Genomic DNA, 66,441 nt, shown 5'->3' with positions numbered 1-66,441 from the left:
AACTCAAAAAATTTGAACCCGATCCGACCCACCACGGGTTGTAGGTTAAACGGGTTAGTTCATTAGCTCATTTAATTATAAGTTTTTTAAAATAATAAAAAAAATTATAATTTTTTTAATTCAAACCTAAATAAACGTCACACTAAAATGATGTTAAACTCCAAAGATAATTCAAAAAAAAATATTATACAATCCCAGAGTAATTCAAAAACATAGGTGAACAAATAAGTTTTTAATATTAATAATTTTTGTATCATTTGTCCATTTATAATATTAGAGTCTTGAATACATAAATTTATAATATTTTCTCTTTTGAAACATCTTCTTATTTGTCACCATCTATAATATAATAAAAAAAATGTTAACTAATAATATTAAAACATAAAATAATAAATAATTAAATTAAATTAGGTGGGTTGGTGACCCAACCCGGCTCACTACGGGTTAAACCCGGTGAGCCGGGTTCTAAGTGAGCCGTGTTGAAATCTAGCCCGCATAAAAAATTACATTTTTTTTAAACCTAACCCGACTCAAACCTGTAGTGAACTGAGTTGGCCCGTGGGTTAAAACTCATTTTGACAGCACTAGTTCTACGTAATTCAAATTAAAAAAGATTTGATATTATAAATTTAAGTAAGTAATTTTCTATTACATAATGTAATGAAAAATTTACAAATCAAATTCTAAATATATAGTTTAAATTGTGAAATAAGAAAAACTGAAAAAAGTAATCTATTTAAATAAAGTTATTTGTCAGACAAATAAATATTGTACGTAATAATAATTTAATCGTTTGAAAAAATAACTATATAACTATATATTATTTTCTAAAATACAAATTTTATTTATAAAATAAAGTTATATACATAGTTATACTTTTTAAAAACAGAATCGTGAAGGATTAATTTGAGATAAAAACACAAATCTTATTTTCTTACATATTATTTCATTCAATCTTATTTTCTTACCTATTATTTCATTTATTAAAATGTATCGTGAGCATCATAATCATATATCTACATCAAATATGGGTTTCTTATATACAGTAGGAATTGCTATTAAACAAAGTGTATTTGCAACAGTGAACATCTAAAAATAATATTGATTAATTTATTTTTTTATAACACAAGACACTTTAATGAAAGTTGTTTAGACATTACAATTATGGAGCTGAACTTTTTGTGACAATATTCCCATAAATACCCCTGTATTATGGCTGCATTGACGTAAGCAAAACTGTAATGTTTCTTTTAGGTTTAAACTCTCGGATGGTCTTCATATTTATGTGAAAATCTCAGTTGGGTCCTTATATTTGAAACTGTCTTAATTGGGTCATAATATTTGTAAAATTGAACAAAATTTACCCTATCCGTTAAGTTGTCCTAAACGGTGTTAAACTGTGATGACGTATTTATGTTGATGTGCATTATTTAATTAGGTGGAATTTTTATTTAAATTAAAAAATTATCACATGTGTCAACCCCTTCCCTACCCAAAATTATGTTTTCAGATTGGGGGAAAGGGACTTCTACCGTTGCACCGTCACGCATGCGAGAATAGGGTTTCGCCTCTTCTCCCCTGCCGCGCCATGGAGATTCATGGTTGTGCTTCTCTTTTTGCAATTTCATAGATGATACAGGTGAATCAAACCCATGGTGTAAATTAGGAAAGCTTGATGAATAGATTTTGCAGGGAATTTTCTACCGGGATACGAAGGTGGAGGCTTGGTGGTCATGGTGCTGCGGTGGTGATGAGATGACTGCGCAGGGTTCGTAAGAGAATTGGGGAAAACGATATTGGGTTTTGCTGTGTAGGTATGTGCGATAGTGGAGATGAAGGAGACGAACACAGTGACAACAGTGCATGGTCGCGGCGATTTGCGATTGGGGTTTTTCTGATTGTAGGTTTGTGTTGATGATGGGGAGAGCACGATTCTAGGTTGGTTTCTGGTGGCTTCGAGTTGCGAAAATGGTGACTTGCCGTGAGCGTGGGCTGCACGATTCTGGAGAATGCCATGGAAGAGGCTTGCGATTTGGCTCGCAGAGATTATGGATGCGTTCGTGGAGATTTGCGAATCGCAGCGGCCATGGAGGCGTCGTTGGCATTCCAGTGATGGTCTAATGCGATGGAGAAAATTGGGTGGTGGCGTGAAGTCTTGCGCTGTTGATGGCGGCTGTTGTCTGAGGCAAGGTAGGCGTTGTATGTACTGTGAAGAAGATGATGCGTTGATGGAGGAGAACGAATTAGGGTTACGCGACGGCCTTATGGCATGATGGTGGCGACACAGTTGCGGCACGACGACAAAGTTGCGGTAGTTGCGACACGAAGGCAAGGGTTATGAAATTAGGTTTTTTATGGAGAGGATGATGAGGTGGCAGTAAAAGTTATCAAATTTCACGTCATTATTTAAAATTTATTTCCACGTAATAAGATCACACATATGAGTATCACCACATCAGCAGACTTTAACGTCGTTTAGAACACCTTAACGGATAGGGTAAAATTTGTTCAATTTTACAAATATTATGACCCAATTGAGACAGTTTCAAATATGAGGACCCAACTGAGATTCCCACATAAATATCAGGACTATCCGAGGGTTTAAACCTTTTTTTATTAACGACAACTTTCTTACTTTTACAATCCTTCTGGCTGCTAATTATATTCTAGAGTCATTCTCCCTGCACCTCCCTAACCTCATCGTGCACCCTCAATTTTACATATCTACCCTTTATTAATTAAAGTCAAAATAGAAATAATGATGAAATAATGATGTCCTAATTACTAACCATATTCCTAACCACCAACTTTTCTGCTCATTGTATAAACCCTAGTAGTATACATGCACCACCTTTCCTTCTCGCAGTTTTTTCATTTGCACAGTAACATTTTTTCACTATTTCATTATTTGTTGGGTTGAGAGTTTTGAGGTTTTAAAGTGTAGTGGTTGTGTTGTGTGTTGGTGGTGCTATTGGTGTTGTGGATATTGGACGAGGAGGAAGAAGCTGGTCACAAGAAGGTCTTCAAACTCCGGTTCAGTGCAGGCGCACTTTGAACTGTGGTTTTACTGTTCTGCACCGTTTTTTATCTCTTTGTTGTGATTTAATGGATGTTGTCTTCAAAGATTATTTTCATCTCCTAATTTTTACTAAATCCTGATGTTATGTGTATAGTTTTCTTTTTTGTTTTCCTTCCATTGTTGTCCATTGCTGCAAGTGGTTATTGTGATAGAATGAATGATTGTGTTTCGTAACTAAGAGTGATATTTGAGGAGTGATATTTGAGTGATAGAATAAATGGTTGTGTTTTCCTTCCATTGTTGTCCGTTGCTGCAAGTGAGATTTTTTACTAAATCTTTTTAAGTTCTAAACTTTGTTATCTAAAAATAATAATAAAGAAATAAATAAAATAACAATAAAATTATTTAAATAATAATTAAATAATTACAAATAACAAAAAAATAATATGTACGAAAATAAAATTTACGGATAATAATAATTCTTTAATTGAATAAATTATTTAATATAAATTTAAAATTGAATAAAATTGCATACATAATAAATAATATATAAAAATTTAAAAAATCAAAAAAATTTAACAAACAAAAATAATTAAAAATATAATCCGAAAATATTTTAAACCTAACAATTGAAACTAACTCAACAAACAAACACAACTAAAATTTCATATTTTACAAACATAACTAAAAATTTGTTTTAAAAAAATATACTAACTCAACAAACAAATAACACACCCAATGCGAAATGTGACAACAAACAACTGCAGATCGAATTGTGGTTCGCCTTAGCCGCATATCGAACTGCGGACAACCCAGGACCAGAATTGCACTTCCAAGTGTGCCGACCATGCACCCCCGAGAACCAACCGTAGATCTACCTGCAGTTGCCATCAACCGCTGCTCCAACTGCGGCGCCACCAAATCCGCACTTCGTAGTGCGATGGCCATTAACTGCAGTTCCATTTGCGGTTTACCCTGCATCTCCCCTACTTCCAACGCCTAGCACAGATTAAGCAACGAAAAAATATAGTTAACAGCATAGATCAAGCAGAGAAAAAATATGCAAATCAACTATACTAACATATATTCGATCATACAAGGAGGGAGAAGGGGAAGGAATACCGCAACATGTTTAAAAATGGTAAAAAAGGAGGGAGGAGGTGAGGAGGGGAGGACAACCAAATAATCAAGGGGTGTAAGGTTTGGGGTGAGATGCGGAGGAAATGTTCAAATTTATTTTAGTGGGTCAGCATTTTATAAAACCAAAGTTGTTGACTCTGACAGATGTAGACTTAAGGGTAGGGGTACAGTTGGAATTAAAACAAAATTGGGAGGTGCAGGATGAAGTTAGGGAGGTGTAGGAAGAACCACTCTATACTCTATTGTGTTTGCTTTTTCCGAGAATGCTTTCTGTTAAAGTTGACTACGTAAAAACTATTATTTGGATTGTTCCACATTCTGTCTTAATAAATTAGTGTATTCGAATTTTGTAGCTTTCTAATATGTAAGACAACTCGTTGGTCATGAGATTTATCTTTCATGTATTGGATCATGAGCATGTGTTAGAATAATTGATTACTATATGCAAAAGGAGAAGATTATCATCAAAATTTATCTTTTTTTTATGGCATGAAAGATTACAATAAATTTCGTTGTATTATTTTTGCAAACCTAGAAATAGTCCATTTATCGGTCATGCTTCATTTACAATAATTATTTGGGATTATTATCACACGCATCATCACTATGAAACAAATTCCAACAAAATTTACAACTCAAAGTTCATAATCATATGTCGCGTGCAAAAAAAAAATATCAAAAGAAAAAATACATCAATGATAAGTTACTAGTTGAGAGGATTTTGAGATATTTGAAGTCTGTTCCTGGAAAAAGAATTTTATTCTCAAATCATTAAACTTAAAGGTAGAAGGATACACTGATGCAAATTGGACAAGTTCAAACGATGATAGAAGATCTATCTCTGGATACTTTATTTTTGTAGGAGGGAATCTTGTAACTTGGAGAGTAAAAAACAACCTGTAGTAACAAGATCTAATGCTGAAGTTGAATTCAGGGGCATAACACTAGGTGAATGTGAACTTTTGTGGATTAAAAATGTGCTATCAGATTTGGGCTTTAAACCAAAGGAAATTATGAGTTTGTACTGTGACAATACTTTGACTATAGCAATTGCTCACAATCCTGTGCAACATGATAGAACAAAACATGTGGAGATTGATAGACATTTCATCAAAGAGAAACTGAAAGCTGAAATAATTTCATTTTCTTTTGTAAGATTAGAATTGCAGTTGGTTGATGTTCTCACCAAAGGAATCTCACAAATATTGTTTAATGAGTCTCTATTCAAGTTGGGAATGTGTGATATCCATGCACCAACTTAAGTGAGGGTGTTAAGATATGTCAAATATTCTATTAACGGATATTAAGCAATCAAATATTGTGTTAGTTATAATTTATATATTATTATAATTTGTGCATATTTGTGCACATGTCATTCCTTTAATAGATGAAGGATTATAGGATCTTTGTATGTATATATATGGTACTCTACTCTTTGAAATGATAAATAAGAATTATTCTTTAAACTTTTTAATAAAAACATATTATAATAGATATTAAATCACCTATCATAATAGGTGCAAAACCCCTCTTTCAATTCACTTCTTTCAATCTCGTTGTCATTCCCCATTTCATTTCTTCTAGTCTCGCAAAGAAGATCTTTCTCTTCCCTGTTTCATTTCTTCTAATCCCGCACAACATTTTTACAACTTTTATTTCTCGTCCCCTCTTCCAATCCCGGACAACATTTTTACAGCTTATTTCTCGTCCCCTCTTCCAATCCCGCACAACATTTTCTTCTCTCATCCAGAGCACAGAACACACCTACACATATGGAAACCCTACATGTCTCGAAGGCTCGACGCCGCGCACACTCGTCAGAGCCTCCACGCCGTCTCCTAGTGGCCGTCGAGGAATGCAAGCTTCCAGTCATCGATCTCAACCGCTTAGAGGACAGTGACGAGATTGTGAGGGAAGAGTGCAAGTCGCACATTGCTAGGGCTTTACAGGAGTGGGGTTTCTTCCAGGTGGTCTCTCTCAGGTATGTCTCTTCACTCACTACTCACTTCTATAAGCTTGTTCTGTTTTGAGATTTTTCATAAACAAAGCTAAAATTTTCATTTGGCCATTATTAGACCAACTACATTCAGAGTTATGTAGTCTTTCGGAAATATTGGGAACATTGTGAATAGAGCTAACACTACCTACATTTAACTAATAAGAGAAAAATGAATTTAATTGAGAAAATCATTGGATTATAGAACACAAGAGTGAGTGAAGGGATGCATCATTTGATTAAAAAATTAACTAAATACTTTATCTAACTATTCATTACAAAATTGTTCTAACTTAATTATTTTATTTGTAGATCTTTAATGATTCATCTCCAATGGAAGCTCCAGACATTGAAGACATTAGAATCAAGTGAACTCCTTTTATTTTAAGTGTTAGTAAATTGTAGAAACTTGACTAGGTTAATGTGATATTTGGATTTAATATATGGTTTGATGTACAAATTATGTATTCAATATTATTAGACAATTTAATGTTTGAAATGAATTTCATTATGTTAGTTTAATTGAATATGTTCATTTCATGTTATATTGATTATAAATTGATTGATGAGATGATAATATAGGAAATTGATTGTAAATTGATTAGATATGTCAAATGTAATAATGAATTTTTTTTAACAAAACAAGTTTTTATGATAGGTGAACAATGTATGTAATAAAAGGTTATTTCTGAAAAGCATATATTATGATAGGTGCACAGTTACTTGTCTTAATATATTCGAAATATTATGATAGGTGAAAAGATTTACGTCATAAAATACTACATATTATGATAGGTTAATTCATCTACATCATAATATATTCCTTATATTATGACTGATAAATGAAAATTTGTCATAATACACTGGATCTATTATGATAGGTGGCAGAAAGTACGTCATAATACGTTGAATGTATTATGACGTAATTTTCTGCTACGTCATAAAATGCACAAACCTATTATGTCCATAACTATAATGCAAAGGCCATCAGTCATAATATGTCATTTTTACTAGTCATTAATTGTGATTTTTCCACTAATGATTTTATTTATTATTACACTTATATTATTTCTTAAAAAAATTACTACTACTAGAGTTAGCCAACACAAAATATAAACCGAATAAAATTTAAGGTTGTGCGAAATATTCGGTAAATTGACGGATATGTATTAATTTTATTTTAAAATTATCAATTTAAGTTATTTTAAAAGAAAATTACAGATGAAATTAAACTATAACAAGTAAGTATGATTTTATTATTAAATTAAAGTTATGTTTGCAAAACATAACTTCCATATGTTAGTGATAACTTCCATGTGTTAGTGATGAAGTTATGAGTATTAAATACAATTTTAATATATATATCTATTTGAATTAAAATTGTGAATGAATGACATAATTTCTTTAAAATTTTTGTTCTTGGTTTATTTACAACAACAAGCTTTGAGTAGAAATCATTTAAAGTCTTTATAATAACTTTAATAAATAAGAAGACATGTTGTGTCATTATTAAAACTGTAGGAACATTTTCCTTCACCTGTATTTGGAAGATATGTACCTAGACCTTGTCTTCACAATAATATCAATAATTCTCAATACTCACTATTACAAATATAAGAACATCCATAGTCAAATATTAGTTACAAAAAATATATTCAAAAAGACTTTAACCAGTACTCTAGACATTTGCACTAGTTATTATAAAAAAAATTAATATTTAATAGTTGATTTTTCATTCATATCCAAACATTAACTTGACTCAACCATAATAATATATTTAATTTTTCAACACTGTCTCATTTTCATAAGTATCCATAACTTGCTTTCGGTTTCCACAATAATCATTTCGACATGAGCTCCCTACTAACATCATATAATTAAAAAAATGTTTGATAGACACTAAAAAATAAATTATATTGCATGGGTGGAAACCACCAACATTTACTTTATTTTCTTCCTTTTTTCTATTTTCAATTTCAATTCTCTCTCTGATCTTTACCAATCACTTTTTCGTTTGACATGAATAATCACCACTCCAAAGTATAGATTTATAATTTTCAAAACTTAATAAAATAAAATATGATGATTAAAATTACCATTGTTTTTAAATCGATTTTGTATTTTTACGGTTTCAATATATAAAGCATTTACTATTTTAGTTTCAATACCACGAAAAAGGGATCATAATAATTTATTTTTTGAACTTAAACAACTAAAATAAAAATTTTAACAAAAAAAAGAGACCAGCGCTAAATTGATTAAAATTTAAGGATTTTAGTATAAACTTTTTAAAAGCTTAAAAGGATAATAAATGCGTAATAATCTTAATTTTGAAACCTGTTAATTCATATATAAAATAAAGTAAACATTTTTCCTTCACAGAAATTAACATTGATTTTAAATGATAATATTCGTAGAAATGTTTTCTGTAAAAAAATATGGTCAAAATTTTAACATATAGATTTTAGATGGATAATAGAAAAAAAAATAGAATTTTTCGTCTCCAAGATATTTTGGGGCAACAACCATAATAGATACACAGAAAAGTGACGGACCCAGACGCAGTTAGCTGCTATTCAGTCAAAGGGTGGGAGCAAGATGGGTTCTTTGGCAAAGAAGGGTCTCAACAGTTACGTCAAACAGCTCCAAGAAAACCCTTTGAGAACAAAGGTACCTCTTCTGCGCTCACTTTCAATTTTTGTAATTTTTTATTTTCAATCCATTTTCGTTGACTTATTCATTGGGGGTCAAATTAGGTAATCACTGCAGGTGTAGTATCAGCGATTAGCGATATTGTGTCTCAGAAACTTTCTGGGATACAGAAACTTCAACTTAAACGTCTTCTTCTCAAAGTCGTGAGTTCCTTTTTCTTTTTCATTTAGTTTAATCTTGTTCTACCAAATCCTAAGTGGTATCGTAACCTGATTCTGATATGAGTAAATTGCAGTCCACTTGAGTGATGACGCTTAAATTTCCCTCCCTTGAAAGATTAATATGTGCTATATTTTTGGGGTTAATTTTCTCTTTTTTTATGGCTGTTGTATTATTGGCAATTGGGTTTGAATATCTACCAAATTTCAGTGTTGACTTGACAAGTGTTCAGAATATCGTTGCATCTGTTAAGTATGCTAATTGAATGCTATCGGTGGTTCAAATTAGTTGTAACTTATAAGTGATCTTAAAGTTCAAAAGAAAATAACACAGTCTTACCAGGTTTTTGCGGTGTTAACAGACTCATATACATTGAAATAAAGACTTAATTGCATATTCTTGCCGCCAACTATTGCAATTTTGTGGTTTTAATCCTTAGACAAACGGCTGTCATTATCACATGAACTGTTTCCAATTAGCAGAGGCTTTAAAATCACAGAAATTTAGATATACAGTAGATCTAATTGACACATTTGGAACTCAAAGATTAAAATTGCACATTGGGGATACCGAAAGGGCTCGGTGGACACAATTGAAGTATCGAGAACTAAAATCGCACAATTTTCGTATCAGAGGAAACAAAAATATTAAAAAGTCTAAAACAAACTAAAGTGTGTGCACATTGATATCTGTGGAAAGGGGAGTATAATTTTTAAATAAAAGGAGAAGAATATATGATTTAAGTGCCGGAATATTTCGGATTTACTTTTTGGGGGTTGGTGTGATAGAAAATCTGTAACAAAAGCTGTTTTTAAAAATGTTGGAATGAGGGTTTTTTTTTTTTTTTTTGGATAGCATCATTGTATGAATATGACAACTAGCTTGACAATTCATACCTCAACAATCAAATGCTTCCTAAGGATATTTATTGAAAGAAAAACAAAACTGTAAAAGAAAATATAAGGGACCAAACCAAAATCCTATGCAATCAAGAAAATCTATATTCAGGTAAGCCAAACCTATTCCTAAAAAAGTTTTATGTAATACTAGAAGGCAAACTATTAAACCAATGAAAATCCTATTTCATATCCACCTCAAGTTAGCTAAACTATCCACATTTATTTTCTTCTCTAAATATGTGGAAAACTTTAAAATTCAAGCATTTACTTATGGCAATGTTTCGAATCCATCTACCATAATAACAACAAGGAACAATATTTACTTATGAAATGAGTCTTTTAGTTATTAACATGTTGCTGCTCATCTTGATGAACTATGCCATGCCCAAATAGATAGACGAAGTAGCAGCAAGTGGGCTTCTTGCTTAAACCTGTATGTCTTAATTTAGTTACTACTACTACTACAGTTATGAGTGACTTTCGCCTTTTCTAGTTATATACTTATATTTAAGCATTGGGAATTATATATCGTTTATTGCATGCAGCTTTTTGGAGCCGGTTATATTGGACCCTTTGGACACTTTTTTCATTTAATACTGGACAAAATATTCAAAGGAAAGAGAGATACAAAAACTGTGGCCAAGAAGGTAAAACCGCAAATCCTTCTGTTCTAAGTTTTAACTATATCTATCAGGACCTGAATTCAGGCATTGCAGTTGGTACCATGTCCTCAGTCTGCTTTTCTTACAGTTTTTGCTGCATTAAATATCTGCTGACTTAAAATGCTATAATGAATTGAATCTTAAAAGAAATTTCTGAACATATTTATTCCAGAATTTATTTGTAATTAAATGGATGGGTTTTTTATACCACCTTTCTTTACACAAATGATAGAAAAGTTTAAGTTATCCTTTTCTGTAATTAATTCTTCTTTCATCGATCTTTTTGTTTTCAGGTTCTGATTGAACAGTGTACATCTTCTCCTTTGAACAATCTGCTTTTCATGATTTACTACGGATTAGTTGTTGAAGGTTAGTCATTTTTCAACATATAACTTCTTTATTCACATTGAAGAAACATGGAGTACTCCAAGTAAGATACAGTTGGAAAGCAGGCAAAAAGAATATTTCTCATCAATGTGAAAAACAAGATTTCCAACTCTGACATCCCCTGCTACTGTTTGTTTACTTATTAAAAAAAATGAGGCTGTCCTAAAAGTGATGTACGAAATGAATGGTATACTTGGTTGGTGAATTGTGTGCTTATGTTTATGATGGAAAATTGGATTTCAGGCCAACCTTGGGTGAATGTGAAAGCTAAAGTTAGGAAGGATTATCCATCAGTGCAGTACACTGCTTGGACGGTAATATTTCTATTTCAAGTGTAGAAAATGACAATTTAATGAAAGATCAATTTTTTTGTTTTTAATTTTAACATTATAACTCCCTTGACTTGAACCACAGATCTCGCCAATTGTGGGGTGGATAAATCATAAATTCTTGCCTCTTCATTTCCGTGTTGTTTTCCACAGCGTAGCAGCATTTTTCTGGTACGTGTATTTTGTTTTCCTTTCCTCTGATTTCCTTGACTTGTTAATGATTGTTCCCATTTCCCTTTGCTATAACAGCATGTAAATTGAGATAATTGATTGTGTGCATTTTATTTTAGGTCAATATTCTTAAATCTTCGTGCACGATCTTTGGCGTTGACTAAAGCCTGAAGCAAAGAACAGTACTGATCATAGTCTTTGAAGTAGATGCTACTGTTTGTTGGGAGACTGTTAATCTTTCCAGAGCGGAATATAGAAGTTTAGAATATAGATGCTTTTGGACAAGGGTTGATTGATTTGGTTTTCAACTGAACTGATCGTGGTTAAGATGATTTTAAAGTTGTGTGATTTATGTTTGAATGTTTTCATTATGAAAACAAGTTAGTAATAAAAATTGGTATAAATTTGTTATTCAATGTAAAACTTGTTTATAAAGTTGCTTGAATTTAGAATGATTATAGATTCAGAATTAGTTCTTTATCATAGATTCATATCGGAGAAATTAACTTCAAAACACTTTAACTAGTGTTTTAATTGAATTGAACACACACTTTACGCTCATCTGTAAATGTCAAAAGAATTTTGGAGACAAAACAGTAACTACGCAGCTAATTGTTCTAGGCAACTATCTAATGATGAATATATTTTTAGGAAAAATCTTTTTTAGAGGAAATTAATTTTATGGAGTGTCATTAGCATCATTTAATCTAGTTTGTTGTTATCCAACTTGTTAAGTCGTAAAATTAGCTATGAAAAGGAAAGAAATTCATTATCCAGTTGTGAAATGAAGTTTGATAATAATGTTTGAATATCAGATAAACATAACAGCACAAATGCATAATTGATGAACATATCTAGTATTATAAATAGAGCATTGTATCATTTGGGATTTTATGGACTTCTATGAGAAACAGCATCGATGAAGGGATTGAAGCATCGCACAAGAATAAAAAATCCCAATGTTCTTATATTGTCTTTTGTCAAAATCTATGTTTTGTTAAATCCTCAGAGGAAGATGAGTGGCACTTGTTCTATTTCAAGTCACGTGGAAGTTGAGACAACTAACTCTTCGTGTTAGGTTAGGCTTCTAATTTATTGAGACAACTCCACCTGCTTTTCATGGATGTTAGGAAGTACATATACCCAAAATAAGGGGTCATTGACTTGTTGGCTTATAAATTTGACAAGTATATACTGATATAAATCATATTTTTGCACTGACAATTTCAACAAAACAATTTAGAAAGACGTGACACGGTATGAATACTAATATACATACACTTGTCCTATAATTTTTTCTACACAAAACTGTTTCTACAGGAAACTTTAAAAAATAGAAAGAGTATATACATACACTTGTCCTATAATTTTTTCTACAAGAAACTTTAGAAAATAGACAGAGTATGACATGATATGATTATTTTTTTTAAGTTGTGATTAAATACAATATCCATCCTTTCATTTCCATTGACATCAAAATTTAATTGATGCGAAATAGTTCGAATTCATTAAACATTTTCAACATGTGAATTTCAGTATAACCAAAATTTGATAATCACACTATACATTTTTTATGTCTTTATTATTAAAATTTGAATTTTAGACTAGTATAGTAAATATTTTTATATGTTGGGAAATATATGAAATTATAACAAGTATAGCTGGTAAAATACTTCCTGAAAAACTGAGGTATAGTATTCAACTTGAAAAAGGTGAAGGATATGTGAAAACAAGAGAAATATTTGCCTTATTTTACTTAAGTTAATCAAAAGTTATAATCACAATGCGCAGGGATTTTGAGGAACTGGTCAGAAAATGAAACCTCTGACCCTATTGAGTTATACCTGACAAATATGTACAGGCATTAATTTCAAAGTGATAGTATCTTGTAAACAACCGCGGCACTCTACAGTCATCAATTATGGAAAATCAAATTTACTCAACCCACGTGAAAGAATATAATAAATGTGAAAAAAAAGAAATGGACTGAGTTATACGTTCTTAAACTCTGTCAAAATGTTTTGATTAAGTAAATGCATGGGAATGCACTAAAATATTAACCTTAACCATGTGTTTTAGTTTATTCTGGAGGCTTATGTATGTTTTATTATAGCAGATATTATTATCATATTGTGGTTGTTGGTTGTCAAAAAAGAAAGTTAAAACATTCAACTAGATTTCGCAGGGTCATTAGCTAAACTCTTCTTCAGGGCACAATTTATTTTTTTTAACAATTTCTTTTCTGTTGGTATTACAGGTTTACTCGTTATTTCTGTTGAAAGTCAGCATAGGAGGGAGAAAAGCAGAAATAGCCAACATGAAAGGACAAGTAGTTTTCAATGCTCAGAACATGTTCAACCATGTTGTGAAACTTCTCAATTACATTCCACCTGCTTATACATATATGCATGTGCTGTAAGAGAAATTGTCACAATTCAATCCCAAACGTGTCTTCAATCATATACTATTACTGGTTAAGGCCTTCATAAACAAAAAATACGGAATATTGATAAAGTGGTGGTAATAGCACATGGGAACCAATATGCTTTCAAGCAAATGTTCTTCTTTCTCATATTTCAGTGCAAGAAGGATAGCTGTATCAATCGATGTTCCGAAGATCAAGGTAAAAAAGATCTCCACTGCAAGGCTTCCTAACAGAAGTTTGGTGGCAGAATTGGATTATCTACATAAATACATTCCAACCACCACCACAACTCATACAAAAGAAGATCCTTACTACTCCAAAATCAACACTAACGATTCTACAACATCTGGAACAAGCACACCAAATTCCATGGAGGAGGTCAAGCTTCATTTGATTATGGACGTAGTAGCAGATAGAATAGAGATGCACAAGAATATTGGAGCACAGCGTGACAACTGGAACAGCCTTCTAGTGACATCTGTTAATATGATCACTCTTTCTGCTTCGGCTATGGTTGGGCTTGCAGCTGCTAGTCCAAGTGGAGCACATATTGTGGCCTTGAAGGTGTCCTCCACAATTCTTTATATGGCAGCCACAGGGTTGATTTTGGTGATGAACAAAATTCAGCCATCACAGCTTGCAGAGGAGCAGAGAAATGCTGCTAGGTTGTTCAAGCAGCTTCATGGAGAACTCAGAACAAGGCTTTCTCTAGGGAATCCTAGTGAGAATGATGTTGAAGAAGCAATGGAGAAAGTGCTTGCATTGGACGGGGCCTACCCTCTTCCTCTATTGGGCTCAATGCTCGAAAAACTCCCTCGAACTGTGGAGCCAGCAGTGTGGTGGCCTAGACAGAAGCAAAAGAGTCGAAGAAAAGAAGAGTTGGGAGGGAAACTGAAAGGGAAAAATGGATGGGATGCAAGGTCAGAGGCTGAAATGAGAAAGATTGGGATGATTTTGAGAAAGAAGGACATGGCAGAGTACTTGAGGTTGGGTAAACAAGTTTTGAACTTCAACAAGGTATTAGCAGTTTCTGGTCCTCTACTATCTGGCCTTGCAGCATTGGGTTCGTGCTTTTTGGGTTCTGTGAGTTCATCTTGGCCAGTGATGGTTGGGGTTATTGGAGGAGCTTTGGCAAGTGTTGTCAACACATTAGAGCATGGGGGGCAAGTGGGGATGGTGTTTGAGATGTATAGGGCAAATTCTGGTTTTTTTAAGCTCATGGAAGAGAGCATCGAACTGAATATTGCTGAAGAAGATCCTCATAAAAGGGAAAATGGGGAATTGTTTGAAATCAAAGTAGCTTTACAGCTAGGTAGGAGTCTCTCAGAACTCAAGCAATTTGCTGCTGCAGTTTCATCATCTCATGAGGAGAGGGATTTTGAAGAGTTTGCAAGCAAGCTTTTCTAGTATTATTACCAATTTTCTTGTTAGTTGTAATTGTCAAGCTTCCTTTTGTAAATATTCTCGTAGCTAGAGAATGCTTGTGAACAGTTTGTAGCAAGAACTGTTTTATTACTATGTTCGCTAACTATATTAAGCTTCTTTTTTTTAAACAAAATTTCTACAGTTTAACGTTGCTCCTATTATTCATTAGCCAGTTGTTAGCTTAGATCCACAGCAAATTAGTTTTTGATTTAATCAATTGCATTGCCTCAGAGCGCTGGAAACAAGTGCACGTGAACCAGTAGTGTATATTTGGCATCGCGACAAAGATGAATGTGACTTAACAAGTATGCTTCCCATTTCGACAGCGTGGAATTTCAGACGTGTTGATAATGCTATACTGGAACATACAAGTTGAATACTAAATATTAAATCAGAATGGTTACATCTGTTTATGTCGAATGGTTCTTCTTCTGGAAAGCTCTTGAAGCTGTCTGCAATGATCTTCTATAAAGAACAAAGCATAATGGTAAAGATAAAAAATTTGAAAATATTAAAATAAAAACCTGGTTTGATTCTTATTTTAACATGTAAATGAGTGAAATACGACCTGTGTAGTTATCTACTGGAATCAGGGATGACAGTCACAGATAAACTTCTAATCGCAGGTATTATCTTGATTTATCTTTATAAATGACACAGAATTAGAGATTTGCTGACAAAGTATAATTTGAAGAAAGAGTCAGTGTAAGATGCCCGGAGTTCAACCTTTCAGCCTTTGAAGTGTGTAGCTTATCCTTGTTTTCCCAAATTTGATGCCATTACCTTTGGCAGCGTTGCAAGTTTGGTCTATGCTAAGTTCACCACAACAGTAATCATCTACTTCAAATTTATCCGTAGGTTTGAAGCAGCAGTAAGAAGTCTTATATTATATATTAAGATAGAGAAAATATAACTAAAAAGATTCAGACATTTATTTTCTTAATATTTTGAGTGGATAAAGGTACTATTATGATATTTTATATAAATTTATTTACTATTAATTGGTGTTGAATCTTTTAGGAAAATTTAACAATTCAAGATCCTATATTCATAAATATAATTCTCTTTTTACCATATATATATATATATATATAAATATAGGAATAAGAGAAACATTCTTTTAAATTTCTATTATCATGATTTAATCCACAAGAAACCATCACAAAATCCTAAATTAAGAACGTGAAAACTTAATCACTATCTTTCTCTTCTCGATAACAATAACCAAGCTACAATAGTGCCACCACCGTGAAACGTCTTGCTCGTCTTCCCCTTCATCACGAATCGCGAATCACGATCCTAATCTTCTTCTTCTTCAACCTCAATCATGCAACCTGCACAGAAAATTCTAACATTCTAAATTAGAAAACTCCTAATATGCAAAACCCCAAATCACACCATTACTCCACCATGTTCGTCTTCTACACTTCTACTCTTCAGCTTAAATTTAACTTTAACTTTTAACATTGTTACGTCAATTAGACTGATGTTACCACTGATTACAAAACTGTATAAATCACTTAACATTAACTAAAGTGAACATTACGCCGTTAGCACGCCGTTGTCATTAAAAAAAGATCAAATTGAATTATTTTTATAATAGATGAAATCATTTGAACAACTAAAAAATAAAAGATCACTTTGAACAAAACTAATAAATAAAAAAACAAAAAAAATGTATTAAACATTAAAAACCCTCATCGATGATTCCCATGTTCCAAATATACAAAACATTATTAGTTAATAGTACCTCAACTAAGGTGTCTGTTTCTCCTTCCAAATTATGGTAACTGTCCTAACTGAACTGAATTCTTGTCAAATTATGGTCATGCTACTTTTCTACATTTCTTTAGAAAATGAGAAAAATTATGCATTAATTCTCTAACTGCATAAGCAAAGTAAAAACATTTTAGTTCTTTAGATATTACATGCTTGGAATCCAGTTCTCATTCATTTTTGTGTACGCTACTCTTCATCCAACATAACATCAATTAAAAGCAAAGGGAAACAAATGTAAATAATAAGTTCGAAGACTAAGTACGATAAAGGTAATAGAAAATCATTTGATTTGTAATGCAAACTATTAGGGGCACAGCAAAAAATAATTAAATTTATTGAATTTTTGTGAAAAAAACTCAATCTGTGCACGATTGATCTAAACATGTAAATACAAGATAATACCATGGAAGCGATGCAAAATCAGAAGAGTTAAAAACCTTAAAAAAGGGAAACTACGAGGACTTAGTGACAAAACAAAATGTTTTTTGAAGGTAGGAACCCAAAATTTTGTCCATGTCTTCGAATTCAATTGTCGTTCTTCTTTTGAAAGGGTCTCGCTTCTCTTCTCTCTGTCTGTCACTTTTTTCTTTTTTAATTTGTGTGATTCTCCAATCTGCTGTGATTGAATATTGATGACAGTGACGCACAACCTCTCACGGGGCCCATAAATTTGTTATTTTTCTCTGATCCCCTTTGAATTGTGAGGGTGAAGTGAAAGATCTGAATTACGAAGATGATTCAGCTTCTGTTCACGTTGATATTTTCGGAGGGTGCGATGATAGCTTTGCTGCTGTTCAAGACCCCGTTGAGGAAGCTTGTGATAATGGGGTTGGATCGGTTGAAGCGGGGTCGTGGACCCTTGGTTGTGAAGACCGTTGCAGGGACCATTCTCGTGGTGCTCTTGTCGAGTGTGTACAGCATGGTCAACATTCAGAAGCATGAGATCGAGGATGGTGGTGCCATTAATCCCACCGATCAGGTTCTCATGGCCAAGCACCTCCTTGAAACAACACTCATGGGTATTTGTCTTCCCTTTTTCTTATTTTGCTATCATTTGATTTGTTCTCTCAATTTCTGATCTGACTCCTTTGTGTGTAATTACTTGCATGGATAATTAAATCAATTTATTCCCTGCGTTAGGTTTCTTATATGTTTTGTTGGGTCCTTATTGGAATGTCTAGGTTTCTATTTATATGCTACTGGTTGATTTCTTTTCTTCCCTAGTTTTATGTTGGAGCAACTTGAGTAATGTGACTTTGAGAAAAGGATGACTTCTTTTGTGGGTATTTTAACTAGGAATCATATGTGTATGGTTTTCTATGTTGGCGATTGTTTTTCTATCACAACTAGAAAGCATTTATGAATGTGAGCTTGTATGGTCTTATTGTCTGGGAAATGTTAACAAACGAATCTTTGTTTTGTTGACTCCTTTTCTGAGGCATTGGAGTCAAATCCATGGAGAAATTACTTTTCTTCCTTCATTTTCTTTTGTCCACAAGGAACAAATTGTTTTCACTTGCACTGTGCTAAGTTGGATCAACATTTTTCAAGCCATCTCAGTCAATGAACCGGAATCATCGGATGTAGATCAAATGACTCAATCTATCTAGGTAAATCAGACTAAAGATACTGATTCTAGATATAAGCCGTCTCATTTTATCCGACAGTTCAATTCACTGACTGCATGAACGCGTGAAAAGGGGATCCAATTTGACCGCATGGATGTAAATGAAGCTCAGCCATCCAACTGGTTTTACAGTGCTCAATCCTAGTGGTTTCTTCTATGGTGTTTTTCTGGCTTCCTGTAATCCTCTTTTGTAGCCAAAAATTCTTACAATGTGCTCTTTCTTTATACAATATTTTCAGAAACGAGTTACTCCTGTTCAAGAAGCCCCCGGAAGTATCTTATATGAATTATATCACGGTTAACATAATTTTCTTTGCTGTCTTCCAAAGAAGTTTTATGCCATTGATTTATCATAACCCTGGTCACAGCTTAAAAGCATCATGACTAGAGTGAAAATGCAGCTTCAATCCAACCAGATAATACAGTTCTGATTTTCTGGACCTATTTTCTCTGTAATGTTTCTGAAATATTATACCTGCTCTTTGGTGCTGGTCGTCATTCATCTTTGGTCAATTATTTGCAGGCGGTATACTTTTTCTTGGGCTTATGATAGACAGACTACATCATTACATAAGAGAACTGCGGATTCGAAGAAAGGGCATGGAAGCTGTCAAGAAACAAAGCAGAGGGTCTGAAGATGGGAAATTTACCTTTTCAGAAGAAATGAAAAGCGTGGAGGAAGAAAGAACTAGATTGAGAGCAGAACTTAGGCGCCTAGAATCTGAACTACAGTCAAAAATTAAAGACGCAGATGTTGCAGAAGCCAATGTATCTGCTCTGAGAAAACAATCTGAGGGGTTCCTTCTTGAGTATGATCGCTTACTTGAGGAAAACCAGAACCTCCGCAACAAACTACAGTCCTTGGACAGGAAATTGTCACATTCAGGTTCTAAGAAGAATATTTAAGTAACATTGCTAGTAGGAATGGCTTCTTCTTGTATACTCTTCCGGAGTTCCATGGCAGTTTGTTCACAACAGCTTGTCAATCCTTGCATGCTTGTTCCTCAAGGAATACGATTTTCACTTCTAATTGAACTTGGATCAATTTTGTCCTGACAAATTGTGAATTTTTTGAGTGATGACAAGAAATATAGTGCTGATTTGTTTTTTCTGCACATATGTAACTTTTGTAACATCTGTTTTCACTATTCAATAGTGTTTGATGGTATTAAAGTTATCTCTTAGTACTTAATTTTGATTGTCATGTATCCTATCTTGGTCCAGAGAGAAATCTCTTTTTGGCTGTTCACTTATTACTTCTCCATTTCTGGCGTCATGCATTTGTTCTAAATCCTCTATACACCCACCATATGATGTACTAGTTTTAAAGGCGCCCCCCCCCCCCCCCCCCCCCCCCCCACCAAACACTCTGGTCCATGTAGTTCAAGAAAAAAATTGCCTGGACTCAACATCATTATTTTTTTTTTGGATTTGGATAATTTTCTTATGAAAAGGCATTATGTTGTACTTTGTAATAGGAAAAGACACATTATTTATGAGCAAGGTATCTTCACCACAGTATATTATGAATGGTGAGTTCTACACAAGAAAGATTATCCTTTGTTCTCATAACAGGATAAACGTTATAATTTTGAAGAAAGGAAATGATTCAAATCTTTATTCACTTTTTACATTTATTCTTCTGTGGCGTAGAGGATTTGGTATGAAAACGAAGGTTGGGATCTATGTATTCATACAAATGGAAAAGAATACAGGGTTATTGAAGCTGCTTCAGCATATCATGACGTATGTCTTATTTGGATTGGCTTTTAACCTGAGGGAACGTTTTAATTGGAATTGTCATTATCAAGATTTTCTGAGACAAAAATGGGGAGTTCTTCAAAGTTTGTTGGTACAGAAAAAATGGTAAATGAGATAATTTTTTAAAGAGATAATATACATAAATTAACTTTTAACTTGTGTGAAAAATTGATTTACTTTTAATTCTTTAAAACGTTTTATTTTGTATGTGAATGTTGAGAAGATTATTCAAATTGACTATTTAGCTTCATTTTTTTGTATAAAGTATAATTTTCTGCTTCTAAGCCACTAATGGAGTGGGTATTGCTTTCGCTTGGAATAAAAATGTGGTTAAATATTAAAAAAAAGTTAATAACTAAAATGGGCCAAGTCTAAAAATATTAAGTAATAGAAGAGTCCTGAGAAGTGATGCAGCTCTAAGAATATGAGAAAGGAGATTACACAACCATACATGGGACATTTGGCCATTTGTCCTCTTCTATGTTCATAAACAATGTTGTTGTATGGTAGTAGTTTCAATGTCTGCATGGAATGAAATTTAGCTCATTTAAAGAATAAAATGAAATGATTGAAAATGGAATAAATGTCATAAAACGCTTCCACACACAAAATAAATTTAAATAAGGAATTTTTTTATATAGATAGCCAGCTCGTTTAGGCACACAAAAGTAAAGGAAGTTCCCTAGGGTTGGTGACTTTTGCTATTTTGGATAAAGGGGGGATCTTCTCACTTTCTGAAAGCATAGGTAGGCACATTGCTTTAACATTCATAAGGTTAATTATGTGTTTGCATCAATATCAATGATCCATGTTGCCTTTCAAATTCACATCAAAACAAGTATAACATTAAGTATACACATATCATTAAACACTATGTCTAACCAAATAATAACTATATAATTTAAATTATGATCAAATTTCGTCTCATTTATTGATTTTAGATACTTAAAGGTGGTATTTATATATATATGTGTGTGTGTATTGCATTGATATGTTAAGATAATTAGTTAAATAACCTTACTTTTGCAGTAAAATTACAAAAAAAATGTCTTCATGAGCTTTGTAATTAGATAACATATAGGTTAATGGAGAGTTTCATTGTATTTTACAACAGGCCACAACAATACTTTTCGTTTAGCGGTGAAAGTTGTGGGCACTAAAAGAAGCAAACGTAAAGTGGTGATGCATACAAGAATAGAATTAAGAGAACCAAAAATAAGAAAGATCCTAGCTCACTGCTTTGAAATTCATAGCCAGAATAAGTTAGGATAGGGTCGAATAACTTGCTGTCACCATCGGTGGAGCCTATGACTATCAATGAAATGCCAATATTTTGAATGAATTATAACAGGCCTTCTTGTTGTAGCAATTAATTCTAGATAGAACGCTTATGTCTACATTTAACAGCAGAAATTTTAAGAAAATCCCTGTTGCTCTTTTAATGAAAAGACCAAATTAATAACATTTAAAAAATGATCTGATATGCATTAATAGAGCTCACTGTGCGTGATGATTCACAAAACCAGGCGCAGGCTATTATTAATAATGGATGGGATTAAGGTAATACTGTCTATATTATATCCCGTATTATATTATAGTGATAAAAATGAAAAGCGTTGAATCAGAGAGAGACAGAGAGAACAGTAACAGAAAGCAATGCATGATAAAAATAAAAATTTCCATCTGAGGAGAATCGAATTTTCCATGGAGAACAATCACTACACACACACAAACTGACAATAATGATTCTCTGAAGCGACAATCACAGTTTCTGCCTCTAAGATAACAATCATCACAAGTGATAGCATTCCATCTACTCAATTCAACTACAATTTTAGGTTCACATAAAGTAACCAATCCGGTTTCCTCATCACTAACCATATTAAAAGTAGTCTCTGTTTTGTGAAAGGATAATTCTTCATGGAACTCATTGCTCCTCACCGTCACCCATTGCTCATCATCATTATCATCATCGTTTTTCCATATCCAAAGGGGTTCATCCGAAAACAAACTACGAATTCTGTCCGTAGGAGAGGGACAATCACGTGCTCCATGCTCGGTTGTCTCCAAGGAATCCCAAAATCCTCGTTCCAACACACCAGTGGGAGTGTCTGAATCCAACAAAAGCAACTTCAATTCCGTGCATTCCTTAACAAAACCGTGTCCAAGAAGCTCCTCCACCGACCACCTCTCATTCGGGTCCCTCTTCAAACACTTTCCCAAAAAGTCCCTCCCCTGCTCTGACACACAGCTAGGAATCTCAGGCAACTCATCGGAGAATCCGATCCTGTAAACCACTCCCGCCGGGTCGCCGACGCCGTGCCATGGTGGCTTCCCGGTGATCATCTCCAGCACTGTGCACCCCAGAGCCCACACGTCAGCAGGGAAACCCTGCTGCTCCCCACGCGCTACCTCAGGAGACATGAACGCCGGCGTGCCGGCGATGACGGACACCTCCCCCACCCTCCGAGCACAGCCCAAGTCCGCAATTTTCACCCCCTTCTCCGTCACCAACACATTCTGCCCCTTCACATCGCAATGCACTATCCCACTGGAGTGGAGGTAGTGCAGCCCCTGCAGAATTTGGCGGGTATAGGATCCCACCAACGCTTCTTCCATGCCACCACCGCGCTCCGCCAGCGTCCCATGAGGCGCGTATTCCATGAACATGTTGAACCAGTAAACACCGTTCTCAAACGTGGTGTCAAAACCTTGGTAGGCAACAATATGAGGACACCTGAGAGTGGAAAGAATCATCTCCTCCCTTTGGAGGAATTCCGACCGGTGTAGCTCTGCAGACTTGACGGCAAAGACTCGACCGGATCGGCGGGACTCGGCGATGTAGACGGCCGCGGTGGAACCACGGCCGAGCATGTGGCCTCGAGTCCAGTCCATGTCGAAAAGTTTAATCTTTAACTTGTGAGGGAGTTTAAGATGAGAAGGGAGTGAATGATGTTAATTATAGTATTATAGTGTGGTTTGAAGTGGGATGTAGTTGGGAGATAAGTTTCTGAAATTGAAGATTTATATATATATACATATTTGTGGAAGGTTAAGGTAAAGGGGTTTGGTGTGTTGTGGTTGGCTTAACGCAGAGGGTAAGAAAAGAAGTAATGATGAGGTGGAAAGGGTTTAATTTTTGTTTGCATTGCACTTTTTTGCTTGTGTCCAATGGACGGCCGCCGTCTTGTCCTTTCACGATCTAGAGATGGGAGAGGTCCACGTGTCAAAGGGATGGGTGTGGGAGCTTTTGTTGTTGGCCGGCCAGGCTATGGCTGTGTGTTACTTGGCTTTAGACAGGCATGAATAGATGAATGATGAATGAATGGATGAGTTAGCTAGGTTTTAAGGTGGCGGTGCACATGCTGGCACGTGCTTCATGGTGAGAAGGGGTGAGAGCCAAAGATTGCGGTGTTAGTGAGTGAGCGTGCTTCGTGAATCATGGGTGGTTCAGGGGGAGCGGCATGGAGTGGAACACTGTGGTGCCATTTTCCATGGCCATCTTAAATTGTTAAAAATGTTGTGTTATATCTTTGAGGACCCACCAAGGAAAGATAAAAAGATGCGCCTCAATTTCTGTGTGAAGGGCCTCACTTGTTATATTCCTAGCTCCATCTGTCGCTAGTAAACATTAAACAATGTACTGGTCCCTGTTGCCTCCCTGCTGTCAAATATAGATGGGTTGTGCCGAACAATGCTTCAATCCTTGGATTGATACCAGCATCTGGAATATACTGTATGGAACTGAAACCATTAGATATGGTGCAGTGGAGGATTAATTCTTGCAGGCCTCTTTCTTCCCTCCTAATCAACCACATGCGTCTTCTGGATTAGTTTTGAAGTCAAAGGGTGGTTTTATTTAAAACGAAGTAGCGGTTGATGTGGTGAGTTAGGTGGATTGTATGCGAAGCAAATGAAACAAAAACTGTAACAGTGAAAGTCAATTTAAAGGCAAAAAGGCAGTAAGAGATAGAAGTTAATTTGTGATGATGATGAGTGTAAAGCGGAAGGAGTGGTGAAAGGCAAGGATGTTGGTTTGCGCATATTGGACAGTTGGAATGCGGATAAAGGAGAAAAGGCCAAATCCAACTAACCCTAATGAGCAGTGATTTAAAAAAAAGAAAGCAGGAACCAACCAGGCTGTCCAATCACATTCACATTCACATTGTGGAGTAGTAGTTAACTATAAATTAAAGTGTTTGGAGCGTTAGTATTAGTACAAGTGTTGTTGTTGTTGGAAGGTATTTTGTTGAAAGGAATAAGGTGAAAGTGGAGAAGAGAGCTTAGACGTTGACGCTTTGCGTGCGTAATGTGAGGGCATCGGAGGAAGAGTCAATATGAAGGAAACCAATGATTAAAGTGTGAATGGTATGATCACATCACATGCCGCCAACCATTTTTATAGCAAAAACCACTCTTTGCTTTGATTCCTCCGTTTCTGAGTGTGCAATGCAATGCATGCATCGGATCACGCTGCATAATCCACTATATCCGCTTTACCTTTCCAAATTCATGTAATTCATTATTTCTTTACCATCCCTCCCAAACGGACCCAATGCTTGCCTCACACTCTTAGTCATGCACACCTCACCTTCTAAACGCCACTCCACACTCCATCATCGATAATAATAATAATAATGTTTTGAAAGTGGATCGAGGTACTCTAAACACCTTCACAATTTCTCTTTAAGCGTCATTCGGTTGCTTTCTTAATTTTTTTCTCTTCGTTCCACTATCTGGAGGTGCACTTGTCAAAGGTTCTCAGATGCTAAAGTCAGTATGTTATCCGTTCGGTAGCTCATATAAATGTATAGTAAATGCAATCTACATACCTCTTACCTTTTGATATGTATTTATAGTTTTCGTCGTGGGTTTGGAATTAGTGGAATCCAATCTCAACCCAATACTTTTAATCATTACTTACCTTAATCTTTGTAGGAAAACCTAATTAGGGACTTCCACCGACCGTCCATCTTCGACCATCCGGTCTTATTGATTACGGAATGATTTTATGACTATCCGACCCATACGGTACAAATAATAATAATAATTATTTATATAAAAGGACGATATAACAAATTACTTTAATCATATAGTTTATTGATAACACAATATGTTATAGCAAACATCCTTATTATAATAATTTCAATAAGCCAACGGAAATAAAGTCAAGAGTATGATTGGCGCGGCTTGTCTCATGATAAAGGAAAGACCTTATAACATTGTTTAAAATAAACTTCCCCCTTAGATGCACACTGCCTTGGAAGAAAACAAGAAAGGAAAGAGTTTTAATGTACAAGTTTATTTATTCACAAATTGTATTTCTTTCGTACATTGACCTTTCATAAACATTTTATAATAGTAAAATATTAACATCTAGTCATTCTTAATTGTAAAGTAAAATCACTAATCATAAGTTCATCGAATACTGATTGTATTATCTTATACACAACTTGAATATTGACTTGCAACTGATTAGGTTTGATAGATTTTTTTTTCTTGGTGTTAAGAATCTGGCTTATCTTAAGTGGGACAACCAAATGTATGAGCTCACATTGATTTAATTTTTGCTAACATTACCCCCTTTAAATTGAGTTTGAATCATTTTAAGCATTTTTTAAACTTGTAAAATAGTTCAACTTTTACTGACTTGTTAAAACTATTTTCAATTTGATCTTTGGTTTTGATCCCTATTTCTTTTTCTTTTGTCAACTCTTGAATCCAAAGAAATTAAATACCAATGTGTTTGGAATATGTCTCTGAAATACTATGCTTTTTTTTTTCGTAACAAAATTGTGAACTTGTTGACGAAAAATATTTTTGTGACTTACTTGAAGCTATACTTTCTAAATTACTCTTACGCATATTACTTGAGTTGCAAAATTAGTTATGTATTCTTCTTTAATGCTGTAACTATATTTACTTTTGTAAGACCATAATATTGCACTAAGATTAAATAAAATGTGCATCCTAACCTACTCTTTTTTTTATGCATCTCTTGTCCAATTACTAAATTCGTATCAAAAAGCTTAAAATCATTATTTTTAGTATAAAAAAATTCAGTCAAAGTTCCTTTAATATATCTCGAAATTCGTTTTACACCCTGCAAATGACATGCATGTGAGTCTCCATGAATATACTAATAATTCCAACTCTAAATAAAATAATAGGTCAAACAACACGATAATTGAGGTTTCCCCATCACTTTCTCTTGACAAATTAAACCCCTCTTCAACTGTTGTAGAACCTGGCCTTGAAATTTCCATTTTCAAATTTCAACATATCTAAGGTATGCTTATTACTTTAAGATGTACTGTTACTGGTAGTTACTAAACTATCAACATTCACTTGTTAAATAAAATATATTGAGGTAAGAAGATCGAAAAATAACATTAACAATTTTAACATGTAAAACCTCTAAAGTAAAATAAAAATAACAACACTTTATCTAAAAACAAATCCCCACACTTACTCCATAATTAGATCCTAAACAAAAGTGAGAATACAATATTTCTTCTCTCCACATTACAATATTTCACTGTATCACATCAATTTTAAAATTTATCTACAATTTTAAATCCAAAACAAACAAATATTGTATAATAAGACTTATGGTCTTATATTTTATATTATGTCAATATACTATCATGAAAATTTTTATAATACTTAAATTATAAATTTATTATTATCGGAAATGTAAGTCTAGAGAAACCTTTACTAACTATAGAAACTCTTTTTAAAAGAGGTGCTCTTCTTTATGTGCAAACAATGGGCTCTTATACTTCAAATGAATGGTCGTAACTATCAAGATATCCGTCTGATTTTTCTAGAATTATGTGTTACATTATAGAAAAAACCAACCACTACCCATTTTCGAAAAATTATTTCTGCCACCATCTTCAGAGTTCATTGTCATTAATAATATACTTTGGTCCTCTCTTTACCATATATTGATTGTTAAAATGCTACCATACCAACTACAAAGATCAGGTGAAGATGAAAGAGTGCTTGATGTTATTTGATATAATAAGATCCAACCTATTAATTATAATATACAAGTTTTTCTATAAATCACTTCCTTGATTCAACTTCAAAAAGAAAAAAAAAAAAGAAAAATCGGAATTATTGTTGATTCCTTTTCTTTTTTTAAAAAGATTTACCGTTTGCTTAATAAAATTAAAAGTTCTTATATCATCACTACACACTTGGCTATTAGAGAATGGTACCATTGAGCTGTGAACAAATTGACATTATTAGTGTAAAATAACTTCCAACGTCATACTTGTAACATAGTTTGAAGCATCTAAATCTGACACACATTCCTTTTTTAATCTTTTTTATATGCAGTTTGAACTTTGAAGCATCTAACATATGATGCAAAGCATAAAGAACTGAGAAATTAAAATAAGAAACACAAAAGTCACATTTACACCATTCAAGAAGCAAGCATACATAGCAGAGTCCCAACATGGCCACAGCTTAATAAGAGCCCCACTACCCCCGACAGACATATGTTAATGTGTGTAATACATATGGGGAGGGATTAGGATAATGTTAATATATATACAACCATAGCTTTAGGCCCATTTTGATTGCAAAGGTATACAAACTATAAGCTGATGATGGTAGCAAATATTCAATATAACGAGGTAGCTTCAGTTTTTTTTAACACGAGAAAAAAAAATAAAAAAAAATAAGACAAGTACTGTTGCCATTGTGCGAGACACGAGAATTCTCTATGCTGCTTCAGCAAACCCGACTCTCTGCTGACCATAATCAAAGATGGTGTGATAGGGCCCCATGAAGATATCTCCAAGGATCCTGCGTTTATGATGCCATGCGTAATGAAGTGATAATCATATCAAACGCATCACAATAAAAAGGAAAATGCTACAGTGTGCGTTTCAAGCAAATTAAAGTTTAATGTACCATAGAGGGCCACGAGGAGGAGGCACATCCATAGCAATGAAGCCACTGATGCATTGGGCTTGAGGACCTTCTCCCACCTTCAGTATATACTGAAGAAACCAAATACAAAACTGAATCAGGGAGACAAAATACATGAAACATGGCAATCATTCATTCATACAAATTGCACTATTAAGTGTAATTATCACTATTGTAGCAGTTTAAAACTCTGCTTCTCTATGCTTTAGTTCTGCCTGCTGCTCCACCTTCTATTTTATTCTAATTTTATTTTAACCAATTTATAAAGCAGCAAATAGAAAATATTATTCAACCAACAAATTCAAAAGGTCATTTGGTCTTTCTGGATTAGTCCCCCCACCCCATCGAAACAATAAACACTAGTCACTGCGCGTATTTAAGGGAAACTAAGGGAAACTAAGGAAAACAATGTTTTTCTAATGGGCTTCAAAGGATAAGGTTTCTTTGTTTGATTTAAACCCTTGTGATTCATCCCATTATTTCAGTAGTGAAATGTTATTGCAAATTGAGGACTTTTCAAAGCAGAATTTAGCTTCACAAACTTAGTTTATCTTTTCTAGTTCGTTCTTCTTTACCTACAACAATTAAATTCCTTTTTCTAGTTACAAACTCTTACACAAAATTAAGCACAGTCAATGATCAGTCATTGCAAAAGTAACTAAAAACTAATATGTTCTGAAACTATACCTCATTTGGGGAAAGGTCAAAAACTTTTCCACCAATAGTAAAGGAAACAATAGGCATTGAAGAGATTTGTCCACAATCAACAGATGATTGTCCCATTGGGCTGGGCAACTTATCACAAAGCTGAAATATTATCACCAAATGGCATTAAGCATTAACGCTGGAATCAAATGCAGGATTTGAGTACTCAAAGAACAGAATTAAGACTAACTCACCCCATTGACATAATCTATTATCTGATCTTCTGTCTGGTTCTGCCTCAGCTGGTTTTGAATCCAAATAACAGCCATCTCACATGTTGAACAAGCAGCACCCCGAATGCCACCAGATGATTCTCTTTTGTCCTTATCCAAAACACTCTCAATGCCCATGCTAGAGGAAAAATAGGAACCCCTTAGTAAAATGTCAATCAGAGAACATTAAATATACTAGTCTCTGAGCTAATGAGATGGTTTATTATCTTTGGGGCATACCTAACAGAACGAGTCCCATCAAAGGAACACAATCCAATTTGTGAGCAGATCTTTTTAGGCTTTTCCTATAGGATCAAGAGAAAACCATAAGAAAACTCATTCTAAAGGATAACCACATCACAATACCATCAACCAAGATACGCAAGGGATGAATTAAAAATGATACTTACTTCAGCCAAGAGCAATTCCAAGATTGTTTGTCCATACTGTTCGACAACAGACTTGCACTCTTTGCTTACAACTCCAGATGCTCCGATTGCTTGATTTATCTCAGTAATTATAGTCTACAGTGACAAAAACCATGTAAGACATTTCTTCATTTGTATTGTTAAAAGGGCAATCAGAAAAACGGGCCTCAGTCTACAAATTTTAGACCCGGCCATCAGTTAAAAGCATCCTTTAAAAATTACCAAATCATGAAACTCTAAATGGAAATGAAAATCTATATAGCAGCCTGCATTTACAAGCTTTTATTCATACCGTTGGACCAGCCAACAAAGAAGTTCCAGAGTCCGCAATGGCAGAACAGTCACTAGCACAGAACCCTGGAGGACAATATGATAAATAAAGTCAGTACCAATGAAATTCAAAACTGAACCATTTATGGCAGTGCTATCAATATCATGCCATAGAAGAAACAAATAGCTATTTCGGCTAACTTCTTTTCTACGTACCAGTGGGTTTACCGGCAATGAGCACCTCTCCCATGTCAAACTGTTCAGGAGAAAAAGTTAACAAAGAAAAACTATTGTAAACAAAACAGAAACACGTGTTGCATAAGCTATGCTGCATAAATACTGTTATGAGTCTCTGTTTTGCTTTGCTACAAATTCAAGTATGGGAGTTCAGCAAGATTTAAGGGCAACATTAGGAGATATACAGTATAGAAATATAAAAACAAAAACAATAAAGTGCTAAGATTACAATGTTATGCATGAACTAAAATGTACTTGAGTGATAGGTATTGGGTACAAAACCATGTATACCAGTTAATACCGGTATATAGGTAAAACCAGGTATGCCAACTATTTAAGGTTACTATACATCAGAAAGAACAAGTATACTATAAAAACAAATATGTTGATACTGACCTGCCAATATCCTTTTCTTGTCACTGGCACATAAGTATGTTTGCCCCTGTAGTGAGCAGAATCAGCACCACCAAAAACAATCTCACCCCCATTCTCTTCTTCTGGTTTACGATTTAACCAAAATGAAAATACTGGATCCTTTACAAGACCTTGTTCAACCATATTGTACCTATGACATGAATATGCCTCATAATGACAACGAAAATAAAAATAATAACAGAAATGATAGCTTAAAGTTAAAATGTGAACTTATACCACACTGGAACAGCATTTCCCACTGAGATCTCCTGAAATCCAAGTCCTAGTATACCATCAAACTTAGCTGCCACAAATGTAACTCCAGGTTCTCTAGTTGCTTCAATAAATGCCTAATGGAAATTAAAGAGTAATATATATTAATTGATGATTAATCAACATATTATGAAAGAAGCCAACACAACTGACATCATACTATGTTGGTGTGAAGGAAAAGAAAAAGAAAATAGGGAGTGATAATCAACATTACCTGGTTATTTACAACTACGTCTCCAACTCTGACATTGTCATTGCTAAAGAAACCAGAAATACTTCCACTACCGTATTGAATTGCAGCAGAAGTCCCTAAATAACAGGATGACAAACCCGAGTTTAGAATAAGGACAACATCTTGGCATCACTTCTTTAAAAGTCAAGTTACCAAAAGTAAAAGAAAAATGACATTTGACTTCGTAAGTTATGAATTATGTTATGCAATCCAAATTAGATATATTCAAGAAAAAAAAAACTTCTAAACACTGCTATTGCCAATAATTTTAAAAAAATTGTAATGCTTTGTGTAATTCTTTGAGTTGAAAAGGCTCAACGGCAGAAAACTCTCAATTAGATCCTTTATATGATAAAGGCACGGTATTCAGACCACCCCCCTCCAAAACCGATTTTTAATCGTCTGAAAGGGTACGTAGTTTTTTGTCTAGAAATTACATAAATCTTGAGAATCAATCAGATAGAAACTTCACAAGATAATCAAACACTTGCACAACGCATTGTCGAATTAAAGAACTACAAACCATCCATAAATTCTGAACAAAAAAAAAACGAAAGGTAAAGCCTCATAATCAGAAAGGGAAAAAAAATGAGACAAACCATTTTCCTTGTAGGTACTGGATTTGCTGGACTTGTACTTAGCATGCGTGTAACATGCAAGCTGCACCGTCATGCAAAACATCAGGATTAACAAGTTTCCATAAAAAAGGAGAAAAGAACGGACACGCCTTCATATGACGGTTACGAAAAACAAGCTCACCGAGAGGTAACATTTAGAAGACGGCACCCACAAATTAGAGCTACCGGTGTCAAAAATCACAGTGAACGTCTGAGGAGGGGTACCAATGGCTATTTCACCATAGTACTGAGCATCCAAGTAGTTCTTCAACGCAACAATATCGGCGCCGTCAGCGCCAAGAAGAATGTTCGGAAGAACGTTCTTTCTCAATTCCTTAAACCGAATAAAGTCATCGCCGTCCGATTTGATCTTTTTCAGTCCAATCCGGCGCAAGCCATCGTTGGGTGCAGACGACGCCAGAGAAAACAAGAGGGCCCACAGACAGAAACAGAAGACGATCACATTTGACATGCTTCCCGTTTTCAATACCTGTTCAACCATAATGAAACCGAAAAAGTTACGATAGTGAGGACAAGAGTGCAGATGTTTCATAAAACGCATCGATTAAAAATAGTAATAAGATGGAAGATGAGAGAAAACAGAGACAGATGAGATATGGAACAATGCATGCATGCAAAAAGTGAAAAGAAGATGAAGAATGGGATTACCAAAGGAAACGAAAGCAGAGGAAGAATTAATGGAATTGAAATGAGGAAGAGAAGGAGAATTTAAAGGTGGGAAGAAGAGAAAGTGAGTATCTGGTTCTGGGTGGCAGTGTGGTGGGGCCAGCTGAGGTTTTAAGCTAATCTCGCACTCATTGTGGGTCCCGTATCTTTAACCGTTCATCAAACTATGATGAGGAATTGGGAGAGTGGGTTTTCTCGTGACCCTCCGATGTAACTGATTCGCTTTCGTACCTCAAAAGTTAATTATGGTTGGTTTCCTTAACACGCCACACAACACAACTCATCCTCCTTAATTATCCCCATTTTCTCTTTATCCAGCTTTGTTTAAAACCTAAATATAAATTATCGTTAAACATGTTAAATATATATAATAAAATTAGTTTATAGTGTACTTATTTTTAATTAGTAATTATTTATCGGTTAAAATTAAATGAGTATGAATAAACCGAATTCCATCTATTCACACTTTTGTCACTCTTGCCGTTGCTGATGCTAAGGATCTAATTTAACGCAAGATTTTTTTTTTTTTTAATGTTTCAGCTTTCAGTTTCAACTCATCAATTTAATGTTCTTTAACGATTAAATATATGAATTGTTAATTATGCTTAAGGACTATACACAGATCAGATTTTTATAATATTTGAGATGTAACTTTTGAGGTGCTTAAAAAATGTGATATTCTCTCTTTACGTGATGGAATAAACGTATCAAACGTGAGAATATCTTTTAAAATTTAAACACCATAATTTCTTTCTAATTTTTATCAATTTCGTATATTATTTTTTTAAAACTATCTTTTAATCTGTTCCTTTATATTTCATGTCTGAATTAGATTTTTTTTAAATCATTAAATACTTAAAAATATCTTTATTTCATTATATAAAGTATTTATTATAAATATAAATATAATCTATGTATATAAAATAACTATATGCTGTGAATTTGATTAAATTAACTCGTGCATAGTTTAAAACTAAAAATTAAAGAAATTATACAAGAAAGGCTCTACAAATTAAATTATGCGTAAACTGACTTTAATTCGTAAAAAACATGATTATATTTTTTTATTGAAAGTTTTTATTGAAAAGTTAGTTCAATCGTATTTATATATTAAAACATTTAATGTTATAAATTTTAGTTATATTGAAAAATATTTACACTACGAATACTGACAAGACAATCTTATCATGATAAAATTAATTTTCATAACTTTAAACTTACCTATTTTAGTTAAAATTTACATAAAAAGTAAAGTTTAGAATAAGAAAGTTAAACATAAATAGAAGCTATTTGATAAAAACTTGCTACAATAAAAATTTAGGATATCCCTATGTCGTATTAGTTAATTTAATATATAAAAAAAAAATAGGATAACTATAGTGTATTTGTATATGATTGGGGAACAAATATTAAACTTATCACATTAACACGGTTGTTGACTTCCTTGATGAATAAATAATAGATATTATTTTTTTTATGGGATTAAGGAGGTTATCTTTCTTAATTGAAAATTTATTTAGATGATTTTTTTTTTCTTAATTCTCCATACAAAATGAAAAATAAAAAAGACTTTTATATAAACAAAAATTAGTTTATTCATGAGTTATTTTGTAGAACCTTTTTCATTTAATTGATCTGAATTTTTGTTTTTAACTTTTGCTTAAACTAATTTTAGTATATGAGATTTCTTTTTTTTTGTCTATATGTACCTATTCTCGAATTTTCCATTTATTTATACATCTTTGAGAAAGGGAGAAAGTGGCTCAGGTATGCAAAAACTACTTTAATTTCTATTAGTTCCTCGTCTCTTTCTTTTAAAATAAGCTTCCAAAATTTTCAAAAGTACATAATTGATTTTCATATTTTAGAAAAAGATTCTTAGCATCTACAAGTTGTACAACATTTTAATTAATTCAATTAAAGTAAGGCGAATTCATTTAAAATGTAAGGTTCATTTAAGCTGAATTTAAGAAGATCCTAGAAAGCAACCCACTAATGAAACAGGCAAGAGCAGAAAAAAAGTTCATTAAAAATATTTTGTTTATAAGCGAAACAATAATTTAGAGTTCTTTGTCCTAGAAGCATTGGTGAGTGGTGCTTGGAAGCATTAACAGAATCATTAATGAGAGAGGAGAAGACATTATCAAATTAAGGAAAATTAAGGAAGGTGTGAAATCAATGTTTTCTTTTATGGAGTGGTATTTTTGGGATGAATATCACAAACTTACCTTTAATATGTTAAGAAATAATACAAGAATATAGGAAAGAAGCAAGAAGGTTGGGAAAGAATGAAAGGGAAGTTGAAGAAAGAGTGGGAAAAACGAAAGAGCAAAAAAAGCAAGAAGTAGAAGATAACGTGGTGAAGTAAGGGTTCAAGACATTGCCAAGAAGCAAAGACACTGTGTCAACTTGCAAATAAATAGAACCCACTTTAGTCAGCTTGCCATAACAAACAAATTCTTTTAAAGTTTATCAATCATTTATGCAGCAATTTTACTTTTAATGCCTAATTTTCCCAATAAATCATATTAATTAACCATGATATTTTTAGCAAAACCACTAAATAAAATTTGCAGACAGCTACTTGTAAGCGCTAATGAAGGAAAATATATTGTCAATTAAGTTATATATATTTGCCATAAAGAGCTTGCCTTGCCATTATAATTAATGCTATTCATTTCCATCATTTCTTTTAATTCTAAATAAATGTTTCCGCTGTCATACCTAATTTAATTTCTTAAATATGTTGTTGAATCTCCATGTCAAATAACTCGTTAGACTCTTATGATTTTGTTTATATCTAGTTCTGTATATATTATAAAGAGAGTTCACTGTAAGTGTGAAATTAATTATTCTCAATCTACTTTGTGTTACATTAGTCATTCACATTAGTGGTAGTAAGTGTATATTAATTATTTTTCATATGGAAATAGTAAATATTACAAACTATGAATCTATCTTTCCTTGTTACCATCTACTACTCAAACAGAATATAATTATGATATTAAAAGTATAAGTGATTATAAATATAAATATAAAATATATAGAAAATGAGAAAAATGTTCATTATATGTTATTTAAGTGAGATTTAATTTAATGGTTATTTTTATTTTAATAATTAATTATGTTTTGGATAAATATTTAAAGTGGCAATAATGAGATATTGTATCTAATTATATAGATAATAAACTCTTTTATATAAAAAAGATAAAGTCTTTGGTGTCAAAAAATGTCTTTATATACTTAGCATTTATATTATATTTAATAACAAAGCTTTAGTCTTATATAATTTAAAATGTTTATCTTTTCTTATCATAATCAAGTTATTTTTTGTACGCTTTCATTTATTATTGTCATAACTACCATCGTCAACAATAAAATACAAAAATATCATAATGAAACGAACATCTAGCATATGATTCCTTTAAATAATAGTTGTATTCTTGCAAACAAACATCATTAACACCAATAACATTTGAAACACCATCATTATCCATTTTCAGCCCTGCAAAATTTTGACCCCCTCATACTAATTTCAGATACATTTTCCAGGAGCTTATTTTGAGATTTTGGTTTTTGAAAACTTTACCTTCACCGTTTCATTCATTACGCATCTCTATCAAAGCTTTCAGGAAAACCAACACACACAACAAACCAGTTTATCGTTTCTCCATCAAAAAGACAACATTCATATATAAAATATGAGCTGCAGGTGGAAATTGATGGGGTTCAAAAAGCAATGGCCTAAGACTAATTAAAAAAATCATAAATCTCATTTTATCCCTATTTAAAAAGTTAATAAAAACCTTAAAATTCTCTCCTCTCTTCACTCGGAATCAGAAACTATAATAAAATACAATGGAAAAGACAACATGCTTCGGGGAGAGCCAATTTGGGTTTAGAATATTTTCATAAAAACTATATTTTGGATTCACCAATTTGGAATATTTTCTTTTTAAAGTCGTTTATGTGATTTGGAAATGTTTAATAAAATATTCAACCCAAAATGTATTTTTTAAATATATTCTAAAATATATTTTTGAATTTGAAAATTTGTTTCAGAATATAATTTTAGAATGCATTTCAGAAAACATATTTATGAATTTGAAAATATCTTTCGAATTATGTATTTCAGGATGTAATTTTTTTGCAAAATGCATTTTAAATTATATAATTAAAAGATATTTTCTCCAAAACGTATTCCCAATTCTGAAATACCTTTCGATTGCAGAAGTTTTATGAAATATTAAAAAATTGAGGAGCAGATGTAACTTTTTAAATTTTTATTGTAGTTTTAATAAAGGGTAATTTGGAGTTTAAGAGTTTTACGAGGTTTGAGGAAGAAAAAAGCGAGGTGCAGCTAGAAACAGCCTTAAAGTATTGGGTTAAATTAATAGGCCCTCTAAAGATAGATTGTGTAATGGGCTGGGAAAGATGCATAAGGTTTATAGTCGTTGAAGTTAAACCTTTCGTCAAATCAGGATATGAGAATTTTTATTTTGTAAGTTTCTTAGAATATTATAAAAATTCTAAACATGATTCATCTTGAAAAACTTTGTATTGATAATATATATATATATATATTATCAACTCATCTAAGCTTTATATTAACAATCATAATACAAAGATAACAAAAATTTAAATTTATATAAAAATTTCCAAATAAATTAACTGAATATCTCATTATTTTACATCTATGTAATAATTTTTAAATTCACTTGTCAGTTTTTTAGTTATTTAAGATTGGAAAGAACCTAAATCAAATTCAGCTTGATTAAAAATAATTCTTTAAAACTGAATTTGACATTTAAAGTGCGTATGACTATACGTTTATACTAAAAATGCATAGGTTACCAAACTATTTTATAAAGCATCAAGAAATATATTATTTATCAAAAAAAGTATATCTATTTAAAATTATTTAATAAATTATTATATTTATATACAGAAAAATATGTTTGTGAATTATTATTATTTTTTATTAAAATTGAATTACTATGAGATAATAATTGTTATATATATTTTTAATTTGATTTAGTAGTGGTTTGTATATCTTGCAATTGATAATAAGATAGTTCAGTATTATAATGAAGACTCACCTTAGTATTGTCTTTTGTCAATATTAATATAAACGGTTATTGACTTTGTTTCAATTTAACTCTGTATATGTTTTTTTTAAATGAAACAATATTGTTTTTTTTTAAATTGAGACAATTCATTATTTGTATAAATATTATATTAATATATTTTTAATACATCATATTATTATATATTATTAAAATATATTTTGTTAATCGTAACTTTAAGAACTAAATTTGAATATAAATAGATTAATAATATTAAATAAAATAATATGTTAAAAAGTTATTTTTAATAAAAGTATAAATATAACATTTAAACTAATAATAAATTATGTCTCAATTAATATATTTTTAGAAAAATTAGGACTAAATTAAATCAATAAAACATGTGTAAAAATTAAACTGAAATATAAGATGATAACATTGACACTTACATATAACATTACACTTACACATAATATTACCATGTCAGGTAACTTAACACTTAACAACAATTTCTTTTATAAAAAACATGATGATAAAAATTTTAAAAAATCACCTTGATATGTGACATGGAAAATTTATTACACTTATTTATTTGAAAGATAAATGTATCTTTTGAAAGTGAAAAGGTGCAGGGAGAACTCCTCAAATTTGGAAAGGAAAAAAAAGACACTCAACAGATGAAAAAGACAAATTGAAGACAGAAAGTGTAGATAAAACCGAAGGGGTATGCTATAGGGGATAAAAGACAAAGAATGTTGAACGAATTTGCTACCTATAAACAATTAAAATAATTCATATGCAATGAACATGGAATATCATGACATGTTTGGGAGCATCACGAGACTAAGGTCACTTTATTTGAGGGCTCACATGAAACTTATGAACCCACACACTAACAACTTTGATTTTGAAGAACATTGAAAAAATATCTATTTTTATTTTCATCTTTACCGTCTATGTGCAATGACATTTATTCATGTGATAAAACAAATATAAAAATATTCAAGGTCAAAAGAACAACAACACATAAAGATGATTATTACAATGATATTATTGTTTATATGTCTTTCTACATTCATTCCAAATAAAATTTGAAGTAAAAAAAGGTCATTTTAAGCTTAACCTTTTGCTACTTATTTTTGTCTCATTACATTAGCTTGTGTTTTATTAGACATTAGTAAAATTATCATTATTGAGTCTAAAATTGATGTAAAATGTTAAAAGGGTTTTATTTTATAACTTTTGTTTTAATAATATGAGTGTATATAAATTAGAAATGATAAAATAGGGTTTTTCATCAAACTAGGCATATTTGCCTTTAATATTACCAAAATGGGCAGATTCAACCGAAATTACGAAAATGGGGAAGTAGTGGGGGTCCAAACGACTTCAATTGAAGAAGTCGTGCCCCCATACACGACTTCACACTGTTCATTTGACCAGTGTTGAAGTCGTGCACCCCAAAAACGACTTCGGAGTGCTGTAATCGATTACCAAACACTGTAATCGATTACCACGTCTTTTTTTCGTTAAAAATAATAAAAGTATTGAAGTTGTACCGGGGGATCACGACTTTAATATGAGAAGTCGTGCACCCCCACACACTTTTATCTTTTTTTTAATTTTTAATTTCTTTATTAATTAAAATGATTTATAATTAATAAATAATATTTTTAAATATATTTAAAATAATATAAATTATATCTAATTAATATTTAAAAATTATATTTCATTATAATTTAATTTTATGAATCTTAATTATTATATTATACCTTTTTTCTGAATTATAATTAATTAATAATTTTTTTTATTATAAACTATTTAAAATAATAAAAAATTTTAAAAGTTGAAAACGTTCACGACTTCTTTACTTAAAGTCGTGCACCCCTTCACACTTTTATTTCTTTAGTTTTTTATTATTTAAAAAGATTTATAAGTTTTATATAATATATTTAAATGTATATAAAACATTTTAAATTATACATAATCAATAATTAAAGTTTTTTAATATTATTAAATAAATATATTTTATGGTTTTATTTATTTTTGTAATTAAATTAATTTTTTATATAAGATATTTCAATTAAATAATTTCTAACCATAATTATTGTGATTACATAAATAAAAATGTATAAACTTATTATATTTCATCATAAATTATTTTTTATTATAATTAATTACAAAAATAGTTAATTAATTAAATAGTTAATATTTAGTATTTTTATTAATTAAATAGTTTATAGTGAAAAAAAAATTATTAATTCATTATAATTTGTTAAAAGATATTCTACAATCATAAAAATTCAAAAAAATAAATTATAATAAAATATAATTATTTTTAAATTTTAATTACACAATTAAAATAATTATACTTATAAATTATTTAATTAAAATTATTTTATAAAAAATTTAATTTAATTACAAAAATAATTAAAATTATAAAATTTATTTATTTAATAATATTAAAAAATATAATTATTAATTAGATATAATTTTAATTATATTAAATACATTTAAAAATATTATTTACAAATTATAAATGATTTTAATTAATAAAAAAATTAGAAAATATAAAAAGTAAGAATGAGAGGGGGTGCACGACTTCAATAAGAGAAGTTGTTAACCCCCCACACAACTTTAATTTTTTTTTTAATTTTTTATGAAAAATGACTTTGTAATTGATTACAAGTATCTGGTAATCGATTACCATGTTCTAAGGTCGTTTTTGGGTTGCACGACTTCAACACTGAACAAATAAACAGTGTGAAGTCGTGCTGGGGGCACGACTTCTTCATTTGAAGTCGTTTTGACCCCCACGACTTCACTTTGGGTCAAAATTTGCCCATTTTGGCAATATTGAAGGCATATTTGTCTACTTTAGTGCAAAAACCGATAAAATAGATTATAGGGATGATCAATTTACTAAAATTTGAGAGTTGAAATTTTTAACTCACTAGTTCACTTTAACTCGATTAGTCCATGAATCAAACTAGAAATAATATACATTGACCTATTTTACCATCTTTAATATAAACATAATAAATCTTTCAAAAAATAATTATATATGTACTGTCGTTAAATTTACTCTTTGAAGTGCATATATAATAACACATACTATATGAGGTTGAACTAGACCTTATATTCACTCTATATATTTTATTATGTTTTTTTCTCCCTTACCAACTCAAGTGCGAAAATGTCATTCACAAGTGAATTTAATTTAGTTTTTAATTACAATACTTTTCACTCAACAAAAGTCTATACTTTTTTTTCCACAAAAACTAAATGTTATACCTCATTAAGTATTCTGTAAAACACACACACACACACACATATATATATATATATATATATATATATATATATATATATATATATATATATATATAATTTTAATTAGTGTGCACTAAATATTCAAAAGAAAACATCAATTTTGTTTCGTTTTATTACGTGTTGTTTACCTGTGCTTCACTTCGCATGTAATGACAATAATGCGTTTTCTTTTTCATTGATTCTAACAATAATGTATTAGTCAACGTAACTCTTCCTTTAAAATAAAAGTAAACAATAATTTAAGAAGTATATAACTTACACCGTGACACGTCATAATTTATAACACATACTTCGAAAGGAAGTCATTGTTTTGTAGTTAATTTTTTTTTTTATCAAATCCAAATATTTTTTAGTATACATTGATATTGCTCGCATAAATCATTGAATCACGCATGATTAAAAAATCTTATCCTAAACAGTCATTGAAATTGACTCAAACGCTCGACCCACGTTACGCTCACTATGTTCTCTATACCAAAAAATGGTATCCCTTATAGTTAGTTATACAGAAAGAAACGTTTGAAAGGATGTGAATATAAACCCTTCAATGAAGGATACAAGATAAACCCAGCATGCAGTGTATCTTTCTGGAACACATAATATTATCTTGCATCCGTGTTAAGTTGGTGAAGGAAAAGGAGTTGATCGGAAATCGAAAAATAGTCTCCTCCTTCACATGGAAGCACATGGTGGTCTATTTGAAGTGTTTGATAGAAAAGAAAATATTATCTTTGGTTGGATGATCACCAATCACGCAAGTCAGCCGTTGGTTTGGATAGAGTCAAATAAAAGGTGATGAAGACCCATTTGTACGGTGTGTGAAGTACGGTGCGTGCAAGTGCTCAAACAGAGCAACAAGGTGACATGTCTGGCTCCATTCCTAGTTATAAATACTCTATCATCGTTCGTCCAATGGCCTTAACGTGGACGCGACGTCCATCTACTCAAAGTCAAAAATTGTATCCAACTTTCTCCAATCAACGTCCACCCTCTCACTTTTCCATTTCCACCACATACATTACTATTAAGTTGACCCCATTCTTAATTTATTACTCACTTCATTATTTCAATTACTCTCGTCTACACGTACACCCAGGCCACACGAAGTTGCCTAGAAACTCACTTCCGTTTGCTAAAGTCCACCTATCCATTACTACTTCCTATCCAACAACTAGTCATTTACGTGTCATATCAAGAGTAATGGCCGTATTTCTTGACCAATGGGAAAATTCGAATATTCCTCGCAACACGTTCAATATTGGCTGTTAGCATATCAGTTTTTTTCTTTTCATTCTTTTCTTTTTTGTTTTTTCGGATGGGTTACCATCTAGGTTGTTTTCGATTTTGTCACAATCCATGCTGGCCAATATAGAAAAGAAAAGATAACCACATGACAAAGGAAGAAGATAAAAGACGATTCTTCATTTGCCCTGTCTATTTACTCCCGAGAATTTTTGAATCAAATATACAACATTATTCAAAGGAAAAGAAATGGTACAAATAAATTAAACATTTTCTGATCTAATATATCCCTCCCTCCCATGACATGGTCTAATAAGAATATGAACATTTACGGTGTCATTTTCCCTTATACCCATGTACAAAAATACAAAGTTTATGGAATAATGGTATTAACCAAAAAATGGAACGATGAGGAAAAAGGTTCAGTTTCCTGAAAAGCTGCTGATGGTAGTCCTGCTTGTGCTGTTGTTGTTGTTATTGGTGTTATTGTTTGCATTATGAGAACCGCCTATGATAGAGGAGATTGCAGCGGCGAGGACGGCGGTGAAGTTTGGATTGGAGGTGATAGCGGCCGCGGCGGCACTGACTGTATCAGCCGACGAGGGTTGCTGGCTAGACTGTAAGGGTGGTCTAGAAGCTTGTGCAGCCAACTGGGAAGAACCTACTTCCTGAGATAGTTGAAGACCAGAGAATTTTGATTGATTATAAAGTGTTTGTGCTTGCGCAATTGGGGTGGCTACGGATCCAAAGTTCTGAGGCTGCCCTTGGAGGAAGGGCACTTGGAATGGGGTAGCTGGTCTCTGAAATTGCAACGGGTTCGGGTTATGCGTGAGGTCCAAAGTCACAGTTGGAAATGGTGCCGAAGCTGACAGTGTTGCCATGCTAGAATTGCAAGGAATGATTGCTCTGGCAAGCAAATTGGGGTTCATAATTCCATCTGCACTGGACATTGACCCTGACAGTAACATGCTAGCAGCAGCTGTAGTGGTTGACGCCATGGCCATAGCGGCAGGTGGCAGTGGATGGTTATGTGTACCTTCATAAGTTGTAACCAAAATCGTTCTATCCTCAGCACAACGTTGAACCTAATAAAGACCATGAAATTTCAATTAGTCTGGGCCACAATGCTTGACACACTTATTATATAGTTAATAGATCTTGTTGATGGTACTAATATAAATTGATCAATCAGAAAAACTCACTTGTTTGCGAACTGGGCAACCAACTGCCATAGTGCATCTATAATATGCTCGAGGACATGGGTTCCCCTTGGCCATTTTTTGTCCATATTTTCGCCATTGGCAGCCATCGCTTATCTGCAACAGATCCATTGAGTTAGAGAAGCAATTTACTAGTCATCGCTGCCTTTAATAGTTTGTAAATTAATTAATAAACTGATAAAACATACTATATATATAGCATCAGACGTACCATGGGAGCTTCTGATCGAGCACGAACTGAGACACGAGCTTTTCTCATTGTGGCTTCTGTAGTGGACTGATCGATAGCACTGGAAGGGTTAACTTTCTGAAGCTTATTAGGACCCCAACCTTGGGATTCTGACTCTGGGCTCTCTTCCCTACCCAACTCTCTTTTGGCATTAACATTTCTCACACCGTCTCTTGTTCCAACTTCAATGTTATTGTTCTGAGGTGTGCTCGATCGTGTTCTCTCATCGGAGGAAGAGTCAGACACTTGGTCATCTGCTTCGGCTGCGCCACTGGGACCTATATCAAGGAACTGTCTTGGAACCTTTCCACCACCAACAGCATGATTTTTATCATCCGCCTTTCCCTGAACAACCTGAATTTCAACATTATATATTATTAACACGTTTCAAATCCAATCCAGATCGTTTGCGTAAACAAAACAAAATCATACAATAACCGTGTTATTCACTGTATGCAAAGCAATTTCAGTCTCTTCACTATAATTATAAAAAAAAAAAGGTAGGGCAATTCAAGAAAAGTATTTGTAAATTTAATTTATAAGCACCTCATTTTCTGTGTTCTCAGTGCGCTGGTTCTGATGCATTAATGTCATGAGATGCATCTGCAAGGCCGTGTAGTTACCGGTAACATGGCTCAGCATCTCTTTCAGCTTCTTGTTCTCTTCGTTCATGCGTTGAAGCTCCACTTGCATCTGTGCAAGCTGGATAAAAAAGCAAATACTTATCAATTTCACAATTTTACGGTTAATAAAAACTTAAATAACCACAAACCAGAAATATATAAGTAGGATTTGTAAATAAAATAAAAATATGCACCTCGGTGGTTTTGGCTCGCTTATCTTCTGCATCCGATGAAACCCCATCATCGACGGTCGATTGGTCACTCCCGGTGTTAGCAGTAAGGAGTTGTAAACCAGTCTAGAGAGAGAGAGAAAAAAAAAAGGAAATTTAGAAGAAGAAAATAATAAATAATCCGGGAAAAAAATAAAAAGAGAAAAAAATAAGGAGTTTAGGGAGGTTAATTACATTAACGTGGAGAGGTGTTTCAACAATTTCCTTCTTGACGATGTTGGGTTTAACGTGTTGGTCGTGGGAGGGTGGGGAGGTTGGTTTGGTGATTCTATCAGAGAAGAAGTCGACTTCACCGACGACTTTGCGGTTGTGTTCGTCGTCCTTGGCAGCGGGACGGCTAAGGTTGACGGGGAATCCGAGGAGAGGGAACATGGTGTCGCTGGTGAGTTTGGAGAAAGAAGTGGAAGGCTGTTTGGAAGGGAATGATGAGAGAGATTGCGAGGAAGAGGTGTCAAGGGTGAGTCCCCATCCTTTGTCCATAAAACAAGCAGAAGAAGGAAGAAAGAGTTGAAAGAGGTAGAAGAATAGTATGAGAAATAGAAATGAAGGGAAACTGGAGAGAAAGAGAGAAAGAAAGAGAAAGAGAAAGAGAGGGGTGGGAATGGTATCAGGAAATGAAGTCTTTGTCCAGTGCAATGGGGTTGGGTATAAAAAGAGTTGGAGGGATAGAAGGAGCGTGGACCAAATGGAAATCGAAATTGGACATTTGTGAAAAATTTATCAAATTATTGCGCCAGATGGTGCGTCATCGATGGACAATGTCTATTCTCCAACATGTACCCGCCCACAGTTCATACCCAGTCCACCTCCCCAGTTCACACCTCACAACCCGACCCGGATTTCATCTCCTCTTTCAAACCTAAACCATTTCCAACCAAAATTACTAATCTTTTTTTTTCCTATGTTACTGTATGACAAACATAATTAATATTAGTTCTTAATTAAAATTACCGTTATTAAATTTTTACTGTTTACTAATTTTCTCTTCTGGTTTAAGAATATACTTACAGTGCATTTATTTGAACAGTACTATTCAAGAAGATTGATATAAACGAATTGAAGACTGAAATCATGTTTACATATAGTGGTTTGGAAGCAAGAAAAATGATGAATTTGTGAAATACATGGTTTTTCTATCACTATTTATATGCATATTTGAAAAGAATTGATAGGAAATGTTATCTTTTGCCTTCATATAATTTAATGATTTTTAACTTTCACCGCTAAAGTAAACTGTTGTAATTAATTCTGAAATGGATGTAATTGATTATATATTCGTGTACTTACTTTGTAATAAATTGTAAAGTGGATGGATTACATTTGTATAACCGTATTAATAGATAAATCATATTAATAGATAAATCATAGGATATAATAAAGGTAAGTTACAGTAAACAGATCTTACTGTTTTGAAGCATGGTCGTGAAGGAAGTTCACGAAGATGTTGCATACGATGAAGATAACGTAACTGATTTCACTGCTGGAACTCATTCCAGAGCTTGGCGTAACCAGTTCCAACTTCTACGTTCCAAGCTTTTACACTTAAATATTATTTTATTTTATTTTTTAATTAATTTTAATTTATTTTACTATTTAAAATATTTTTTACCAATACTTTTACCACTAATAGCATTTTAATAATTTTTAATTCTTATAAATTAAAATATTTTTTTATTTATCCATTAGTCAAATTCTATACAAATTTTTTACTTTTAAATCTATTATTAATCACCTTTAAATCTTTAAAAATATCACACAATTTACTCTTAAATTTGTTCAAATTCATTTACTCCCTCCTCTCAAATCCAAAATAAAGCCTTAGTCATAAATATTATAAATTGTATGTTTAAAAAACGAGTTAAAATAATATGTTCCCCAGAAAGCCGTACTTTAAGACCATAGTCAGATTTAGGAGTACGTGATGGAAATGCAATCCCGAGGCAACATATCTTTAACTAAAGAGAAAAGGATATGGTAATTGAATAGATTCTGGAAGTTGTTGGATGAAGGTGGATCCATTAAGAAGCAAAACCCGACCCGATAAGTGAATTTATTGGATAGTACCGGGAGCAGCAGTCTTTGTCTCTCTCTCTCTCTCCTGATTTTAAAAAGGGAAAAGAAGTTTAAATGGTGAAGAAAAAAGAAATGTGTTGGATAAAAGTATCGACGTGCGGGGGGTTTCGTGAAGAAAGGATTTGACTGACTCATAAATGAGGAAGAAAAAGAGCCACCGCCCCCCGAATAGTGCGCAAACGATACACGTGATGAAAATGATCCCATTTTCTCTTTTTCTCTCTCAGCACACACAAATTCAACAAGAAAACACAATAAAGGAAAAGCCAAGTCGACCAATTTGACGGCCCGGCTCTCCCTCTCTCTCTCTCTCTCTCTGTCGTAGGGTGACTGAAGACTGGTTGCCCAAGTAACTTAGTCTTTGCATGGTCCCACTCACCTCATTTCAGATCCCAAACCCCGGGTACCTTGTTGACTCTTTACCTGTGGGACCCTCCTCTTCTCCTCACACCCCTCCCTCCACATTATTTTTAATCTATAATCTCTTCAATTCTATAATTGTATTCTACTTCTTTAGTACAACCTTCCACTACGTTTAAGATCTCTCTCTGGTCCTTCAATCTTCCATTATAAAAATCATAACACTCAAAACATGTATACACTGATTTGAATTTCAAGTACTCTTATAGAAATTAAGAGCCAAGAGTAGTTTAGACCATCATTTTAGGTGGCTTTGTCAATGTTTTATTTTGATAAAAAAACACTTTTAAATCACAAGACGAAAGATTTTTTTAAAATATTCTTTATCATAAAGTATTATGAAGTAGAGTTTTTAGTTTAATAATACGATTGTCTGATCAGTCATAAACCGAGCAGTTAATAACTCTTTCAATCTCATATGAAATAGTCGGTAGATCGGTCTGTCAGACTATGGACAAAATTAACATTAAAAATAATTGTATCAATTCTAAGTTATATTATTACTGTTTGAACCGTAATTAGGTCAATACTAATAAGAAACACATCCCAAAATCTACAAATACAGGTTTAATAACTAGATATTTGATTACCTTTTAGTATACATTTATTGCTAGAAGATTCATGTAAACATTGATTTTAGCGTGTTTTCTACTTATATCAATAAAGAGAAAACTAAAAACAAAACCTTAACCTAAACTTGAGATTTAGAGATTTTTTTGTGAGAAAACTGAAAACAAAATCTTAACCTAAAGTTGAGATTTAGAGATTTTTTTGTGGAAGAAGACTTCACTTCAATTTCTAATAAACCAGGCGAAGATGAAAATAATTGTATAAATAATTTATTAAATTGTTTAATTTGTTATATGGGTCCGATAACAAGTCTGTATTTCCTAAACCTCAAATGGAGAAAATAGCAGGAGTTGTGTGTCAACTTCTCACGTGATTGATCATTTGCCATTTTGTGCATTTTTTTTTACCCAAAGAAACTAGCAAGTACCTCAAGAAAAAACAATGTTAAATTCGAATACAATAAGGGGAATTGGTCTAGCTACAAGCAACAATATTTCTCTAAACCTGAATAGTTTTTTTCCTTCATTTATTTAAAATATTAGGCAGCTAGCTACCGGATCAAAATAAATGTATATATTTTAATAAATTCATGTCTTTAATTCGGTCCAAGTCATGCCTTTAGGTTGTAGCATTTTAAAAAAGAAAAAATGTCCTCCAATTTCAAGAAATTGACATTTTCACAATTTGAAGGTGCAACAAAGCACCTAATCTTAGATAATATAGAATTTGCTTATATTTCAAAAATTGATGCAACAAACAACATTATGACGTTTTCTTATTTTGGATGGATCATTATAGACTTTTACAAGGATTCTTCGTTGCGTACACTAAATAAAGATGGTAATTGATCGAAAGTAAATTAAGCACTGAATTGGTTAATTTCTATTCAACCTGACTCTTTCTTCCAATAACGACACAAAATAAATAAAACAACTATTTACTATTTTTTATGGATAAAAATACCACACAAACATTAGTGTCCAATCTTATAATTAGTAAAAGGGATTTGTTTCAAAGTGTGAATGAGTAATATGTAAATTGAAGACTTCTCAACAAGGAAACTCTATCAACGATGTCACACATCCATGCCAAATAGGTACATAACTTCATCTTTCACTGCAACAAAATAATGCCACAATTATTCGAAAAAAAAATGTTGGTCATTGAATCACTTTTAACAAATAAAAATTTATAGTCTCTTATGATATATTTATTTCCACTCTCTAATCTAATTAGATTAAATGACATATTTATCAATAAAATCATCATCGATAAATTTTATTGATGTTTTATTGATGGAGCAATAATTTTGTCGATAATTATTGATAAAAGATAATTACTAACAATTCAATTTATTTAATTTATTCAATGAGATGTGATAATCTCATTTTTATTTATACTTATTATTTTAGTTATTTGATTTATTTAGTAAGATATTAATAATTTCACTTTTATTTATTATTTTGAACTATTTAATTTATTGAAGTTAGGTGTTCATATCTGCATTTTTATTTATTATTTCGATTTTATGAATTTAGTGGTATAACTTCATTTCTTTTGTAATGCATGATGGTTTTAGTTATTTATCTATATTATTTGGTTTTAATATTTAATAATCGTTATATATATATATATATATATATATATATATATATATATATATATATATATAAATGGTAAATAAATATTTAGTTTCTTTTAGTTGAAGGTATAATATTAGAGATTTAAATGAATGTTTGTGAATTATTATGTATTAGTTTTTTTCTTATAATTATATGCATATTTATTTATTCTTGTAGTTTAAATATTTTACATATTTTATCGTTCAATATTAGTTATTAACGTTCTAAGTTAGAATTTTTATTTTATGTCCTTTTTATACAATATTTTTCTTTATGTTAATTTTATAATCTCACGTGTCTTCCAATATTTATAATTCTAGTAGATATCTTCTTAAATTTTAATTTTATGTCATGTTATGATAAAATTGTGCGTAAATTTTTTTTAAATATGATTACTTTTAATTTTAACCATTAAAAACATTATTTAATTTTCATAATTTTAAAATTTTAAAATAAGTTTACACGATTGAATTGAATTACTCCAAAATAACCACTGATGTAATATGATCCCGTGATAAATGACAATAGGAGTCATTTTAAAAACATATGATTTTACGCAATAAAAATAATAAAATTTAAGATTATTAAAATCAATTTCATTCGATTTTTTAAAGATTAATAATCGATTAGATGAATATTTTTTTAAAATTCAAATGGAAATTAAAATCCATAAATTGTGAGAGAGGAGAGTATTAAGACGAGGTTACCTTCTGAACCGTTTTATTCCCCGAAGTCGTGAATAGTAATTAGAAGGAGAAAATACGAGGGAAATACTAGTTTAATATACAGTATCCGTACATACAACGTTTTCTTGCTTCCATGCATCAACAAATTTCAATTCCTGGCGACGTTGTTCTTAGGCTTTGGTCTCTTTCAAATTGCCTTTAATACTTCTTTTGAAAAATGGCTAAAGTTGAAGGGGAAAAGGCAATTCTTGATGTTACCAGACAAAGAAAAAAAGAGCACGCACGAGCCAAGCTTCCTTTCTTTACCTTGACTACCCGGAGTCCTTCTTTGAAACAAAAACTTCCATTTTACCCCAAACCATTGAACATAACCACGTTAATGGAAACACAACGTCCATTGAACGTTGACTAACCACTTTCAACACTTCATCTCATTTTCTATAACATATTTTGCTATTCATTATTTCAACATATTTTCATATTATTTCTAACCCAGAAAATAAAATTAAGTTCGAAAAATAATTTTATTATTTGGTTGAAAGAAAAGTTGATAAGTTCCTTCTCAAGTTAGGTTGAACCAAAACAAGAAGATAAGACTATGAGAATGAAATTGATGCGAAAACAATAGATGAATGGTGGTGGTTGCTTTCGATTTTGGTGTGTTTATGGTAGGACGAAAGTGTTGGGAATCCAAGTGTGAGTTTAAGTCTCACATTGGATAGAAATAAGAAAGTAGAACACTATAAAAGATGAAAGACTCATTAACCCATTGCCTTAAGGTTTTGGGTAGAGAGTGGTTGCAATCCCTTATATGGTTGAGCTTTGATTTCATTGGTGTTTGTCTTTTTCTTTATAGATGCAACGGTGATATCAGAAAGTCTCGTTGAGGGAGAGAATGTTAGGCCATGGTTAGAGGATATACTAAAAGTAAAATGAAAGAAAATAATTAAAAAGGATTTATTTTTATTTGAATGTGACAAATGAAAAGTAATATGTATTTGACGAATAAAGAAAATACTTCTTTTCTCATATGCGTAAGTTACTTTCTACTTTGCATTTTCTCTGTGAAGGTATGTTTAACGCATAAAGCAGAAAATTCTTTCCAGACATCTGTAACACGTAGATCTTACATAAAAGTGTAGCTGTTTATCATTTAACAGCATCTTTCTTTTCTTTTCTTTATCAAATAAAGTATACGAAATAATAAAAATTAAAGAATATAAAAGTTAACACCCTTGATCATGTAATATTTAAGGAATTAATAAAAACTGCTTTATAAGTTTTCTGTTATGGATAATAATTTAAATTTTATAAAAAATAACTATTTTCTGAATCAGGAAATTTGTAATATATATATTCAACCTACTCCCCATTAAGACGAAGATTCCTAAAATAAACAACGTACATGCGTATAAAATGAAAATTGCTTACCCTCAGACTCAGTTCACATGGAGTTATGGCCTTTTTCTATATTTTGACTGAAAATTTGATTTTTTGTTTTCTATTGATTGCTGTCCGGGAAATTCTCAACTGCTGCCAAGTTATGACAAATTTAATTAACTAATTAAGTCATTGTAATTGTTTTAATTTTTTTATCAGCATTGTAATTGTTTTAATAATTTTTTGATCTTAACTTATTCTTTGATTAGCGTTGTTTTATGCGTTGATCTGTTTATAAAAGTATATGTAGTTGCATTATTAAAAGTGACAGCTCAAAGATGTTTTTTTTTTCATTTGAAGAAAAAAGAAGAAAAGAAACAGTAATTCTTCATCTTTTATTCACTCCTTCCTGCCATTAGCTTAATCTTTCAATCTAAGTTTCTACACCTCCATATCATTCTTTTAACTATATAAAGTATTTATATTTACATTTACTTAATAGAATTTATATATTTTTATCCAACACATTTCTGTTTGTTTTTTGGTTAATAGAATATTTTAGATATATGTTTTCAAATAGCTTTACATTTGTATGTGTGAAAAAAAAGAGACGGTCAGGTTATTTTTAAGATATATATTCCTTTTCTTTATTGAAGAGTCCAAGTCTCAAATTTTTATTTTCGTGTACATATATCTATCTAGAATATATAATTGAGTTGATAGTTTGTCGTTGAGGAAGACACCCAGGAGGTATTCTAAATTGATTGAATTTAAAAATTCTTATAAAGTTAATTGTTAAACAATATAAATGTACATATTATCACTATTCATATTTTATTTTATTAATCCAAATAAATATTTTTATTAAATAATGTAAAAATTGCTTTCATAAAGTAAGAGGTCAAAATTGTTACAAGAAAATCATATAATATCCATTAATTAAATTTTCATTTTATTATACTATTAACACATTATTAGAGTACATACATAATCATTCAATCATAGCAACAATTCAACGACTTCAAAATTTTTTATAATAAAGCTCATTTCAAAACACATGAAACAAGAAATATTGGATTGAAGGTAAATTGGTCAAATTTCTGTCTCCAGCTGGCTTTCTACGTAGATCACCTCACATGAGAAGGGACAAGGGAGCCATTGTCGTAGTGGATCCCACAACATTTTCCTACAGATTCACACAAAATCCAAAAAGAAAAATAAACATAAACTATCCCCTTTTCAATTTTGTTTGAAGAATGCGATATATAGAAACAAACACAATGTGAGTATATAGTAAAATAATAAGCTTCGCTCAAACCATTCAAATATTATCAAAATTCAAATCATATTAAATAATACTTGTTTAGGTTGAATTGATCTGAGGGTCGGTCGTCCTTCTTTGCTATGTTTTCTTTTGATCTTCAATCCTTTCCGAGAACGCGATCTACTCCAATGGATTGTTGACATGCAGGAGACACTCCGACGCTTAAGTCAGATATGTTTCATAAAAAAAGGATGATTGTACCTGGATATCAGTTGTCTACTTATAAGGTTTGTGACAGCCACGTCCATTCATTAACCATTAGTCCAATATATTTTAGGTAATCAAACTCAATAATTAATCAACCATTAGTGCAATATATTTTAGATAATCAAACTCAATAATTAATCATTAATGTTGTATATTTGTAGAGCTTAAGACAATCTGAACTATTAGTACCTGCTTAATGACAATCATCGATATACTTCATATAGTACATAAGCTCCCGTCCCAGCAAGCTCTTTATTAAAAGAGGTGCGTAGGGATTATTATGAGCTTAAAAAGAGGTCGCTCACGTTGTATTTCGGGAGTCTATCTTTGATGCTTTAAGTCTTCATTGCTCTATGTACCGAGCGGCGAACTCTAGAAGTTCTCTTTGGATCTGTTCCTTAGACTGAACAGAAAATGCTAAGAGTTTTCTTTGACACTTTTTCCTCTCGAAGAGATTTTCACTCCAAAAAATATGCTTTTAAATAAAGTAAACGCTTCAATATTTATTTTTATAATGAAAAGGCATTGGAACCTGACAAAGCTGAACTTGTTGAGTAGTTGACTCATAAGAGTTCTTTTTCGAACTTCCTGCGTTGAACGGAGATTTCTGAAGCCATTTTTCTTACTTCCCCCGAGCGGCTTGAGGCAGGAGTCATTTTTCTGACTTCTTGGGTTGAGCGGGGATTTCTGAAGTCATTTTTCTGACTTCCCCCGAACGGCCATTATAACCTGACCAAGTTGAGGTCTGAACCTTCCTGCACATAATATTTTATAATTTAAAATTAAGAGTCGTTAGAACCTAACAAGGTTGAACGCAGCTCTGAACCATCCTGCGCATAATATTTTATAAAAATTAAGAGTCGGAAGAACCTGACAAGGTTGAACGCAGCTCTGAATCATCCTCTGCATAATATTTTATAATTTAAAATTAAGAGTCAGTAGAATCTCACAAGGTTGGACGCAGCTCTGAACCATCCTGTGCATAATATTTTATAATTTAAAAGTAAGAGTCGTTAAAACTTGACAAGGTTGAACGCAGCTCACCATCGTGTGCATAATATTTTATAATTTAAAATTAAGAGTCGTTAGAACCTAATTAGGTTGAAAGTAGCTCTAAACTTGCATAAAATTTTATAATTTAAAATTAAGAGTCGGTATAACGTTGAACAGTTCCGAACCATCCTGTGCATAATATTTTTACTCACAAAAATATGAGTTAAACAAATATATTATAATTTGGAAATTATAATGAAAACTAGAACCTGTCAAGGTTGGATGTAGGGCTGAACGTAAGTTCTCAAAACAAAAGACATGCCTTTAGGAATTATTACGGAATTTTTTACTCTTGTTGCAAAACCTGATGTTGATCCGAAGTAGCAATGTCGAGACCGAGCGCGCGTCTGGTGTTTCGTGACTTCATCGGTGGGCGCCAAAATGTTTTGATTGAATTGGTCCGATGGTCGGTCGTCCTTCTTTGATATGCTTTCTTTTGATCTTCAATCCTCCCCGAGAACGAGATCGACTCCAATGGGTTGTTGACCTGTAGGAGACCGACGCTCAAGTTAGATATGTTTCATAAAGAGGTCTATGGATAGAAAATGATGATTGTACCTGGACATCAGTTGTCTAGTTATAAGACTTGTGACCGCCACTTTCATTGATTAACCATTAGTGGAATATATTTTAGGTAATCAAACTCAATAATTAGTCATTAATGTCGTATATTTGTAGAGCGTAAGACAATATGATCTATTAGTACCTGTTTAATAACAACCAATTCTGATCGGTATACTTCATATAGTACAATACTTATATTTAAATTATATAAAGTTTCAATCCAGACATAAAAAAGCTATATCAAATTCGAAAGATATAGGAAGTTTAAACAACAGTAATGTAATTTTATTTGAGCTTGAGCGAAGGAAAAGAAAATAAAATGAAAAAACAACAACGTAGGAACGTCCTTTGTTTGAAAATCATGTTTGGCAGTAATATTAAAGTATAATAATTGGTGTTTTATTTGTATTTTTTTGTTTGGGTAATTATAATTAAATAGCCAAACTCCTGGTTTAGACTGTGAACCCAAGAGCGGATAATTGTCCACGCATGGCTTTGTCTGCATCGATTTGCAGAGAGTAGCAGAGTGAAATGTCTGCGTTCAAATAATTTCCAACGCCCAAAGAAAAGTATCTGGCAAACAGATGAGGCTGCCGAGGGAGAAAATACAATCCCGTGAAGAAATTGTTTTCTAACCCATCTGAAAAAAAGTTAACATGTCACAATACTTTTAACAACGAAACCAGATGTTTGGCACATGGTAATATTATATATATAGTGGCGGATGCCGACGTAGAAAAAAAGACCACCTTAACAAATTTACAACTTCCATAGATAGAGAGTAGCACTGGTATACTACTCGAGGAGGCTCATTAAAAGCAGCAGAAGGCAAGTTCAAACACCTATACGTAATAATTCTTGAATTTAAAGCGTTCAATTTGAGGGACCTCACAAGCTCACAACTTGATCAGTGGAATTTTAATTTTTTGGAAAGGAAAAACTGTTGTGATGAGCATAATTAGTCAGACACGGTTGGTCGTTGGTCAGCAAATGCAGGTAATATATAGGTTTTATTTTCCGAGAAATATAGACAGTCTTATAATAAGGGAAATAGTCAATGACGTACGTATCGCACATTGATACATAATTATTAAGAGTTCACTATATACCTCACCGTCAGGTCAAACTGAAATCTTAAATTTCAAAATTTGTATAAAGAAAAGCGTGGAATTATTGATGATGAATAAACAGCAATTATTTAAAGAGTAATTTGAGTTGAATTATTGATGGTGAGAGAGATGTTAGTAATAAAAAGGAGGGAGTAGGAGAAAGAGAGGAGAGGAGAAAAAGGTTAGGGTTGACTAGGATATTGGTTGACGATTAGATCCTGCCCCACGTGGCTTACTTGTGTTGACGTAGAAATATGGTGAGAGGTTAGGTTGTGACAGCAGGGATTGTAGAAAATAAGCAGACCAAATTGCATTCAGAGCCATGCGACGAACGGCATCATGACAGCTATTTGTTGCGTACGCTCTTTAGACACCTTTTGATGCCTTTCACATTACAATTATTATCTTCATCGTTTTATCTTCCTTAAATACCTCTTTGCATGCTCTCCAACTTCCATCAGATTCACCCGTTGCAACAATACACATCCCTCTCTTCTATATATTGCCCTATCACTTCTAACTTCAACAAAACTTAATCAGTAAACATATGACTCATTTTTAAAAAAATCATATGCAATTTTTTAGTTATTTTAATTATTTAATATGTAGTAAGTTATCTGTATGTTTATTGTTGACACTTGTTAATTAATTTATGAGTGTTTTCACTTAAGTAATGCATTATCATGTTTTGACTAATTTATTTATAGTAAATCGGGAATTTGTTTTATTTGTCATCTAAATATAATTTTATCGAATTTCAATAGAAATGATCCAAACTAATATGGTTTTCATTGATTCACTTGCTTTTGTTGGCCAGCTTTGATGTCACGTATTTTCGTGTGTTTGATGAGTTTTTTGGTCTCTTTTCTCAGCCGCAAGGGAGAAAATGTCGTGAACTAATAATATAGTTTTCAGTGACATTGAATGCATGGCACTGCCATTGCCACAATTATATAAATATATACACACACACTCTACATACTTAAATAACTTAGACCTGTTCATTTTTTAATATTTGATATATTAATAAAATAAATTAATAGCTGGGATTCATGGCGGAATTTTTTAATGGTTTTGTAGTTTAATTCCAACATAAAATTATTATTTTTTGGTTCAAAACCCTAGTGGAGTGAGTGATGATGACGGTGTCTCTGTTGATGTGGACATAGAGGTGGTGAATAGTAAGATAGACGGTGTGTGCTGATATCTCTCATGGTTATTTTTTTCTTCAGCGAACATATTTTTCCAGTGGGCTTGGAGTTTTATTCTGCGTTGTCCGAAATCGTTTAAAGCCCATTCGCTTTCATCTGTCTCCAGTGACTTCAGATTGCTTTTGTTATTTCCTTTTTTTTTCGGCCTATTCCATTAGGGTGTTGCTCCCTCCACCTCCACAGTCTTCTCCCTCCACCTCCCCAATTATCTTTAATTCCAATTATATCCTTAAAGTTAAAATTTTTTATTTTTATTATTTTATTATTTTAATATTTAAATATAAACTAATATAAATATACATTATTAAAATACATTAAAAAGATATTCAAAAATAATAAATCAAAATATTAAAATATCTAATAAAATAATAACAGAAATATAAAATTAAAACAAAGCTTAAACGGATGACATCCTTCAACGGATGTCAACATCCGTTTAAGGCGAAACGGATGTCGACATCCGTTTTGCCTTAAACGGATGTTGACATCCGTTGAAGGATGTCATCCGTTTAGGCTTCGTTTTCATTTTACGTTTTAGGGTTAAAGGATTATTGGAAAGATTATTGGAAGGATTATTGGAAGGGTTTAGGGTTTAGGATTATTGGAAGGATTATGACTACGTACCTGGAGAGGAACCACGACAAGCACATTACACCACAAACGCACTGCACCACGTACCGAAAGCAAGAGGAAGATTGCTTGATAATTCTTTTCACGATCACTGAGCTTTGCAGAAAAATATTTTACTCATACAAGGAACTACGTAGGTGATCAGTGAAATATGTTATAAATGAGTAAAATTAAAAAACAATAATTCTAAAAATAAAATTTTACTGAGGGGCAAAATAGTAAAGGGGAGGTGGAGGGAGAAGACTGTGGTGGTGGAGGGAGCAACACCCATTCCATTATTTCCCCAGTCGCAGTGCAGTTGAATTTTCTGGGCTAGATTTCCAATTCGTGCTTTGTATTTGGGTTGTTTCTTCATGCACCTCCCAACGTTTTTTTTTTCATTTTCAATTTTCGAAAATGTTACGTTTTTTCTTTTCCGGTTTTTAATAAATTTTTATTTCAACAGATTTTGAAATTTGTTGAATTTTTTTTTAACAAATTTTGAAATTTAAGGATTGTTTAAAAGGTTTAATAAATTTTGAAATTTGTTGAAGGTTTTTTCTTTTAATAAATTTTGAAATTTATTAAAACATTTAAAAAATATTTTAGCGTATTTTAAAAATCGTTAAATTTTTTTAATAGATTTTAAAATTCATTAAAAAAATAGAATATAGGATTTTTTTGAATATTTTAAAATTTTTAAAAAAATTAGAAGTGCATAAATAAATATCCTTGTACTTGGACTATTGTCCTTTGGATCCAAAAGAAATTGCAGCCCAAATGGGTGGTGCTCACTATGTACTTCTTATAAGACGAAGACAGTAGAAAAATCAATTAAAAAGATAGAAATAAGTACAAAAAAATGAAAGTTGATAGTTTTTTTATATAATATATCGATCAAATTATTTTCAACAGTACGGATTAATTAGTGAAGGATTGCTATAATTTGATTAAGAGTTTTTTAAGTTTCAGTTTTTAAAAACTCGTTTACGGATTAATCAAATTGTTTAATCTCATGATGATTACTTGATCCAGTAATCCACAGCTTAACAATGCAGAAAGCAAAAGCAACAAGCAAGCAGAACAAAACCAAAAGGGAATAAAAGCAAAAGAACACTATAAAAGCAACTCTTCACTGATATTCTTATTTTCTTTCCGCTCTCACCACCTATACTTCTTACTTGTGTCTACTTCTGATTCGAAAAACCATCAAGTGATTCAGAAAGTCTCTCATGGCTATGCTTCTCATTCACACAATCTCATTATCACTACTCATTTTCTCATCATCTTTCACTCTCACAACATCTCAGTCCAGCGTGTGCAGAACATCCTGCGGGGACATCCCCATCAAGTATCCCTTCGGCATCGACGACGGATGCGGAAGCCCATACTACAGACACCTTTTTGCATGTTCCAACTCGGGAAAACTCGAACTCAGAACCCCTTCGGGAAGATACCCGGTTCGCAACGTTAGCTACGCTGATCCACACGTTGTGGTGACCGATCCCTTCATGTGGAGCTGCGAGGATGGTGAGAGGTTTCGTCCCACTAGACCCTTCAGCTTGGACAGCAGCACCCACTTCAAGCTCTCTCCTCAGAACGAGTACATGTTTTTCAACTGCAGTGAGGACAACGTCATCATTCAGCCCAAGCCCATGTTCTGCGAGCACTTCCCTGAACACTGTGACTCTTCCTGTGACAGTGCTAGCTATCTGTGCAGACACTTGCCTGGGTGCTCCTTTGCGCTCCCTCGCAGTACTTGTTGTTCGTACTATCCCAAAGCCACCGAGTCTCTTAGGTTGATGCTTAAGTATTGCACCAGTTATGCTAGCGTTTATTGGAAGAACGTTGGTGCTCCTATGTCTGATGATCAGGTTCCGGAATATGGTATCAGAATTGATTTTGATATACCTGTTACCACGCGCTGCCTTCAGTGCCAGGATCCGTTGAAAGGAGCTGGAATTTGTGGATTTGACACGCGGAACCAGAGCTTCATGTGTCTTTGTAAGGATGGAAACTCCACAACTCATTGCAAAGGTATGTTCAAGTTCAATAATATTTTAAGATTATACTCATCATTTGTTTCTTCACTATTATACAGCACAAAACCACCACCTATAATCAAATTAACTACCAAGTTTTAGTCCTCAAATGGCCTTATCAATACACATCGATTGGCTGTTAATTTGTTATGTTTTTGTCTCAAATGTTCAAGTTTTAAACTTTTCACAGACAAATGATTGGGTTTTAAGTGTTTCAATTTTACTTTAGTGTGTAATAGGCTATTGGTTGTTTGACAGATTTTGACATTGCAAGGCACAATAGGAGGGTCCATGTAATAGCAGGTACAGAGATTAAAAACGGTTGATAGAGATATAATTAATGTGAGATTTTGAAGTGGATGATTAGGCTTATGTTTGGAATTGCGGCTGCAGGGACAGTTACGGGCGTTTCCGTTGCCGGTGCATTTGGAATTGGAGCTGCTGTTTGGTACTTGAAGAAAGTGAGAGCTAAAGCACCAGTCACATGTGGTGTCCAAAGCAACGAAAATAGGCTATTCTGAAGAAAACCAAATGATGTGAACAAGACAACATCTGTCTTTTGTTACTTTTTCATTGTGTTTATTTATTTATATATACCACTATTATACAGTCATAGAATTGGGTCCCAATTTTTCCGAGTTTGATATGGTCTTCTTTACTAATGTCGGTTTTATGTATATATAGTCTATTAGAGAGAAAGTACTCTGCTGGAGAATCATATCCTTTACACTTTTTCTTACAATAATCCTTACGAAACGAATCTAGCATGTGTCACAATTCTGCAAAGGAGTTAATTGGCCTACTCTGATACATGACTCCAAATCGAGTCTTCGGGAATCAACCAAAACAAGAAAAGCGAGAGAGAAACATACAAATGCAGCATGCAAGACAAAACTAGCACGGTTTACCAACAACACAAGTTAGGGGACCTGCGTTTAGAGTTATAGAAGGCACCAATGAAGCAGGTGCAGCGGTAAAAGATTGAGAAGGTGAATAGTTTGGGTCACAACTTCCATAGCCTGATGGAACAAAATAAGCACCGTTTAGGAATGCATCCTTAGAAGACCTCCATTTCCAACTCTTCAATTTTCCCTTCATTTCCCTTTTGGTAACCTGTCATCAAAAGCCAATTCAATTTGTACTGGCATGTATTAATGGCATAGGGTGTTTCATTTCATGTTACTTTGATTATATCCTTTTCCTTACCTGTTTTGAAGCAGGGTTATTCGGAGCTACATAGTAGTTTGCTTCACTTAGAATGGTTGGGTTAGAACTCCCCCCTATGGCATACATCTTCCACCCATCATATTTGTTGTTCACCACATGGGCATAACCAAATCTCACCCTGAATGAATACAAACAAGTTAATAGATATACCTTTTTTAAACCCGTTCTTTGGAAATTCAATCTATAAAATACACTCTCACCTTGGCATCCTCTCAATTAGACCACTACCAAATCGGTTGAAGGCAATTGTTACTTTCATTATTTTATCTGCTGTGTATTCATCGCTGTGTCCTAGCAGCATAACCTGCAGTCAAGGAATCTTTAGTCAACAATACGTACATAAGAAAAAGATACTCCATATATAATGAAAGGGGTGATGATATCGGAAGTTACTAATAACGTTTTAAGGTCAATCTACCTAGATTAAGGGACATTTATAGCAGTGTAGTGTTGAATGATATTGTTTTTTTTTGGTAAGAATGGCAATGCTTACTTTGTCATGCTGGGTAAAGTAATTGTTAGAAATGGTAATCGCAGTTGAGGCACGAATAACGTCAATCAAGCCATCAACACAACGAGCCAAAAAACAGTGATCAATCCAAACATTTGAGGAGGCAAATATGCTAATGGCATCTCCATCAGAGCCACGGCGATGACCAACATGAGACGTGGTGCTCATTACAAGACCAGCTTTGCCTGGTCTGCAATCATGGATGCTAATTCCATGTATGATAACATGGCTAACACCTTGTATTGTAATGCAGGGGCCATTAGCAATCTCCACTTTAGCACCTCTTCCATCAATGGTCTTGTAGCTATTCATGATAAGCTCGTTCTTGAGCTGAATAGTCATATCTTTGGCAAAAATGATCCAAAGGGGTTGTGTTTGGACCACAGCATGACGAAGTGTGCCTGCTTTTGGTTTTATGGGATCATCAGAGGGATCTGTGACTTGATATATTGCTCCATATTTGCCTCCAATGGCATCACTTCCAAAGCCAATGGCACAATCAGCCAAGGCTTGGCGATTTGATGCCCAATTGGATTTGGCAAGCCTGCATGAGTCTATCTTGTTCAGGACTGCAGCTTGTGATGAAGATGCAAGGTTTAGTATGAAGCATGAAAGCAAGAGGAATAAGGAAGAGGTGGCCATGCTTCAAAGCCTGAGACAACCAATATTGGAGTGAGTTCTATTAATAGATGTTTGATGAGGTTCTGCATTCACTTTAGAGTTTTGACTTTTAATTTCTCTGCTTTTGTTAATCGAGCTAACCAAAACGTGGATGCACGAGTGCTGCTTCTTTGACTCTGCTAATTGCCGATTACCATCTAAAATTCCACTCAAGGATGACAAAAATGCAAATCGAATGCTTTAAATTTTATTCTACACTGATTAAATTTCTGAATGTACCAAATTATTTAGTCTTTGACTTTCACAAATATATTTCAATTAAGTATATCTTAATGAGATTGCTCGTTTAGTTCGACCACTAACATTATAAAATTAATTTCCCTGGAAAAAATTTGTAAAACTAATGATTTTAGTCACTAATTTGATCATAATTAATTATTAATTGGGTAGTGATGATGAAGCACAAAAACATTGGGAACGAAATTTAATAATATGCACCAAAGCGTAACCAAAAACACTAATAGTTTGCAAAAGAAATATATTAAGGCTTTCGTTTTGTAAACTATTATAAATATTTGTTTTACTTTTAAAATAAATTATAAAGTATTTAATTTCTGTATTATGTGAAAGTTATGTAAAGTATTTTTTTAAAACAAATAACGTATAAAAATTATATTACAGTGAACTGTTAAATTTCAAGATTTAAATAAATATATAATAGCATCACTAAATGTAACACATTACTTAAAAAATAATAAATAATTTGGATTTTCTTCCAAAGAAAAATAAATATACTGTATTAAAAAAGTTGACTTTAATCCTTTTTTAATAATTTAAATGGTTTTTCTTTACATTAAGTATTTTGGCTAGACTGGCTCTCTTATATTTTTTATCCGATAGGTCAGTTGGATTCAATTTTCAGATTATTAATACAAGCTAGTAAGTTATAATGTGTAACTAAAAAGAACAAGTATGTATATATATATATATATATATATATATATATATATATATATATATATATATATATATATATATATATATATATATATATATATATATATATATATTTGAAAATGTATCGATATTATAACTCGTTACTAAATCAATACATAATTTCTTTTCTGTTCAAATGTTGAGGTTTACTGTTAGGAGAAATCATATAATCAATGTAATTGATTCCCTTCTTCCAATAATATTAATGTTTTCAAACTTATTTCCCGAACCCCTTCTTTCTTCTTAGTTAATCTGATTTCTTACGTTCAATTAAATTATTTATTTGTTTGGACGAGTATCTTAATAAAATGAGTTTCTTCATAAATTATAATTAACTTATATATAACTTTATAAAAATTCACTCGTTTAAATTATTTGAATTTTTATTTTTAATTTATATATAATTAAAATTAATTTATATACAAACTAATTTGTAAAAGTTTTTATATAATTTTTCTCAATTTATATTATTAATTATGCACACTCTAATTTTAACTTATACAAAATTCATTTCATTTTATTCTTGTTTATTTTAAATTATGCACATCCTATGTCATAGTTTGGTATTGATCCGTTTCAAATATACAGAACAATAAAATAGTAATATTTAATTATAATAATAGGATTGTAAATATATTTTTATTCAATAAATTTTATCAAGTTAGTTTTTATTTAACTTATTTACCTACCCGCGCTCTAAAATCTAATAATTAGGAATTATGGTTTCAATATATTTACATCTTATTATCTTGATTTGGAAACTGCAAAAGTCTTAATGGCTTCCACGAGCTATTAGTTTATTATATGGCAGGGATTATAGCACTAAATAACTTGCTGAAATTAAGACTATAATATACAATTATTTAAATAAAGAACATAAGATAATTATAATAATAGAAAATGATCCAGATGCACCATGCTAGGGTTGCACCAACATTTTCACACTCTGCTGCTATTGTATAAAAATGACTGAATTCAAGAAACAAAATCATGAAAATAAATAAAGAAAAGAGGTAATTAACAAGCTTTGTGAAGAACACAGTTGAGTGGCCCTGCATTGAGAGTTAAGAAGGGCACCATGGATGCCTGGGTGGCTGTGAAAGTTTGAGCAGATGAATACAATGGGCTGCAACTTCCATACCCAGATGGCACAAAATAAGCACCATTTAAGAATTCATCTCCATAACTCCTCCATTTCCAATTATTCCACTTTTCACTACTTTCCCTCTTCGTAACCTATCATCAACGGATCAACTGTTACTTTCAAATAAACAAAAATATTCAATCATTCTTTTCTTTTTCAAAGTAAAGCCTAAAAAATTTATAAGATTTTTCATACACGTCTTATAAATGGTGTGTTCCTGTGTCTATGAAATATAATAAAGAAAAGAAACATCAACCACATTCACTAAAAACGCTTAGTTACCTGTTTTGCAGCAGAATCATCTGAAGCCGTAAAATAGTTGCCTTCACTGAAAATGGTAGGGTCGGCACTGCCACCAATGGCATACATCTGCCACTCGTCATACCGGTTGTTCACCACATGGGCATAACCAAACCTCACCCTGCATGCATTTCATCATCCAAATAACTAAATATATCAATATTAATTTAAGGAAATGAACAAAAATAAATAAATTCAAACCATTCTTTTACCTTGGCATTCTTTCTATTAAGTCACTGCCAAAGTGGTTAAAAGCTACTGTTACTTTCATTACTTTATCCGCGCTGTATTCATCGCTGTGCCCTAGCAGCATCACCTGCAAGGAGTGCATACAACAAACGATCCTTAATATCAGCCTCTGGATACAAATTATGCAAAGTTTCTTAAGTGAACAAACCCTATTTTAAACACAAAAAGCTGTTAGAAATTCTTCTATTAACTCTTTCTATGTTATTGGTAAAGTAGTTATTGGTTATACATGATGAAAAAGAAAAGATGTTTTTCATATTTCTTACTTTGTCGTGGTGGGTGAAGTAATTGTTAGAGATGGTGACTGCAGTTGAGGCATGAATAACATCAATGAGACCATCGGTGCAACGAGCCAAAAAGCAATGGTCAATCCACACATTGGAGGAGGCAAATATGCTGATGGCATCTCCATCGGAGCCTTCACGATACCCAACATGCTCAGGAGTGCTCCTAACCATGCCACCATCACCAGGCTTACAATCATGAATGCTGATTCCATGTATGATTACATGGCTAACACCTTGTATAGTAATGCAAGCCCCGTTTGCAATCTCCACTTTGGCTCCTCTCCCGTCAATGCTTTTGTAGCTATTCACCATCAGCTCATTCTTCAGCGAGATAACCATGTCCTTGGCGAAAGTTATCCAAAGGGGTTCTGTTTGGATTGCACCATAACGAAGTGTGCCAGGTTTTGGGTCTACAGGGTCATCAGAAGGATCGGTGACTTCATATACATCACCAAACTTTCCTCCTATGGCATCTTTGCCAAAGCCAATTGCACAATCCGCCAAGGATTGGCGATTAGAAGCCCAATTCGTTTTTCCTCGCCAACATGAATCTATTGTGTTCATCACAACATTCTTAGGGCTGCTCTCGGTGATATAGCTTGGAATGGGAGAGAGGGCATCGAACTCCTTTGTTGAATCTCTGTTATTCAGTGGTGAAGCTAAAGTGAGCAGAGAGCATGCTGAGAGCATTAGGAGAATGGTTAAAGTGGCCATAGCTTGAGAATTTGATCGCTGGCGAAAGGGTGATGGAGTTATAAATATGGATGGCAAATAGAAGAGTAAATCAAGAAGGTGGTGCACACGATTTGAAGAATGAATTGCTTGATTTGAGAGTTACTCGTAGGAATTGATTGGTGTAGATTAATCCAACAAAGACGTGGGTTGGTTGACTAATGATTGCAATCTATGGTTATATAGCTGCTAAACAGTGACAACACATTCATGAATCTTGTGCATCTATGATTGTAGAACCAAAATTACCAATTCAACGGATGGGGTTATGTTGTATATAATAAGTTAGTGGTGGACTGTGTTCAATGAAACATGCTCGCCATATACACAACGATTGAATAAACAAGATACATTGACAGATTATAGCATATCCTCGTGACAAGATCAAATGAAACTTTAGGTGTCAACCTTAGTAAACAGATTTTTTATTTACTTTTGACAACAAATAATTTTAATCAATGTAAACATTCTTCCATATGTGTGTATATATATAATCATTGAATATTTTTCCATTGTCTTACCAATCATCTTCATTAAATTTTATATAAATTACATATCTATAACAGATTAATCTTAGGTAAAATTCACTTATAATTAGGAAATTATCATATATAATAACTTATTTTTAATATAGTATTAAATATTTTTCAATAAAATATTTTAATTTAATGGTTAGATTGTAATTTAACATTTGCGAACTTATTACAAGACTCCAGTTAGAAGTAATTAATGATATATGTTCTATTTTATAAGACTCAATCCATAATATCTCTTGTATTAATTACTTTTTGTAAAATATATTTAGTTCTGAGATAAACTTCAATAAATAGTAAATTAAATATATTTATGTATGAAAGTGTAACTTCTTTTCTATCAAATTTATTTTTGAAAAGATTATGTTAACAATTTCTATGCACAGTCACCAAATATAACAAACTTCAACAATTGGATTGATGGAATTAGCATTTTATAAAAAAAAATAGTAAATATTTAATTTGACCAAGTTTTACATTTGGTCTAAACAGGTCCTAGCTCTCCATATATTACA

The 66,441-nt window shown here is 32.5% G+C and overlaps 7 protein-coding genes and 2 pseudogenes across 7 annotated transcripts; 4 read left to right on the top strand and 5 right to left on the bottom strand.

The window, feature by feature from the left end:
* The first annotated feature begins 8,666 nt into the window (after positions 1 to 8,666).
* On the top strand, positions 8,667 to 11,929 carry PMP22 (Peroxisomal membrane 22 kDa (Mpv17/PMP22) family protein). The gene is made up of 7 exons (XM_047314116.2): positions 8,667 to 8,825; positions 8,912 to 9,010; positions 10,471 to 10,572; positions 10,881 to 10,956; positions 11,218 to 11,288; positions 11,389 to 11,474; positions 11,594 to 11,929. Exons 1-7 carry the CDS (start codon positions 8,754 to 8,756, stop codon positions 11,643 to 11,645), a joined length of 558 nt encoding a protein of 185 aa, XP_047170072.1. The 5' UTR covers positions 8,667 to 8,753; the 3' UTR covers positions 11,646 to 11,929.
* A 1,965-nt stretch (positions 11,930 to 13,894) lies between these two features.
* Positions 13,895 to 15,454, top strand: LOC124838438 (putative F-box protein At4g22030 pseudogene; annotated as a pseudogene).
* Positions 15,455 to 17,575: 2,121 nt separating this feature from the next.
* LOC124838505 (uncharacterized) lies at positions 17,576 to 19,994 on the top strand. Its single transcript, XM_047314127.2, has 2 exons — positions 17,576 to 18,122; positions 19,254 to 19,994. The coding sequence occupies exons 1-2, from the start codon at positions 17,837 to 17,839 to the stop codon at positions 19,634 to 19,636; spliced, it is 669 nt and encodes a 222-aa protein (XP_047170083.1). The 5' UTR covers positions 17,576 to 17,836; the 3' UTR covers positions 19,637 to 19,994.
* Positions 19,995 to 22,044: 2,050 nt separating this feature from the next.
* Positions 22,045 to 24,312, bottom strand: LOC124838387 (mitogen-activated protein kinase kinase kinase 17 pseudogene; annotated as a pseudogene).
* A 3,584-nt stretch (positions 24,313 to 27,896) lies between these two features.
* On the bottom strand, positions 27,897 to 32,643 carry LOC124838514 (aspartic proteinase A1-like). The gene is made up of 14 exons (XM_088116290.1): positions 32,496 to 32,643; positions 31,969 to 32,316; positions 31,809 to 31,869; positions 31,192 to 31,286; positions 30,942 to 31,054; positions 30,687 to 30,855; positions 30,270 to 30,309; positions 30,076 to 30,140; positions 29,766 to 29,879; positions 29,596 to 29,660; positions 29,338 to 29,494; positions 29,126 to 29,245; positions 28,421 to 28,509; positions 27,897 to 28,312 (listed from the first exon to the last, which is right to left on the bottom strand). The coding sequence occupies exons 2-14, from the start codon at positions 32,296 to 32,298 to the stop codon at positions 28,228 to 28,230; spliced, it is 1,503 nt and encodes a 500-aa protein (XP_087972416.1). The 5' UTR covers positions 32,299 to 32,316; positions 32,496 to 32,643; the 3' UTR covers positions 27,897 to 28,227.
* Positions 32,644 to 42,283: 9,640 nt separating this feature from the next.
* LOC124838521 (putative WRKY transcription factor 31) lies at positions 42,284 to 45,075 on the bottom strand. Its single transcript, XM_047314151.2, has 6 exons — positions 44,631 to 45,075; positions 44,421 to 44,522; positions 44,150 to 44,305; positions 43,586 to 43,957; positions 43,357 to 43,470; positions 42,284 to 43,239 (listed from the first exon to the last, which is right to left on the bottom strand). The coding sequence occupies exons 1-6, from the start codon at positions 44,934 to 44,936 to the stop codon at positions 42,577 to 42,579; spliced, it is 1,713 nt and encodes a 570-aa protein (XP_047170107.1). The 5' UTR covers positions 44,937 to 45,075; the 3' UTR covers positions 42,284 to 42,576.
* Positions 45,076 to 58,450: 13,375 nt separating this feature from the next.
* Positions 58,451 to 59,964, top strand: LOC124838541 (LEAF RUST 10 DISEASE-RESISTANCE LOCUS RECEPTOR-LIKE PROTEIN KINASE-like 2.7). Its single transcript, XM_047314173.2, has 3 exons — positions 58,451 to 59,321; positions 59,585 to 59,629; positions 59,720 to 59,964. The coding sequence occupies exons 1-3, from the start codon at positions 58,517 to 58,519 to the stop codon at positions 59,845 to 59,847; spliced, it is 978 nt and encodes a 325-aa protein (XP_047170129.1). The 5' UTR covers positions 58,451 to 58,516; the 3' UTR covers positions 59,848 to 59,964.
* A 70-nt stretch (positions 59,965 to 60,034) lies between these two features.
* LOC124838531 (putative pectate lyase 2) lies at positions 60,035 to 61,736 on the bottom strand. Its single transcript, XM_047314162.2, has 4 exons — positions 61,047 to 61,736; positions 60,754 to 60,857; positions 60,533 to 60,671; positions 60,035 to 60,439 (listed from the first exon to the last, which is right to left on the bottom strand). The coding sequence occupies exons 1-4, from the start codon at positions 61,704 to 61,706 to the stop codon at positions 60,221 to 60,223; spliced, it is 1,122 nt and encodes a 373-aa protein (XP_047170118.1). The 5' UTR covers positions 61,707 to 61,736; the 3' UTR covers positions 60,035 to 60,220.
* A 1,759-nt stretch (positions 61,737 to 63,495) lies between these two features.
* LOC124838447 (putative pectate lyase 2) lies at positions 63,496 to 65,520 on the bottom strand. The gene is made up of 4 exons (XM_047314050.2): positions 64,641 to 65,520; positions 64,338 to 64,441; positions 64,108 to 64,246; positions 63,496 to 63,917 (listed from the first exon to the last, which is right to left on the bottom strand). The coding sequence occupies exons 1-4, from the start codon at positions 65,373 to 65,375 to the stop codon at positions 63,699 to 63,701; spliced, it is 1,197 nt and encodes a 398-aa protein (XP_047170006.1). The 5' UTR covers positions 65,376 to 65,520; the 3' UTR covers positions 63,496 to 63,698.
* Between the last annotated feature and the right edge of the window lie 921 nt (positions 65,521 to 66,441).

This window comes from Vigna umbellata, chromosome 5 (assembly GCF_029865625.1).
Source record: "Vigna umbellata cultivar VRB3 chromosome 5, Vumbellata_1.0, whole genome shotgun sequence".
Classification (NCBI taxonomy): Eukaryota; Viridiplantae; Streptophyta; class Magnoliopsida; order Fabales; family Fabaceae; genus Vigna; species Vigna umbellata.
Note: the sequence above shows the minus strand (reverse complement) of the source record. Positions and strands in the feature narration are given on the sequence as shown.

Excerpts from the sequence above, each read along its gene's own strand:
- PMP22 (XM_047314116.2), top strand. The coding sequence starts at position 8,754 with ATGGGTTCTTTGGCAAAGAAGGGTCTCAACAGTTACGTCAAACAGCTC. Across the intron at positions 10,957-11,217 it reads CTACGGATTAGTTGTTGAAG|GCCAACCTTGGGTGAATGTG; the intron begins GTTAGTCATTTT and ends ATTGGATTTCAG. Across the intron at positions 11,289-11,388 it reads TGCAGTACACTGCTTGGACG|ATCTCGCCAATTGTGGGGTG; the intron begins GTAATATTTCTA and ends CTTGAACCACAG.
- LOC124838505 (XM_047314127.2), top strand. The coding sequence starts at position 17,837 with ATGATTCAGCTTCTGTTCACGTTGATATTTTCGGAGGGTGCGATGATA. Across the intron at positions 18,123-19,253 it reads CCTTGAAACAACACTCATGG|GCGGTATACTTTTTCTTGGG; the intron begins GTATTTGTCTTC and ends AATTATTTGCAG.
- LOC124838514 (XM_088116290.1), bottom strand. The coding sequence starts at position 32,298 with ATGTCAAATGTGATCGTCTTCTGTTTCTGTCTGTGGGCCCTCTTGTTT. Across the intron at positions 31,870-31,968 it reads CTTCTAAATGTTACCTCTCG|CTTGCATGTTACACGCATGC; the intron begins GTGAGCTTGTTT and ends ATGACGGTGCAG. Across the intron at positions 31,055-31,191 it reads ACGTAGTTGTAAATAACCAG|GCATTTATTGAAGCAACTAG; the intron begins GTAATGTTGATT and ends AATTTCCATTAG.
- LOC124838521 (XM_047314151.2), bottom strand. The coding sequence starts at position 44,936 with ATGGACAAAGGATGGGGACTCACCCTTGACACCTCTTCCTCGCAATCT. Across the intron at positions 44,523-44,630 it reads AAACACCTCTCCACGTTAAT|ACTGGTTTACAACTCCTTAC; the intron begins GTAATTAACCTC and ends CTCTCTCTCTAG. Across the intron at positions 43,958-44,149 it reads CTGAGAACACAGAAAATGAG|GTTGTTCAGGGAAAGGCGGA; the intron begins GTGCTTATAAAT and ends GTTGAAATTCAG.
- LOC124838541 (XM_047314173.2), top strand. The coding sequence starts at position 58,517 with ATGGCTATGCTTCTCATTCACACAATCTCATTATCACTACTCATTTTC. Across the intron at positions 59,322-59,584 it reads CTCCACAACTCATTGCAAAG|ATTTTGACATTGCAAGGCAC; the intron begins GTATGTTCAAGT and ends GTTGTTTGACAG. Across the intron at positions 59,630-59,719 it reads GAGGGTCCATGTAATAGCAG|GGACAGTTACGGGCGTTTCC; the intron begins GTACAGAGATTA and ends TTGCGGCTGCAG.
- LOC124838531 (XM_047314162.2), bottom strand. The coding sequence starts at position 61,706 with ATGGCCACCTCTTCCTTATTCCTCTTGCTTTCATGCTTCATACTAAAC. Across the intron at positions 60,672-60,753 it reads CTAATTGAGAGGATGCCAAG|GGTGAGATTTGGTTATGCCC; the intron begins GTGAGAGTGTAT and ends GTATTCATTCAG. Across the intron at positions 60,440-60,532 it reads ATAACCCTGCTTCAAAACAG|GTTACCAAAAGGGAAATGAA; the intron begins GTAAGGAAAAGG and ends TTTTGATGACAG.
- LOC124838447 (XM_047314050.2), bottom strand. The coding sequence starts at position 65,375 with ATGGCCACTTTAACCATTCTCCTAATGCTCTCAGCATGCTCTCTGCTC. Across the intron at positions 64,442-64,640 it reads ACTTCACCCACCACGACAAA|GTGATGCTGCTAGGGCACAG; the intron begins GTAAGAAATATG and ends CACTCCTTGCAG. Across the intron at positions 63,918-64,107 it reads ATGATTCTGCTGCAAAACAG|GTTACGAAGAGGGAAAGTAG; the intron begins GTAACTAAGCGT and ends CGTTGATGATAG.